This window comes from Ovis aries, chromosome 1, assembly GCF_016772045.2.
Source record: "Ovis aries strain OAR_USU_Benz2616 breed Rambouillet chromosome 1, ARS-UI_Ramb_v3.0, whole genome shotgun sequence".
In the NCBI taxonomy this organism is placed as follows: domain Eukaryota; kingdom Metazoa; phylum Chordata; class Mammalia; order Artiodactyla; family Bovidae; genus Ovis; species Ovis aries.
In genome coordinates, this window is record NC_056054.1 from 56,964,570 (window position 1) to 57,036,658 (window position 72,089).

Genomic DNA, 72,089 nt, shown 5'->3' on the forward strand with positions numbered 1-72,089 from the left:
TATTTGAATTGGTATTGATGCTGGTACAAAAATCCATACTTAATGAGATAATAAAAGTAAAAATATTTGTAAACTCTACACTCTCTCTCTGGAGAAGGAAATGACAACACACTCTAGTATTCTTGCCTGGAGAATCCCATGAACAGAGGGCTGGCAGGTTATAGTCCATGGGTTGCAAGAGTCAGGCATGCCTTAGCAACTAAACCACCACCACCATCACTCTCTATATGGATCTATTTCTTGAAAAAATGCAATTTTAGTGGAGATGCACTAACTTTTTGTGATATGTATGCAATTTTATGTGTCTAAATGACTAGATTGGCACTTCTGGGGAAAAAAAAGGGTAGGTAGTTTATCATGCCAATTCAACATTCAAATTCAGACTGGGATCCACTAAAGAAGCATGCATGCTGAGTTGCTTCACTTTTATCTGACTCTGTGCAACCCTACTGACTGTAGCCTGCCAGGCTCCTCTGTCCATGGGGTTCTCCAGGCAAGAATACTTGAATGAGTTGCCATGCCCTTCTCCAGGGGATCTTCCTGACCCAGGGATCAAACCCATGTCTCTCATAATGGCAGGTGGATTTTTACCATTGGCACCACCTGGGAAGCCCCAGTCACAGTTGTATATATACATATGTCCTTTTCTGTTCATTTTTATTCCAGAATCTTATCACATAAAATTCAATACCAAGTACAGAGTATAGTGAGATTTTTTTCACGATTTTGTAAACCTTTTTGAGAAAAAAATCTTTAACCACATATTTTATACTCATGGGTTTCTCTCCAGCATGTTTCATTTTATAAAATTTAAGAGAACTGGGATTAGAACTAAAAAAAGCATTTGAAGATAATCTAAGCAATAAACTCAGAATATCATTGTCCCAGATAAAAATGTTCTCCATTCATGAAGTTTTTTAGGTTATATTTTATCATAATGATAAACATCATAAATATATGCCCCTGCAAATGGACAGGACCAACAACAATATTACAAAGAAACCAAGCAAATGAACAAACAAAAACCCACTCAATCATGTAAAATGAATACTCATTGCTCATGTCTATGGAATTAACAGAGTGTCAAATTGGTAATTCTGAAGGTTTTAACTTGGCTTGCTCACATGTCTGAAAATTGGATGACTATTGCTAAAGTAATTAAACAAAGAGGTCATTAGACTGAGGTGGCTCTAATGGCCTGGTAGGCTACCTACACAAACCTAAATCTAAGCCTTTGAATGCTTTAGGGTTATAAAATCGATATCTAAGGACAATTAATCACAAACAGCCAATTAGGCTTTAAGTTACAGCCAGTCAATAATTTTCTTACTTTGCTTCTGTCTTTTCTCTATAAAAGTCTCTCCTAGAACTCCTGTCACCCTCCTGTTAGTAATGTTCCTAACTACTTCTGGTTTTGCACTGCCCAGTTCAAACGGATGTTGCTGTTCAATTGCTAAGTCCTGTCTGATGCTTTGTAATTCCATGGACTGCAGCACACCAGGCTTCTCTGGCTTTCATTATCTCCTGGAGTTTGCCCAAACACATGTCCATTGAGTGGGTGATGCCAGCCAAGTATCTCATCCTGTTATGCCCCCTTTTCTTCCTGCCTTCAATCTTTCCCAGAATCAGGGTCTTTTCCAATGAGTCAGCTCTTTGCCTCAGGTGGCCAAAGTACTGGAGCTTCAACTTCAGCATCAGTTCTTCCAGTGAATATTCAGGGTTGTTTTCCTTTAGGATTGACTGGTTTGATCTCCTTGCAGTCCAAGGGACTCTCAAGAGTCTTCTCCAGCAACACAGTGCAAATGTATCAATTCTTTGGCATCAGCCTTCTTTATGGTCCAACTTTCACATCCATACATGACTACTGGGAAAACCATAGCTTTGACTATATGGGTCTTTGTTGGCAAAGTAATGTCTCTGCCTTTTAATACTCTGTCTATGTTTGTCTTAACTTTCTTCCAAGGAGTAGAATCTTTCAGTTTCATGGCTGCAGTCACTATCTGCAGTGATTTTGGAACCCAATAAAATAAAATATGTCACAATTTCCACTCTTTCCCCATCTATTTGCCATGAAGTGATGGGACTGGATGCCATGATCATAGTTTTTCAACTGTTGAGTTTCAGCCATCTTTTTCATGTCTCTTCTTTTTACCTTCATCAAGAGAATCCTTAGTTCCTCTTTGCTTTCTGCCATTAGATAGAGTGATTTATCTGCATATCTCAGCTTGTTGATATTTCTCATGGCAATCTTGATTCCAGCTTGTGTCATCCACCTCAGCGTTTCATATGGTGCACTATGCATATAAGTTAAATAAACAGGGTGATAATATACAGTCTTGAGGTACTCCTTTCCCAATTTTGAACCAGAATCAGTCTATTGTTCCATGTCTGGTTCTACATGTTGCTTCTTAACCTACATGCAAGTTTCTCAGGAGGCAGGTAAGTTGTTCTGGTATTCCCATCCCTTTAAAAATTTTCAAGTTTATTGTGATCCACATAGTCAAAGGCTTTAGCATATCCAATGAAGCAGAAGTAGATATTTTTTCTGGAATCCCCTTGTTTCTCCATGTTCCAACAAATGTTGGAAATTTGATCTCTGGTTCCTCTGCTGTTTCTAAATCCAGTTTCGGCATCTGCAAGTTCTCGGTTCATGTATTTTTAAAACCTAGCTTAAACAATTTTGAGCATTACCTTGCTGGCAAGTGAAATGAGTACAATTGTACAGTAATTTGAACATTCTTTGGCATTGCCTTTCTTTGGGATTGGAATAAAAACTGACCTTTTCCTGTCCTTGTGCCGCTTCAGAATTTTCCAAATTTGCTGACATATTGAATACAGCACTTTAACAGCATCATCTTTTAGGATTTGAAATAGCTCATTTGGAATTCCTTCCCCTCAACTAGCTTTGTTCATAGTAATGCTTCCTAAGACTCACTTGACTTCATACTCCTGAATGTCTGCCTGGATGAATGACAGCATCATTGTGGTTATCTGGGTCATTAGGACCTTTTTTATATAATTCTGTATATTCTTGGCTACTCATTAATCTCTCCTGCTTCTGTTAGGTTCTTGCCGTTTCTGTCTTTTATGGTGCCTATCTTTGCATGAAATGTTCCCTTATATCTCCAATTTTCTTGAAGAGATCTCTGGTCTTTCCTATTCTATTTTCCTCTATTTCTTTACATTGTTCACTTAAGAAGACTTTCTTATTTCTCCCTGCTATTCTTTGGAACTCCACCTTTAGATGAATATATTTTTTCCTCTTCTCTGTTGCCTTTTGTTTCTTTTCTTTTCTCAGCTATTTATAAGTCCTCCTCAGACAACCATTTTGCCTTAATGCTGAAATAATCTCTTAGAATTTTGAAAATTTTATAAATTTTAAAGTATACCTGTTTTATTTTTAGTACTATCAGTTCATCTTAAAGGAAGAAAATTTGAATAATGGGTGTAATTTGGCTCTGATCTCTGGGTCTCTTTTTCTCCATCCTCCCACATGGCAAAGGCAGAGAAGCAAGAGTACAAGCACAAGTACTTCTGAAGTCTCTTAGTCACACTTCGCAGCCATGATTGGCCAAAGCAAGTCATATGACCAGAGTCCGACCTCTTCAGACTCTTTTTAGTTTTGTTATAACTCTTTACTTATCATGGCCATGCTGGGTCTTTATTGCTGCATTTGGGCTTTCTCTATCTGTGGTAAACACGGGTTAGTCTTTCTGTGCAGTGCACACTTGTTATTGTGGTTGCTTCTCTTGGTGCAGAGCAGGGGCCCTGGGTGCATGGGCTTGGTAGCTGTGGTGTGCAAGTTTAGTTGCCCCATGGCAGGTGGGATCTTAGTTCCTGGACCTGGGATTGAATCTGTGTTCCTTGCATTGGCAGGCAGATTCTTGACCACTGGGCCACCAAGAAAGCCCTCAGACTCTTTGCTTTAAGTAAAATTAAGCTTTAGTCATTTTGACAAATGTTCATTTAAACTTAGGTTCAATTGTGTAAGATCAGTGCTATTCTTCTTGTTAATCATTTCTAAATAAGAAACGGATGTTTAAAGGTTAAATTAGCCTAAGGTCAGGTAACTTGCAAATGGAAAACCTGGTATGTGAATTTCAGATTCTTCCTAACCACTATGTTATGGTGTCATAAATGCTCAAGTTTAAAAAAATAAGAAATCCCCTGTGATGATGCTCTTTTCTTCTTATGCATGATTGCCATTTATATTTTATATGAATAAAATACATAAAAAGCATTAATATAGTCATATAGTTTTATATTACATCTCAGTTCATTTTATTATTGAAATGATTTTCATTTTTTTCATATTTGCAGTCTTATACTTTTGTTTTTTCTATTTTTTTAAAATTTAGCTCTGACATGAAGAAGCTCCACAGAAACACTTGGCATTCCTAAATAAAAATCTCAATTATAAATCTTATATTGTAATCTCATGTCTGGTGTTAAATCCATCTGACAAACAGGAACTGCCACGGGCTTCGACTGTTACCATAAAATACAAAGAAAAGAAAAGTAAATTCATTAAATCTTTACTACAGGCTTTTCATGCTTTTAAGTTGAAAACTTATTTAAGCCTGAATGCTTCCAGCACTTTATAATTTGGTTTGTAATCAGTTAGAAGAAAGGAAAAGTAATCGCCAAAACAGAGTAGTTTACCATACTGCAACTGGGATAGCAGAAAAATTTGATTTTGTGATAACATCAAAACAAAGGAATACTTAACAAATACAGCAAAACATTCTTTGCAACTAAAAGCTTGTGCTATGCAAAATTATAATTTTAAAATTTATACTCATTTAAACTATAAATTCACACACATTATATAATGAATATACATGCTAAAAATTAGACTTTGTTCCTCAGAAATAACCAAAAGGAAAACAAGACTTTTCAAATATATTACTCCATTACATCTTTTTTTCTCTCAAAAATTTAATAAACATATAATTTACCAATTCCAGGAACTTGCTTTAAAACTAAAGAATGCCAGCCACCATTAACTAAGCATTTTGAAGGACAGGACTAGAATACACATTGAAATTGTGTCCACTGTACTAATTGGATTTGGGCTTCCCTGGTGACAGTAAAGCACCCGCCGGCAATGCGGGAGACCTGGGTTTGATCCCTGGATAAGGAAGATCCCATAGAGAAGGAAATGGCAACCCACTCCAGTACTCTTGCCTGGAAAATTCCATGGACAGAGAAGCCTTGTAGGCTACAGTCCATGGGGTCGTAAAGAGTTGGACATGACTAAGCAACTATGTGTTAATGTCTTTTATAGCATTTGTAGTCTAACAACTCCTTTTGAAAATATCTGCCGTTTAGAAGGATTTTACAAATGAACTCAGAAAGTGATAAGCCCTTGTCCTCAGATCAACTAGACTCCTTCCAACTGAGAAGCAAATACAAAGCTGGTTATTTCTTTAAGATAGTTAATTGACTCTTCAAAGATCAAAAGCTAATAAATTCAGTTCACTTCAGTCGCTCAGTATTGTCCGACTCTTTGCGACCCCATGAATAGTAGCACGGCAGGCCTCCCTGTCCATCACCAACTCCCAGAGTTCACCCAAACCCATGTCCATTGTCGGTGATGCCATCCAGCTATCTCATCCTCTGTCATCCCCTTTTCCTCCTGCCCCCAATCCTTCCCAGCATTAGGGTCTTTTCCAATGAGTCAGCTCTTTGCATCAGGTGGCCAAAGTATTGGAGTTTCAGCTTCAACATCAGTCCTTCCAATGAACACCCAGGACTGATCTCCTTTAGGATGGACTGGTTGGGTCTTCTTGCAGTCCAGGGACTCTCAAGAGTCTTCTCTAACACCACAGTTCAAAAGCATCAGTTCTTCAGGACTCAGCTTTCTTCACCATCCAATTCTCACATCCATACATGACTACTGGAAAAACCATAGCCATGACTAGATGGACCTTTGTTGGCAAAGTAATGTCTCTGCTTTCAAATATGCTATCTATGTTCATCATAACTTTCCTTCCAAGAAGTAAGCATCTTTTAATTTCATGGCTGCAATCACCATCTGCAGCTAATAAATTGGATGCTTTTAACATCCAATACAAAAGAAGTTTTTCTACACTTTGAATTTATATGGGTTAACAGCATGATCTCCTTGATGTAAATTTAAGAAAATCCCTAACCTAATTTTTTCCCTATTCTCTTTCTGTACCTATTGGTACGTAGTTTAAAGGACAAATGAAACTTACCAGTTGGTTGGTTCTTCAAAATGAGTAGTGATGGATAGTAACTTTTTTTTTTTTTCTTATCACTAGTTCTACTGAAGCAGAGAGCTTTCGCAGTATAATTGGCTTTCCGATTTGTTTACATTTATTTTATCTTACATCCGGTCCCATCACTTCATGGGAAATAGATGGGGAAACAGTGGAAAAAGTGTCAGACTTCATTTTTTGGGCTCCAAAATCACTGCAGATGGTGATTGCAGCCATGAAATTAAAAGACGCTTACACCTTGGAAGAAAAGTTATGACCAACCTAGATAGCATATTCAAAAGCAAAGACATTACTTTGCCGACTAAGGTCCATCTAGTCAAGGCTATGGTTTTTCCTGTGGTCATGTATGGACGTGAGAGTTGGACTGTGAAGAAGGCTGAGCGCTGAAGAATTGATGCTTTTGAACTGTGGTGTTGGAGAAGACTCTTGAGAGTCCCTTGGACTGCAAGGAGATCCAACCAGTCCATTCTGAAGGAGATCAACCCTGGGATTTCTTTGGAAGGAATGATGCTAAAGCTGAAACTTCAGTACTTTGACCACCTAACGCAAAGAGTTGACTCATTGGAAAAGACTGATGCTGGGAGGGATTGGGGGCAGGAGGAGAAGGGGACGACAGAGGATGAGATGGCTGGATGGCATTACTGACTCGAAGGACGTGAGTCTGAGTGAACTCTGGGAGATGGTGATGAACAGGGAGCCCTGGCGTGCTGTGATTCATGGGGTCGCAAAGAGTCGGACATGACTGAGCGACTGAACTGAACTGATTTTACCTTAAATATGGAAGCACAAAAACAGTGATACACAGTACATCCTCACTTCCAATTGATTTTGACACTGTTCTTTAAAATCACTCATTTTTAAGGAGTCAGAGCATTCAGAAATCCAGCATCTCTGAATCTCAGTTTTAAAACTTAAATTACAAATGTTAAAAATATTATATTCATATTCAGCTTAAATGTTAATATAGTAATTAATATTATAATAACTTGAATTGTTTTTGTCTGTCAACCCAAGTGATTATAGGTAGAGGCTGTGTTTTCCCAATTTTGTATACCTAGAACACTGAAGTTGATTCTTTTCAATTATTAAACTATTATTTATTGCCATCTAGGTGTTTTAAAAGCCAGGAATTGTCTGAGGAAGCAGGTTAAAAATGGATTTTGAAATAGATTAATGGTTACTTGACTATTAAAGAGGTTTTCATCATTTGTAGTAGGTAAGTGACATACTTAGCCTATGTCATGGTGTAGTAGAGCAACTATTGAAACTTACACTGATTATAAACTGGCATAGGGTACTGATAAAATAGAATATGTTGGCTGGTAGATTATTTCAAGCATTTGGAAAGTTCAAGGAAAATAAGAAAATAGTAATTTTAAGGAGTATGGAATTGGATGTCTGTTACCGGGTGCTGTTTATATATTGGGAAAAAAAAAATTCAAGGCTAAGGATGATCAAAAATCTAAGCAACGGATGAAAGAAGACTTCCTTAACAGCATACAGAACATCTTACCTTCTGAAGTTGGAGAACAAAAAACACTGAGGATCAGACCCAAGACTTTATAAAATGGAAGTAGGGTTCCAGAGTTAATTCTCAACTCTATCAAGCTTCCAGAAGAGGATCCCTGAATGGGAAAGTTTGGTGCCCCGAAACTTCAACTGGAGATGATTACATCTTGAAAAGTTTGTTGAGCAATATTCCCACACACTTGGCGATATAACTGTCTTTTCTCTGTTGGTAAATTGTCCTCCCTCTTTCCTAAAGCAAAAGTTCTCCAGGCCAGAATACTGGAGTGGGTTGCCTATGGCTTCCCCCATGGATCTTCCTGACCCAGGCATGGAGCCGGGGTCTCCTTTATTGCAGGCAGATTTTTTTACCAACTGAGCTATAAAGGACATAGTAAAATTTCCATTAAACCTTAACCTGTAGCTGCCCCTCTCTAATGCCGGGCTTCACATGCCATGGAAAAGGCAGTCAAGAAAATATTTGAAATGGAATGATGCTTGGAATGAGTAAATTACTAGCAGGAGATAGTGTTCCACTTAAAATCAGAAAGGAAGGTTATATTAGAAACTGAGGCCATCTTCTGCAGCTTCTTTTGGCATTTCAGTGGCTGATTTTGATGGTGAATGGATGACAATCTGTCTGAGAAGGACATGCTGCTGCTGCTAAGTCACTGCAGTTGTGTCCGACTCTGTGTGACCCCATAGCAGCCCACCATGCTCCTCCGTCCCTGGGATTCTCCAGGCAAGAATACTGGAGTGGGTTGCCATTGCCTTCTCCACTGAGAAGGACATGGTAACAAGGAAATTAGACTCTTTAAGAGTTGAGGGTGTGATGTGGCTCACTCCTTGAGGTAGCACATGGAGGTGCTAGCTGAAACTAAGTAAAACCTAACTGAAAGTCTAGAAGAGGAGGCAGATGATCAACATCAGCTTTGACGTCAAACCAGCAACAGTGGCAAAATCTTGTACTGCTCACTTTTCTCATATATTTCTCCAAGTAAAGAGACAGATTAGGATCTTGGAGAGTCTATTTCTATATAAAGTAAAGTTATAAGACGCAGGTAGATCCATGTGGTACAATGAATGGACTACAATGGACACAATGGTATGCCTTCCAGATCTTCTACCTTAAAGACTGAGGTATTTATTCAGCCAGCCACTGTGAGGTTGCCTTCTGATTTGCCCTCTACTATACAGAAAGCAGCTGCTTTGACTGAGTTCAACACTGTCCTTGAAGTAGCCTTTATCTAATGACTGATTTATGTAGAAATACAAGGGAGTGGACCTCTTACATCAGTTTGAAAAGCTCTGGAGATCATCCCAGGTCAAGGACTCTGTGGCCAGTGAAGTCCTCTTTTGCATTGCATCATAGTTCAGTTTCTTCCTCTGCCTAAGGTCGCTTCCTCAGTTGATTAAAGATATTATTTTTGAATACAACCCTTAAAGCCTTCTAAGTGTAAAATTCCTTTTCCAAGATTGATTTTTAGGAAATACAATAAAGAAACTGTGCAACTGTTTTTATGCTTACCACTTGGAAGTAATCTTTTTATTTCTCCTTCCTTCCTCTTTTTTAAGCTACTAATGCTCTGTATTACATATGTCTCAAAATTTATTTAATAGTTTGGCTGTTTCAAATACTTTAACTTAGAGAACATGGTGCTGTAAGCTTTTTCTTTTTTTTTTTTTTTAAGGCAATGGCATTATTGCTGAACCTTAGTCTAAGTCTTGATTTCTTACTCACCAATAACTAAACTTAATATTTAAATTTTTGTAATTTCACCTATTTTTGTTTTGGAAATGCAAAATTTTCCTATGTCTTGATTTCTGACCAGATTAAATTAAATAGTTTCTAAAAACTTAAAAATAAAATATTATTAGAAGATGTTTTATTTAATCTTCTTGAATCTCCTACTTTAATTTCATTTGCCTAGTGTAAATTACATGATCAAACTTAAAGAGAAAGCAATCACTATTAATAAAATTTCCTATGGCACCTTTTACTCTCAGCCTCTGAGAAATCCAACTCCTTGCATATTTTTCACTTTTATACTTGGACTAATAAATATTGTTAGAAAAATGTGAAAAATCTCTTCTGATTGGATCCACCTCTTTAACTGAAACAGTAGTCTTTGCAAAAAAAATTTTTTTTCACTTTTTTACTGAAATATTACAGAAAGTGTACAAGGGCACAAATTCTAAGAATAAATTTTATTAGTTTTACATACAAACACACCAGTTCCACCACCACATAAATTCCAACTCCAGACATTCTAACACCATAATTTTTTCAAATGCCCTTTCCTATTCATCTTCCCATCCAGAGGAGACTGTTTTTCTGATTTTTATCACCATAAATAATTTAATATATTCTTTAATTTTTTTATAAATAGAGTCAGAGAGTACATACTTCTTTTTTCTCTCACTTCTTTACTCATAATATCTTTGAGATTCATTCATGATGCTGAGTTTAAAAGTAGTTTATCTTTCACATTGTTGTGTTGTTATGAAGTGTAGAGAAAATATGTTTGTGTTTAAATAGAGTAGGAGCTCTCTGAATAAATTTTGCTGGAAACTCAGGATACTGGGCAGAGAGAAAGTCATGGAAATTCAATTTACAATTATATCTAACAGAATTTCAGAGAGATTTAACTAACTACAGAAGTGTGTGTTTATATTTCAAGAGAAAAAGAGGTCTAAGACTGTGGCAACATCTCTAGGTTGTAAACTATGAATACACCTGGGACTCTTCAGCCCCTGGAGAGATTTTGTTTCTATTCCAAAAGGTTGGAGTAAAAATTCAGAGTCCTTTTGATTCCTTCTTCAATAAGTAAAAGTTTTTATCCCTTCTTTATGGAAAAGAGAGGGAGTGATATCTCTCTTTCACTTGGTTATCAGCAGATAAAATAAATTTTTATCTACCTCTTTCCTATGACATAGACTCTAAAGTTTTTATGTATAGGACCTCTGACCTGGTTTTCATCATACTACCTCAGGAGTAAGAACTGAATTGTGGTAAACCACAGTCATTATTTGCTTTTTAAGAGAATAATGATATTCTGTGTATAGTCTAGTTTCTTTCTTTGTGGGAATTCAGGATAAAATTACTAAATATTGCACTGTGAATATTAAAAATCACACTAGTGTTTCACTGAATAAAATGTAATATATTTAGCAACCTTACTTTTCATGATGTTTAGGTTGTTTTCACTAAGTAACTATTATGAAATAACCTGTTATAATAGTCTTGCACATGTATTTTTGTGTTCCTGTGTCCTTATTTTGGATGGCTATACGGTTAGGAATGCAACTGCTGAGTTAAAAGGAAGATGCATGTTGGCTTTTTAATGTGTTGCTAATTAGCTTTCCAAAGTGATTTTACCAATGTGCAAGTGTTCTATTTAGCCCATATCGTAGCAATACTTATTTATTCCACTTCGGATACTTATTTTTCAGTGGTGTAACAATACGATTTCATTATCTTCTGGATTTCACAATATTTGTTCAGACATTGGCCAATATGCTACTTTTATCTCTTTGAAGGGTCATTGGCTGCCTTTAAAATGTATTCTTTTTAATAGTTGAACTAATATATGCTTAAATTTTTGTTTGTTTGTTTGTTTTAAAATTATTCTGCTTGTGGTTTTATACCCTTTTTACAATCTGGAATATAGTGTCTTTGAAAACTTTTGGAAAATTCTCAGTCTTTAAATATTACATTTGATACAATTCATCTGTCTTTCTCTTCTGGGGTTTCAAATTCCAAACATGGTAGTAGTTTATAAAATGGCCACAGTTTTGTTTTGTTGTTTTTTTTTTTTTCCTCTCTTCCAGGTAAGCACAGCTTTCTTTTATGGGAAATTTGTTGCTTCTCCCATCAAAGGACTGAATCTGTTTCTCCATTCTTTAAGTATTGTCTTGACTGTTTGAATGGCTCTAGACTTTGGGCAATTACAGTGGGAGTAATGATTGAAAAGACTTTACTGGTGGCTCAGTGATAAAGAATCTGCCTGCAATACAGGAGACCTGCATTCAATCCCTGGGTCAGGAAGTTCCCCTTGAGAAGGAAACGGCAACCCACTCCAATATTCTTACCTGGAAAATCCCATGGACAAAGGAGCCTGGCAGGCTACAGTCCTTAGGGTTACAAAGAATTGGATATGAATGATTGACTAAAGCACCACCAATGCTTGTAAATTATTTCAGCATTGGAACATGTTCTCTCTCATATGCTTAAAACCCTGAAACCATCATGTGAATTAATCTGAGTTAGCCTTCTAGAGAAGAAAATGCCAGGAAAGAGAGAAATGAGATGCCCTGGACAACAACTGGCCATCCTATAACCCCTTAAGTAATAGCTATGGGGAGTTGTTGTGATTATCTAATCACTAGTGCAGTGGTAAAGAACCTGTCTTCCAGTGCAGAAGATGCATCGGTGGTTTCAATCCCTGGATCACAAAGATTCCTTGGAGTAGGAAGTGGCAACACACTCCAGTATTCTTACCTGGGAAAAATAATCATGGACCTCTGAGGAGCCTCACGGCGTAGTTCATGGGATTATGAAGAGCTGGACATGACTAAACACATGCATAGTCAATAAAGCAGAAATAGATGCTTTTCTGGAACTCTCTTGCTTTTTTGATAATCCAGCAGATGTTGGCAATTTGATATTTTGTTCTTCTGCCTTTTCTAAAACCAACTTGAACATCTGGAGGTTCACGGTTCACATATTGCTGAAGAATTTGGAGAATTTTGAGCATTACTTTACTAGCGTGTGTGATGAGTACAATTGTGTGGTAGTTTGAGCATTCTTTGGCATTGCCTTTCTTTGGGATTGGAATGAAAACTGACCTTTTCCAGTCCTGTGGCCACTGCTGAGGTTTCCTAAGTTGCTGGTATATTGACTGCAGCACTTTCACAGAATCATCTTTCAAGATTTGAAATAGCTCAACTGGAATTCCATCACCTTCACTAGCTTTGTCTGTAGTGATGCTTTCTAAGGCCCACTTGACTTCACATTCCAGGATGTCTGGCACTAGATGAGTGATCACACCATCGTGACCATCTGGGTCATGTAGATCTTTTTTTGGACAGTTCTTCTGTGTATTCTTGCCACCTCTTCTTAATATCTTCTGCTTCTGTTAGGTCCAGACCATTTCTGTCCTTTATCAAGCCCATCTTTGCATGAAATGTTCCCTTGGTATCTCTAATTTTCTTGAAGAGATCTCTAGTCTTTCCCATTCTTTTGTTTTCCTCTATTTCTTTGCATTGATTGCTGAGGAAGGCTTTCTTATCTCTCCTTGCTATTCTTTGGAACTCTGCATTCAAATGGGAATATCTTTCCTTTTCTCCTCTGCTTTTCGCCTCTCTTCTTTTCACAGCTATTTGTAAGGCCTCCTCAGACAGCCATTTTGTTTTTTTGCATTTCTTTTCCTTGGGGATGGTCTTGATCCCTGCCTCCTGTACAAAAGAAGACTCCTGAGAGTCCCTTGGACTGCAAGGAGATCCAACCAGTCCATTCTGAAGGAGATCAGCCTTGGGATTTCTTTGGAAGGAATGATGCTAAAGCTGAAACTCCAGTACTTTGGCCACCTCATGCAAAGAGTTGACTCATTGGAAAAGACTCTGATGCTGGGAGGGGTTGGTGGGCAGGAGGAGAAGGGGACGACAGAGGATGAGATGGCTGGATGGCATCACTGACTCGATGGACTTGAGTCTGAGTGAACTCCGGGAGTTGGTGATGGACAGGGAGGCCTGGCGTGCTGCGATTAATGGGGTCACAAAGAGTCGGACACGACTGAGCAACCGAACTGAACTGAACTGAATGCTTGTAATGAAGAAGAAATTTTTTCCCACTCTCAGGGTCAAACTATTTAAACACAAATTAATTTGTCTTCATCATTGGCCCATCAAGGACGTCCCTTCTGGAATAGTTCAATAGGTAGGTAGATAGATGCATAGATGACAGAAATAGTATTTTCCCCACTATATCTTTAATTATCTTATTTTCTTCCTTATGTTTTTGCATTTAGTTGGTCTTAAATTTTCTCTAGTTTCCTCTTTATTTCTTCTCCAGTCCTATTGAATTATCTGTATATTATTCCTCAGCTTACACACTTATCCAGTTTTAGCCATCACCTTTATATACAATTCTAAGTCTTTATATTAAACTTAATCCTCTTTTTAGTTCTACTTTTCATGGGAAAACTGTCTACTAATTGTCCCACTTGGCTGTGCTGCTGGTTTCTTAGATTTGAGCAACCAGGGAATGAGACAAACTTGTTAAAATGATGTCATCAAACTTATTTAGATATGTGTCATTCTGCCTACTCTAGAATTTCCAATAAGAATAAGTTTAGAGGGAACAATCTGATTTCAAGTTCATTGCAGAGAACATTAAATGAACTATCTTAAAACTCACTGTTTACCTCAAGGACCTAACTCATTCACTGAAAAACATTGATTAGCATGTATCATCAATACCCTTCTAAGCCACGGTGACACATCAGTGAACAGAAAAGACTTCTTTTTTTTTTCTCATAAGACTTACATTAAATCTGAGATAGATAATAAATAAGAAACAGAATGAATAAATAATTATAAACACACAATATAAATATACTATATATTATTAGAACATGGTAACATTTATAAAAAATAAATAAGCAGGTTAAAGAGGACTGGAATTACTATAGTGTTCAAGTGTATGAGTGTGTATGAGTGTACACTCAGTCCCCTTGTTCACACATTTATGTGTGCAAATCTATGTATATTCATGGATATGTGAATACTAATCATGGGTATGTGTGTATGATCCTCATTATTTATGGATTCTATATTTTCAAATTTATCTACTTGCTAAAATATAATTGTAACTCACAAATCAATACAAAACATCAATCTTGCCATTGCTGTGGCCATTCACAGACATGCATGGAGAAGTGAAAGAGCTGGGTTACCTGACACACGTTACCACCGTAGTCAAACAGGCCGACAGTATGCATTCTTGTTTTAAGCTCATACTGTAAACAAGTCCACTTTTGTGGTCTAATCAGCACTATTTTTCTCTCATTTTGGGGCTTTTATACAGATGCAAAACAAGATTGAGTAGTTACAAGTTTGTTTTCTTTAGTGTAAAATGTCTGAAATGTATCGTATTGAGAAAATACATGTGTTAGATAATCTTTATTCAGGCTTAAGTTACATTGTACAGTGTTGATGAATCAATTATGTACATTAAATAAGGTACCTTTAAACAAATACACACATAATTTAAGGTTATAGGTTGATCAGTTGACAAAGAAAAACTGTGACTAGAACTTAACACTGTATTTTCCTTAAGAGCAATGATCCAGTATTCTCTAATTTATTGCTCCTGGTGACTTTATAGAACATCACTCCCATGTATAATACGAGCTTGATGAATCTGTAAGCTAATTAGTTTTTGTGGTTTTAAAATTTTTTCATGGTTTTTGTTTTGATATTCCTGGTCATGATGGTTTAGGTTTTTGTTAAATCCGTTATAGTGATATTTTTCTTTCTTTCTTTTGAAAGAGAGATTTATTACAAGGAATTGGCTTACACGCTGAGGCAAGAGCTGATGCTGTAGTCACAGGCAGAATTTCTCTTCTCCAGGAAAAATTTAGTTCTGCTCTTAAGACCTTTTAACTGATTTGATCAGGCACACTCAGATTATCAAGGATAATCTTTACTTAAAGTCAACTGACTTTAGATGTCAAATACATCTACAAAATACCATCACAGAAACACTTAGATTACTGTTTGATGGGATAACTGGGTACTATAGCCTAGCCAAGTTGACAGACAAAATTGACCATCATAACAAATAAATCTGGATTTGAGAGAGGAATATTCCAGGTAAAGAAATAATCAGTGAGCCATTTTAAGGACTCTGACTTTTACTCTGAAAGAGCAGGAATTTTTGTTCAATTTTTGAGCAGAAGAAAAATAGACAATGTATGGCAAAACCAATCCAGTATTGTAAAGTAAAATAAAGTAAAAATTTAAAAAAAATTATAAAATAAAAAAATAAAGAAAAATACAGTTTGCTTTATATCTTAACAGAATCCATTTGACTGTGGTATTAACAACAGACTGAAGGACACTAGGTTAGAAATAAGGAACACATTTATGTAAGAGACTACAGACTTAGATCAGGCGGTAGCAGTGATGGTGATAAGAAATGATCAGATTCTGGATATATATTGTGTAGTTAGCATCAACAGGATCTGAGGAAGAATAGTGAAAGAGCATAGCCAAAAATTATTCCATGAGTTTTGATATGAGTAATTAGAAGAATGGAGTTGCCTTTACCTAACAAGAGAAGTTCTGAGTAAAGATGGCTTGCATTGGAGAAGCAATCAGAGGTGCAGCTTTAAAATGTCTTTTCAATACCTAAAATGCATACTTTTAGAGGTAATTGGATAAATGAGTCTAGAATTAAGGACTCTTCAGTTCAGTTCAGTCGCTCAGTTGTGTCCGACTCTGCGACCCCATGAATCGCAGCACGCCAGGCCTCTCTGTCCATCACCATCTCCTGGAGTTCACTCAAACTCACATCCATTGAGTCAGTGATGCCATCCAGCCATCTCATCCTCTGTCATCCCCTTCTCCTCCTGCCCCCAATCCCTCCCAGCATCAAAGTCTTTTCCAATGTGTCAACTCTTTGCATGAGGTGGCCAAAGTGCTGGAGTTTCAGCTTTAGCATCATTCCTTCCAAAGAAATCCCACAGCTAATCTCCTTCAGAATGGACTGGTTGGATCTCCTTGCAGTCCAAGGGACTCTCAAGAGTCTTCTCCAATACCACAGTTCAAAAGCATCAACTCTTTGGAACTCAGCTTTCTTCATAGTCCAATTCTCACATCCATACATGACCGCTGGAAACCATAGCCTTGACTAGATGGACCTTTGTTGGCAAAGTAATGTCTCTGCTTTTCAATATGCTATCTAGGTTGGTCATAACTTTCCTTCCAAGGAGTAAGCATCTTTTAATTTCATGGCTGCAGTCACCATCTGCAGTGATTTGGGAGCCCACAAAAATAAAGTCTGACACTGTTTCCACTGTTTCCCCATCTATTTCCTATGAAGCGATGGGACCAGATGTCATGATCTTCATTTTCTGAATGTTGAGCTTTAAGCCAACTTTTTCACTCTCCTTTTTCACTTTCTAAATTGATATAAATTTGGGAGTCTTCAACTTATATTTGCATTAGATTAAATCACAGAGAATGAATAGTCAAGAAAAAAGAAGCCACCTGTGGTCTAAGCCCTGGAATACCTCAGTGTTGTTAAGAGGTTGAAGAGAATGGAAGAAAAAGTGAGAGAGAAAAACAAGAATGCTTATAGGGTTATTTGGAAGCTAGGTGAAGAAAAATGAACTAGGGAGGAAAAATGATCAAATTCTTTTGATAGTCCATGAATTTTGCACAAACAATTTTTCATTGGATTTAACAATGTAAATGACCCAGTGAAAATATACATGAAATTCTGATTGGGATTGTTTTAAAAGATAATGGGAAAAGAGGAAATATATTCAGGGAGTGAAAACAACTCTATTAGTTTGCTGCAACATGAAATTAATGTTTGTTTGTAAATATAAGGAGATTTGACTACTGGCTCAGGAAGATAATCTCCTTTCCAGCAATACTCAGTTTACCTAGATGCTAACTTTGTTAACTAGTTAACTAAATGCTAGTCTTTGAATATCCTCTTTACTTCAGCAAGAATTCTTTTCCTCATATAACTCTGCATAACTAGAAGTATCTTCATCTTGCAAAACATCCTTTCCTGACTAATTCCATCTTGTTAAAGTTATCTTATTACTTAATCTTCTCAAAACTGTACTTTTGAATATAATTCCCCTTTTCTTTTATATAAAATTTATATATTAGTCTCAGCATTCAGGCTTATTTTAATCTATATGGTAACTTTTTGTCACTTTCTTGTCACCAGTAGATTAAAAACTACTTTAAGATAGGAAAAATTTCTCACCATTGTACTACTTTCAGCACTTGGTCGATGCCTTGTATATAATATGTTTTGAGTATTTGTTTGCAGAATGAATCAGTAAACATGATAGTATGTATTTTAGTAAGCATGAATCAATAACCATTCCTGGAAGAAAAAAAGAAAAAAGAAAAAAAAATAGGTATCAAATTTTAGTATGCATTTTAACACCCTTTTAAAGATAATATTAAAACATTGAGTTTAAAAAGACACATTATTTTTCATATTTTCATTGTTCAATTAATTTGCTATATTTCACTGTCTATGAATATATTCAATTTTGTTCATTTTGCCTTTTTGCATTTATACAGTCATATTTAACTCAGGTTCCCATTCAATTTCTCATTACAAGAAGTAGCTTTATGGCATAATGAACAACCTCATTTCTCGTAATTTTTAAAATAAGTTAAAACTATTAAACTAAAATCTTGCTGGTGTGGTTCATTAATAACCATGCTCCTTTTAATATTTTATTACAGCATATTTGCAGATGATATAAAATGAATGTTAAACAATTATAATAATCCTTTTATCACATTATATAAAATGTATGTCTATGAAAAAAGCATGAAAGAGCTAAGAACACTAGACACAGTTCTATAGATTATTTTGTTTAAAACATAAAATTAGTCCAGTGAGACACTGTCAAAACATATTTTACAATACATTACTATGTGAATCAAGTTTCTTTTGGTTTCTATTGATAGAAATAGACTATGATTAGCTTAACCTAGAAGGAGCACTTATTAGAAGGAACAGAAGCTGGAAATCGAGAGGAAAGAAATATGACTTTCATTATATGTTGGAGAACTTTCTCAGTAAAATGCAATCAAACATGACTTACCTCTAACAATGTGTCACATTTGAAATTCTTAGAAGGAAACATCTCATTAGCATAGCTTTCATCAATTAGCTATAGCAAATTTTGACCGTTTAAATTTTACCTTTATATGTCCAGAATAGTTTACAGAAAAGCAGAAATCATTGCTATCTAGGGAAGCCATTCTCAGAAATAGCTAAAATTGTTGTTTAGAGGTTATTTTTTATTGTAAAAATGGACTTACTCTATATTGACTGATCTTGCTTATTAATACTTTAATTAAATTCTTCTTATCTATCCTTCTTTTCCATTCATTCAAGTATCTAACAAATGACTTGTGCATGTAGTCTTTGCATCAAGCACTTGACTACACACTAAGGATAGAAGTTAGCAATATTTTTGAGATTTTAGTTGTGCAAGAGTGAAACTATGTACACAAATAAATATGAAATAATTTTAAAATTTATGCAAATTGCTGGACAAACACAGAGGAGGGCATAGGTTTCTTCTTTTCTTTGAAGGGTAGTTTTAGGTGTATTTAGCTATCAAAAAACCTGGTATCTCTAATTTGTCCAATGCTGGATGCCAAATAGTCTTAAGATGCTAAACATTTTCAATCATTTTCAGATATTTTATAAAATTTGGGAGAGTGATATGAAATGAAAAGTTTGAAATCCCATTACCATTCTGTAAGCTTCTCAGTCTCTGAAAAAAAAATTTTTTTTGATGGCACTTCTTCAGTTCTACAAAATGATAAATAGCAGAATATTACTGGAGTTTAAATATTTCTGAGAGAGCAATTTTTCACTTCCTGCTGTTTACAAGTAAAATACTGTCTACAAATAATACATTACATTAGCTGTCCTCTTTATCATAAAGCCATGTTGAATACTTGTAACATTTTTAAAAAGATACCAACTGATTGCAAGATGAGCGTTACCCTTGAGCAAATTATGAACACATTTATTTCAGTCTTACGTGTTTGAAACTAATTTTCTGGTAATATCAAAAGTGTTCATAGAATTAATTTCCTGTCAGTTCAGCAGTATTCAAGTGAATATTTTATGATTTTGCATTAGCTGTATTTGTCTAGAGTTGTGACATGATCGAGTCATTCTCTGAGGAAAACACATTAATAATTAAACTCTGTCCAATGTGGAGTGCTAAAGATGACAGCATAATTGTACATTTGCAGAGACCGTTTCACAAAGCAGAGGAGAATTGCCCTGCCACTATTTAAGTGTCAATTCAGAATTTCTTTCTAAACTAAAACACAGCTTCAATAAAAAAGAGGGAGAGGGGAGTTGATGTCACATTTGGAAAGTGTTCTCTTTACATTCGCTTTATTTTATAATGTGAGCTAAATGCAAATAGCCTCCTTCATTCTTTCCTTCTCATGCTGAATAAACTGTCAGTTAGAAATTCTTTCTTTTGACAATATAACATCATCAATGATCTTTGAACCAGGACTGTTTAAATGATAAATAGTACTTGTATAGATTATCTCTGTAGGAAATAGTGCTGCTGACGAGAAACTTTGATGGTTTCTGCTCTTATATTTGAGTCTTTTTTAACTTAGGTAACTTCAGCAGTAATTTAAGATTTTAATCTACTTCCCAGTCAACTAGCTGTGGATAGATCACTGTATGTGTCCTTATTTATGTTTCCTATTCTGATCCTTAAAATACAGTTATTGGATTTTTAGAATCAAGATTTTAAAAAATTTCTGAGACATATATATTATACATATTAGAACTCACATTTGTGCTACCTTCCTAGACAAACTGTGATTAAAAATTGTGACTGGTGAATACAACAGAAACCATGACCAGAAGAATGGAAATGTGCCCAAATAATTTGAGTTGAAGTTCGCTGTTAAACAGAGAGTTTAGCATTTAACACCCAAATGACCTTCAGTCTATTTCAGATAGAGACATTTCTTAGCAATAATATTAATAGATATTTTTTCATTACCTAATATTGGCTGAACAACTACATAGTCTTTGAAAAATATTACTTCCTGGAATTTATCCTAAATAAATAATACAAGATGATTAACCACAGTGCAGTTCCTAACAGCATTGTTTATAAAAAGAAAAAAACAAAGGAAATTAGTTTAATGGCTAAAAATAGATTCATTAAATAAATTATGATGTATTTATAATATTAAATATTCTAACACTGCAAATTTTAAAACTCCATTACTAGGAAACTGTTTATTCTTTTTTTGCATTTATTTATTCATTTGTTTCACAAATATTTTTTAAGTTCTTATTAAATGCCAGGCAGTATTCTTGATGTTAAGGCAGTGATGAAAACGATATTCCTAGTTTCATAAAGCTAGAATTCTAGAAGAGAGTCTGACAATAATCACATGATGATATAATGTGCCATGGTGTTATTAAAAACGATGAGGAAGAATCAGATAAATTAAGTTATGGATTGGAGGATGGGGTTATTCCAGTGGTGGATGAAGATCTCTGAGAGCTGAAAAGAACATGTTAGACCATAAGGCATTTGGAAGCAAAGTGAGCTAGGATGAACAACTAGGAAATTTAATGCCTTAGGTGAAAGCCACGTTGGTGTGACTGAGAAGCAGCAAAGAAGATGGCATGACTATAGTGGGTAAGGAAAGGAGCAGAAAAGTCAGAAAACAGTCACCAACATTTATTCTCCATAGGCCAAGGGAAGGGCTTGAAGCATTATTCTGAATCAAATAGGAAGTCACTAGAAGTTCTGAGCGGAGGACTGGAATGGTCTTTTAAAAATACTACTTGCAATAAGCAGCAAAAAAAGAAGTATGTATAATATACAATGTATAAAGAAATATGTGTTGATTTTTACTTTCTAATATCTATTTTGTGCTGTGAATCCTAGGATCCAAAGGGGAAGAAACATAACCTATTTTTTAACCACTTTTTTAACCACTATGCGACTGAACTGAATTGAACTGAACCAGCACTTCACTTACTGCCTGGTAAGTGTGAGTGTGAATGTTTTAGTCACTCTGTTTGTGTCCAACTCTTTGCAATCCCATGGACTGAAGCCTACCAGGCTCCTCTGTCCATGGAATTCTCCAGGCTAGAATACTGGAGTGGATAGCCATTACCTTCTCTAGGGGATCTTTCTGACTCGGGGATTGAACCCTGGTCTCCCGCATTGCAGCCAGATACTTTACTATCTGAGCCACCAGGGAAGCCCTGGTTTATATTAGGCACATAGTAAAATTTAGTGGATGAATGAATAAATGAGTAAATGAACAGATACTTTATAATATTTTAAAAAGCTATACATAAATAACTTGCTTTCTTTTATTATATGGTTGTACCATGACTGGTTCTTCTTGCTCTCTTGAGCCAATCAGCATTGGAGTTCCACAAGGTTTGGTCCCAGAAATATCAATGAAATTTATTTGTTATTAATTTATTTGTAGTGTTTTTGAAAAAAAAAATATTTAAAAGTTTGTCTCTGAGGTCCATAGCAGAGCATGGTATTTGATAAGTATATTCTATATTTTCAAAACTTTCTATCAAAGCTATATTCTTATATTGACAAAACAGGAATTTGTTGTCATTCAGTTGCTCAGTGGTGTCTCTTTCTGACTCCATGGACTGCAGCATTCCAGGCTTCCTTGTCCTTCACTATCTCTCAGAATTTGCTCAAACTCATTTCCATTGAATCGATGATACCATCTAGCCATCTCGTCCTCTGTCACCCCTTCTCTCCCTGCCTTCAACATTTCCCAGCATCGGGATCATTTCCAATGAGTTGGCTCCTTGCATCAGGTGGCCTATTCTGCCACATTCACTTGATTTTTCTTTCTCCGGACAAGAATATGGGAGTGGGTTGCCATGCCTTTCTCCAGGGTATCTTCCCAACCCAGGGACTGAACTCAGGGCTCCTGCACTGCAGGCAGATTCTTTACCATCTGAGCCACCAGGGAAGCTGTGTATATAAAGACATACATATTTTTACACAGTTTGAGGGGAAGGGGCAGACATAACAGTTCAACTCCTTACTTCTCAAATCTCCTACATAAGTACATTCATCTACATAACTATACTATTATTCTCCTATCAAAGAGAAGTAATCATAATGCTACAATGTCATTTAGTACCCAGCCTATATCCTAATAAACCATGAAAAAAAAAGATTAAAGATAACAGAAAATTTAATCAGTTCAGTTGCTCAGTCATGTCTGACTTTTTGCAGCTCCATGGACCACAGCACATAAGGCTTCCCTGTCCATCACCAACTCCTGGAGCTTACTGAAACTCATGACCATTGAGTTGGTGATGCCATCCAAGCGTCTCATCCTTTGTCTTCCCTTCTCCCCTTGCCTTCCATCTTTCTCATCATCAGGGTCTTTTCCAGTGAGTCAATTCTTCATATCAGGTGGCCAAAGTATTGGAGTTTCAGCTTCAGCATCAATCCTTCCAATGAATATTCATGACTGATTTCCTTTAGGATGGACTGATTTGATCTCCTTGCAATCCAAGGGACTCTAAAGAGTCTTCTCCAACACCACAGTTCAAGAGCATCAATTCTTTGGTGCTGAGCTTTCTTTATAGCCCAATCTAATAGTGGGACTATAATATAGGCAATTTAATAATGTTAAAAGTTTAAATTCACTTTAATAAAAAAATTTTTAAAAACATTTCTCAAAATTTACTTTCTTTCTTTCTTTTTTTTTTTTTAAGAATTTAGAGTTTGGATTGACACTTTTTCACTGCAGTAAAGAGCATGAAAACTGGCTTACAAAAGAGGTGAACCATGGAAACAAAAACCCAAGGGACATATCTATGTATTTCTTTTTAGACAAACCAGCTCCAAGTACTGTAAAAACCACAGTTAATGAAACCTCAATCTCTCAGAATGCTCAATTGTTAGCGAATGTGATTGCTATTTTTATTTTCCTTTTTCAGCATCAATATCTAGGAGAAAGAACCAAATGACAAAAATACCCCTGGGCAATTTTTGGAATTTATTCATATAAACATCTTCTGGACTATATCATGCTGTCAAACACATTCTTACTTTTCTCCACTTCCTATATCTCCATTTATACAATTGTTCAGTGATCACCAATGTTTCAAAAAACCTAAAGGTCCTAGATTTCATCAAGATCACTGGATTCAACCAACTTAGGAGGAAATAGGAAACTTTGAATTATAGAGTTATCTTCTCATTTATTAGAAATTAAGCTCCAGTTTCCAAAACAGTCAAATAGTGAGCATATACTCAGGTTTGAAAGCTGCTATCAATTTTCATATAGTCTATGAGTTTCTCCTTCAATATAAGAACAATGCAGTCATCACAAAGTTAATTATCATAGTTGCAGAACTAATCTTGTGATCATTTAATAAAATGATTTGTCTAAAAATATAAAAAATATGCAACCATAAGTTAACAATCCTCAAAGTGTTGATATAAGATAAAATCTATAACAATAGACCAACACTAGATATTCAATCATATGTAATATCCCCCAGGAATCAGAAGGCCTATTTTGAAAAAAAAAAATTATAATAGAACTATATTTTTAGGAAGCCCTAATAAATGCAAACAGAGAATAGATACAAGGACCTACTACAATATTTAACAGGAAAAATTTTAATTTACCTACTATCAAGTTGTTGCATGTGCTTGATATCATTGTAAAATTAGGATTTCCTTGAATAGAATAATATACTGTGTATAGCTGGGAGGGATTGGGGGCAGGAGGAGAAGGGGATGACCGAGGATGAGATGGCTGGATGGCATCACTAACTCGATGGATGTGAGTCTGAGTGAACTCTGGGAGTTGGTGATAGACAGGGAGGCCTGTGATTCATGCTGTGATTCATGGGGTCGCAAAGAGTCAGACATGACTGAGCAACTGAACTGAACTGAACATAGATTGTAGCTCTGATAAGCAGATTCTTTGGGGGGAGTTGTAGAAAACTAATCAACATATTTCATTAACTTTTGAATTCCTCAAGAGCTAGTTTTTTTGACATTAAAACAATCTTTGTAGGTCCTGAGAGAGAATAATTTTATATTGCAATGATGGTGGTGCATTATTACCAAGTGTTGTCACTCTTTTCATTTTTTTGCTTTTTCCTTTCTGGTCTTCATTCGCATTGAAGTATCATTTTTCTTTTAGGAACAGTATAAGGACAACCTGGAGCTACACAAGTACCATAGCCATAGTGAGGAGTCAAATACTGGTCAATTTAGAAAATATTATCAGTATCTTTCTCAATATTTTTTTATTTCCTACGTATTACTTGAACATTTTTCATTTCAGGGCCATTCCAGTTACTTTCTTTCCTGCTATTTTGTACTCCTGCCACAACTTAATCTGGACAGATAATATAGATAGATTGATAGAGATATATAATTTTTAAAACATGCTAACATTTTTTTAAATCACAGTACTCTTCTTAATAGCTTCCCTGGTGGCTCAGAGGTTAAAGCGTCTGCCTCCAATGCGGGAGACCAGGGTTTGATCCCTGGGTCAGGAAGATCCCCTGGAGAAGGAAATGGCAATCCACTCCAGTATTCTTGCCTGGAGAATCCCATGGATGGAGAAGCCTAGTCGGTTACAGTCCACGGGGTCGCAAAGAGTCGGACATGACTGAATGACTTCACCTTCACCTTCACCTTCACCCTTCTTAATAATTATTAACTCTTAAATATACCTCTCTCTACTCCCTATGCTGCCTAAAATTCAGGTGAACTTCCCAAAGCTAAACAGCAGTACTAGGTCTCATATATTGTTTTTTAACTTTATTTTTAACTGGAGGATAATTGCTTTACAACTTTGTGTTGGTTTCTGCCATATAATACTGTGAAAGTATGTTGCTCAGTCGAATCCAGCTCTTTGCGACCCCATGAACTGCAGCCTGCCAGCCTCTTTGGTCCATGAAATTCTTCAGGCAGCAATATTGGTGTGGGTTGCCATTCCCTTCTCTTGGGAATATTCCGGGTCTCCTGTGTTGAGGGCAGATTCTTTACTGTCTGAGCACCAAGTTCAGTTAAGTAGAGTTCAGTCACTCAGTTGTGCCAGATTCTTTGCAACCTCATGGACTGAAACATGCCAGGCTTCCCTGTTTATTATCAATTCCCAGAGCTTCCTCAAACTCATGTCCTAGTCAGTGATACCATCCAACCATCTCATCCTCTGTCTTCCCCTTCTCCTCCCACTTTCAATCTTTCCCAGCATCAGGGTATTTTCCAAAGAGTCAGTTCTTCGCATCAGGTGGCCCAAGCTTTAGAGTTTCAGCTTCAGCATCAGTCCTTCCAATGAATATTCAGGACTGATTTCCTTTAGGATGGAGTGGTTGGATCTCCTTGCAGTGCAAGGGACTCTCAAGAGTCTTCTCCAACACCACAGTTCAAAACCATCAATTCTTTGGTGCTCAGCTTTCTTTATAGTCCAACTCTCGCATCTATATATGACTAGTGAAGAAACCATAGCCTTGATGAGATGGACATTTGTTGGCAAAGCAATGTCTAAGTTTTTTTAATATGCTGTCTAATTTTGTCATAGCTTTTCTTCCAAGGAGCGAGCATCTTTTAATTTCTTGGCTGCACTCACCATCTGCAGTAATTTTAGAGCCCCCAAAATAGAGTCTGTCACTGTTTCCATTTTTTTCCCATCTATTTGCCATGAAGTGATGGGACTGGATGTCATGATCTTCGATTTTTGAATGTTGAGATTTAAGCTAGCTTTTTCACTCTCCTCTTTCACCTTTATCAAGAGGCTCTTTAGTTCCTCCTCACTTTCTTCCATAGGCTTTATTTCCTCTTCACTTTCTTCCATAAGGGTGGTATCATCTGCATATCTGAGGTTATTTATATTTCTCCCAGCAATCTTTGTTCCAGCTTGTGCTTTATCCAGTCTGACATTTTGCATGATATACTCTGCTGTTGCTGCTGCTGCTGCTAAGCCGCTTTAGTCGTGTCCGACTCTGTGGGACCCCAGAGACGGCATCCCCCATCCCTGGGAATCTCCAGGTAAGGACACTGGAGTGGGTTGCCATTTCCTTCTCCAATGCATGAAAATGAAAAGTGAAAGTGAAGTCGCTCAGTCATGTCCGACTCCTAGCAACCCCATGGACTGCAGCCTACCATGCTCCTCCATCCATGGGATTTTCCAGGCAAGAGTACTGGAGTGAGTTGCCATTGCCTTCTCCGATATACTCTGCATGTAAGTTAAATAAGCAAGATGACAATATACAGCCTTGATGTACTCCTTTCCCAATTTGGAACCAGTCCATGTTACATTTCTGCTTCGAACTGTTACTTCTTGATCTGCATACAGATTTCTCAGGATGCAGGTAAGGTGGTCTGGTATTCCCATCTCTTTCAGAATTTTCCGCAGTTTGTTGAGATCCACACAGTCAAAGGCTTTAGCGAAGTCAATGAAACAGAAGTAGATGTTTTCTTTTTCTGGAATTCTTGTTTTTTCTATGACCCAACAGATGTTGGCAGTTTGATCTCTGGTTCCTCTGCCTTTTCTAAATCCAGCTTGAACATCTGGAAGTTCTCGGTTCACATACTATTGATCCCTAGCTTGGAGAATTTTGAGCATTACTTTGTTAGCATGTGAGATGAGTTCAAATTGTGCAGTAGTTTGAACATGCTTTGGCATTGCATTTATTTGAGATTGAAATGAGCCACCTGGGAAGCCCATAATATTGTGAATCATCCATAAGTGTACATATGTCCCCTTCCTCTTGAACCTCCCTCCCAACCCCCACCCCATCCCACCCCTCTAGGTTGTCACAGAGTGTCAGGTTGAGGTCTCTGTGTTATACAACAACTTCCCATTAGCTGTCTACTTTACATATGGTAATGTATATGTTTTAATGCTGCTCAATTCATCCCACCCTCTCCTTTCCCTGCTGTGGCCTCAAGTCTATTTTCTATGTTTGTGTTTCCATTGCTGCCCTGCCAATAGGTTCATCAGTACCATTTTTCTATATTCCATATATATGTATTAATATAGGCTATTTCTTTTTCTCTTTCTGACTTACTTCACTCTTTATAAGAGGCTCTAGGTTCATCCACTTCACTAGAATTGACTCCTTAGTGTCCCTTTTTATGGCTGAGTAATATTGCATTGTATATATATATATGTATACATGTGTGATAATTTATATCTACACATCTTTTTCTAGATTAATAAGACTATTATATACATTGCTTTATACCTTTTTCATCTTACCAATTAAGTTTAATTGTCTTTTCATACCAGTGCATGTTAATCAACTTGTATACTTATTTATTTTTAATCAGTAGCATATTATCCCATTGTATGGATATACTGAGTTTATTTAACAAATATTGACATATGGAATTAGAGGATATTTCCAGCCATTCCTACTGAAAACACTGCTATAATAAATACTGTATAAAATGTTAAGGGAGCACTTCCAATATTGTCTTCCTATCCAAGTACAAAATGATTTTCTATTTATGCAAACTTGCCTATTCTCCTCTCCTGAGTGTTTCTCAGGAAAGAGGTAAAGTGTTCTTCATACATATCTCCATATATGGAGTGCTCTCTGACCACTCTATCTACAGTTCATGAGGTTGCAAAAAGTGGGACATGATTTAGCCACCGAACAACAACGACCATTCTATCTACAGGTTGACCTTTCCTACTACAGCAAGTCCTGATACACTTTGGTTTTAACCTTTGGAAAGGTTACTTGATATCTCTTTGTCCTGGTTTGCTTAATCTATAATATAGGGATAATCACAGTACTTAACTCATGGGCTTGTATACAATAAATGAAAGAGTGATTAGAAATGCCAGGCACAATAGTAATCACTTAACCATCAAAAGTTATCAGTATTTTAATTATTCTTGCTTTTATTCTTCTATGTGAGCCTACTTGATGTCAAGGGTTTCCTGTTTATTTGTATTTTGTTTAGAATTCTTATTGAAAGATAAAGATTAAAATTTATTCTCAAAATCTGTTGAAATAAAATTATAATGATTTTTCTTTACCTCATTAGGTATTCATAATTTGATTTGTCTGCAGATTATTTCTTCTTTTTTAAACTTTTTTATTTTGGATTGGGGTATTTTGCATAACTGATTAACAATGTTGTGATAGTTTTAGGTGAACACCACAGGGACTTAGCCACACATCTACATGTATCCATTCTCCCCCAAATTCTCCTCGTGTCCAGGCTGTATTACCTGATTCCGGTTTTTGCATTAATGTCATGCCTTCTCTACAAAAAGGTGGAATGGTTTTTTTTCTTTACCTGTGTTCTAGCAAAGATTTGAAAGCATTCGATATACATGTCTACACACATTTGTTAACATTCCCTCTGAACTCTTTTGGGACCTGTACTTTCTGGCTGGCATCTCTGATATTTTCCCACTTTTTGTTTCATATCAATTGGGTCAGTTTAGGTACTCTACTGCTTTGGTAAACAATTATGAAAATTTGTATTGTCTTAGACAACATTTATTTATTACAGCTTATGAAGTAAATTTTATTTAACATTGTTGAATTAAATTGTTATTCTTTTGATTTTCTTTTTCTGACTTTTCAACTGCTTTCTTACTAATTTTCTATATTTATATATGTTTTCTCCTATGAGAGCATTTTCTTAACAGATTTGCTGAATTCTCTACAATTTCATTTCCCTCTTTGAGGAAAGCAGGAATCTTCAAGGGTCTCAGTGAACTCTCCTTACTGCCTGCATCCTCTACCCCTTGTGACCAGAAGATGTTTCTGGGCTGATTTGCAATTTTGTGACTCATGCCAAGGAAACTGATGATCCAGACAAGAGATACAGTCACCCCTTTTATTTATCTAATCTCAAAATACAGCGCTTAAGATTTTAGATTCTATTTTTGCTACCTGAGCCTGTCCTTGATTTGATTTAACTTTTACAGTATTTGACAATTGTTTCTTATAGATAGAGGTTTAGGATTGTGACTGCTGCTGCTGCTGCTAAGTCGCTTCAGTCATGTCCGACTCTGTGTGACCCCGGAGACGGTAGCCCACCAGACTCCCCTGTCCCTGGGATTCTCCAGGCAAGAACACTGGAGTGGGTTGCCATTTCCTTCTCCAATGCATGAAAGTGAAAAGTGAAAATGAAGTCACTCAGTCGTGTCCAACTCTTAGGGACCCCCTGGGCTGCAGCCCACCAGGCTCCTCCATCCATGGGATTTGCCAGGCAAGAGTAGTGGAGTGGGGTGCCATTGCCATCTCCAAGGACTGTGACTAGCTTTTGTTATCTGGCATTAAAGGAGTGAAATAGAATGCCTTATTGCATCACATTCAACTAAAATGCTTATTTTTTAATTCCTAGGTTTAATTTCATCAATTCAATCCATTTTTCTTAAAGGGAACTTTCTAAAATTTCACAAGGTTAGGAGAGGTATTTTTTAAATTGTTATATTTCCCTATACCTTTTATTTTACCTCAAATTTCTTATAATAGTGTTTTCTTTTCTTTCTCACTAATTTTCTAAACTGGAAAATTAGAGGCACTGTCTTCGCAATTATATCCCTAACACCTAGCACACAGTAGACTCAATATTTATCGAATGACTACTTTCTCCAGTTATTGTTTATTATTTCTGTTGTTGTTTAGCAAATTATTTTTAGTATCATGGACAATTTTTGATTTCCCTCTTTGATAATTAAACATTATCAGCTGTTGATCATGAATATTTCAGGCATTAAAGCACAGTAAATTAAGTATATGAGGATGTCACAGGATTTTGAATGAGTGTGACAGCCACCTCATTGCACTTGGCATCATCCCCAAATACCATTATGTCCCATATCACTACTAGGGATATTTTTACTTTGGATCATCAACAATTTCATCTTCAATAATCACACATAAACACACACACAAACACAAATGTAATTTAGTCCTTCTTTTTCCATTATAGTATTCTGAGTTCAGATTGTAGAAGCTGGCTGACCATTTTTTTTTTTTTAACACAGTATTGTCACTAACTGCCTATATGAACTTAGGCAATTCATTCAATATCTTTAAATCTTCGATCACTCATAATAAGTCATAGTAGTACTCCTATTTCATGGCATTGTGTAAATTACATATAAACTGCTAAATGCAATGTCCAGCATTTTATAAATGCAAAATAGGCTTTTTATCAGTAATTGTGTATTTAAGGAATAGTAAACTGAGAGAAAATTTCTTGAAAAAGGATTAGATCATAAATAATCATCAGTAGGTTTAGTAGAGGTAAGGTGATTTGATCAGAAAAGTGAAAGATCTTATACACCTTCTCAATTTTGCCAAAGGCTGACCCTTTTAGAACAAAGTGAACAGGACAAAAGTGATGGCCTCCAGCAATCTTGAGTTCCCATCCCCTTCTCACACTTCTAAAATTCTAGTGTTTTTTAAACAATCATATCCTTAACCTTCCTTAATATTTCATTAAAACCATTTATTATGCCATGATTTTTTAATGCAAACTTCAAAATGTGCAGAAAGGAAATGCACAGCTATAGAAGGTTAAATCATAAAAAAAGGTGTTGCAAGACATCAAATGTTGTCTGCAGCAATAGGGCAAAATCATTTGTCCCAGGCTTCTCAGAGCTATCCCTTAGGCTAGTTTCAACTTACTCCTATGAATTCCATTCTTTCCTTCAAACAGCTACCACTGAATCACTCAGGGGCTGGTTATTCAAATTTTGTATCTTACTTCTTCAGCCTGTAATCTGTATGAAATCCTACAGGTTACACAGTTCGGTGATATTTCCTATCAGAAACAAAGGAGAATAAAGCATACATTTTAAAATTGATCCATAACATCATTTTATCTCTGTAGCTTAAAACAAATAAACAAAGATAGAAGCAGAGATCTGTAGTTTAATCTGAGACTTTAAATTGATTTATCCATTAATATCCCCACTGTTCAAATGATCTCATCAATGTTTCAGCACTCTATGGTGTCACTGAAAGCACCACCCCCATAACGCAGTGAAAATTGAGAAAATTTTAAAATATCTTTCATAGAAACAAATGAGAAGGAAAACTTTTAATGACAAAGTCTTACTATAGTAAGGGATTGACTGCAATATCTCTAATTATATAGGTGTCTAACAGACCTTGAGAAATTTGTATGCAGGTCAGGAAACAGCAGTTAGAACTGGACATGGAACAACAGACTGGTTCCAAATAGGAAAAGGAGTACGTCAAGGCTGTATATTGTCACCCTGCTTATTTAACTTCTATGCAGAGTACATCATGAGAAACGCTGGACTGGAAGAAACACAAGCCGGAATCAAGATTGCCAGGAGAAATATAAATAACCTCAGCTATGCAGATGACACCACCCTTATGGCAGAAAGTGAAGAGGAGCTAAAAAGCCTTTTGATGAAAGTGAAAGAGGAGAGTGAAAAAGTTGGCTTAAAGCTCAACATTCAGAAAACGAAGGTCATGGCATCCGGTCCCATCGCTTCATGGGAAATAGATGGGGAAACAGTGGAAACAGTGTCAGAATTTATTTTTGGGGCTCCAAAATCACTGCAGATGGTGACTGCAGCCATAAAATTAAAAGATGCTTACTCCTTGGAAGGAAAGTTATGACCAACCTAGATAGTATATTCAAAAGCAAAGATATTAGTTTGCCGACTAAGGTCCATCTAGTCAAGGCTATGGTTTTTCCTGCGGTCATGTATGGACGTGAGAGTTGGACTGTGAAGAAGGCTGAGCGCCTAAGAATTGATGCTTTTGAACTGTGGTGTTGGAGAAGACTCTTGAGAGCCCCTTGGACTGCAAGGAGATCCAACCAGTCCATTCTGAAGGAGATCAGCCCTGGGATTTCTTTGGAAGGAATGATGCTAAAGCTGAAACTCCAATACTTTGGCCACCTCATGCAAACAGTTGACTCATTGGAAAAGACTCTGATGCTGGGAGGGATTGGGGGCAGGAGGAGAAGGGGACGACCAAAGATAAAATGGCTGGATGGCATCACAGACTCAATGGACGTGAGTCTGAGTGAACTCCCGGAGTTGGTGATGGACAGGGAGGCCTGGCGTGCTGCAGTTCATGGGGTCACCAAGAGTCGGACACAACTGAGAGACTGAACTGAACTGAACTGAACAGAACACAAATTGAAACTAGAAAGACATAGCAATGTGATAGCTGGACCACTGCTGCTGCTGCTGTTAAGTCGCTTCGGTCATGTCCGACTCTGTGCGATCCCATAGACGGCAGCCCACCAGGCTCCGCCATCCCTGGGATTCTCCAAGCAAGAATACTGGAGCAGGTTGCCATTTCCTTCTTCAATGCATGAAAGTGAAATGTGAAATTGAAGTCGCTAGTCGTGTCCGATTCTTCATGACCCCATGGACTTCAGCCTACCAGGCTCCTCCATCCATGGGATTCTCCAGGCAAGAGTACTGGAGTGGGGTGCCATTGCCTTCTCCAACTGGACCACTAAGCACGTATAAAAAGCAAGAGTCTAGAATAGAATAGAGGGGAGAACAGAGACAGAAGAGAGAAAAGTTAGACACAGAGAAAGACAGATCTAACAAATGACAGGAATCTGCAGCTGGATGATGATATTCTCCAGTACAGACTTCCTTATGGTGGAGTGGCTGAAGAGCATTTCAAATATGTCTCTAATACTTTTAGACTAGTTACACAGTCTCCATCTAAACCAAATCCAGAATTCAAAACTCAGGAAAGCCTGTTATATCACCTGTCCAGTAACTGTGCTTGGAAGAGGTGGGGAGGTGGATAGGGAGAACTAAAATGTTGGTTTAAATCCTTCTGTGGGTCAGTGGTGAACAAAGAAAGATAATAACTGGAAATGAGATGCTGAAATACAGTGTATACTCGACAAAAAACTAAGAAACTGGAATTAGAAAAACAGGTAGAGAGGGATATCATTGGATAACCCATAGAACATTAGCTAGAGAAATTCTTTAAAACTTGAAAAATATGATATCTGATCAAGTATCTGGTATGAGACAGTTTAGTGTTTTCCTACTTTAAAATAAGAAGTTAAATACAGTGAAGTAGTTAAAAACTATGTTTAATGAAAAGGATATTTCCTCCTTCTCTCTTCTTTTCCTCTCTTCTAATCTCATTTAATTCCCTCGTGTTTGCTATGAACCAGAACCAACATTTATGTTCTTGTTGCCAAGTCATGTCCAACTCTTTGTGATGCTATGTCAGCAGCACACCATGCTTCCCTGTCTTTCATTACATATCTGACTTTGTTCAAACTCATGTCCATTGAGTCAGTGATGCTATTCAACCATCTCATCCACTGTTGCCCCCTTCTCCTCTTGCTCCCAGTCTTTCCCCAAATCAATGTCTTTTCCAATCAGTTGGCCCTTCACATCAGGTGGCCAAAGTACTGTAGCTTCAGCTTTATAATTAGTCCTTCCAATGAATATTCAAGGTCAATGTCCTTTAGGATTGACTGGTATGATCTCCTTGGTGTTCAAGGGACTCTTAAGAGTCTTCTCCAGCACCACAGTTCAAAAGCATCAGTTCTTCAGTGCTCAGCCTTCTTTATGGTGCAACTCTTACATCCATACATAAATACTGGAAAAACCATAACTTTGACTAGATGGACCTTTGTCAGCAAAGTGATGTCTCCGCTTTTTAATATATTGTCTAGTTTTGTCATAGTTTTTCTTCCAAGGAACAAGCATCTTTTAATTTCATGGCTGCAGTCACCATCAACAGTGATTTTCAATACCAAGAAAATTAAACCTGTCAGTGTTTCCATTGTTACCCCATCTCTTTGCCATGAAATGATAGCACTGGATGCCATGATCTTTGCATTCTGAATGTAGAGTCTTTAAGTTAGCTTTTTCAATCTCCTCTTTCACCTTCATCAAGAGACTCTTTAGTTCTGCTTTGCTTTCTTCCATTAGAGTGGTGTCATCTGCATGTCTGAGGTTATTAATATTTCTCCTGGCAATCTTGATTCCAGCTCTAGCTTCATCCAGCCTGGTATTTCAGTGATGTACTCAGCATATAAGTTAAATAAGTAGGGTGACAATATACAGCCTTGATGTACTACTTTTCCAATTTGGAACCAGTTCATTGTGCCATGTCCGGATCTAACTGTTGCTACTTGACCTGCATACAATTTTCTTAAGAGGCAGATAAGGTGTTTTGGTATTCTCATCTCTTTAAGAATTTTCCACAGTTTGTTATGATCTACTCATCTTACATGCTAGTAAAGTAATGTTCAAAATTTTCTAAGCCAGGCTTTAGCAGTACATGAAATGTGAACGTCCAGATGTTCAGGCTGGTTTTAGAAAAGGTAGAGGAACCAGAGATCAAATTGCCAACATCTGCTGGATCATCAAAAAAGTAGAGAGTTCCAGAAAAACATCTACTGCTGCTTTATTGACTATGCCAAAGCCTTTGACTGTGAGGATCACAATAAACTGTGGAAAATTCTTCAAGAGATGAAGAATACCAGACCACCTGACCTGCCTCTTGAGAAATATGTATGTAGGTCAGGAAGCAACACTTAGAACTGGACATGGAACAACAGATTGGTTCCAAATAGGAAAAGGAGTACGTCAAGGTTGCATATTGTCACCCTGCTTATTTAACTTATGTGAAGAGTACCTCATCAGAAAAGCTGGGCTGGAAGAAGCACAAGCTGGAATCAAGATTGCCAGGAGAAATATCAATAACCTCGGATATGCAGATGACATCACCCTTGTGGTAGAAAGTGAAGAGGAACTAAAAAGCCTCTTGATGAAAGTGAAAGAGGAGAGTGAAAAAGTTGGCTCAAAAGCTCAACATTCAGAAAATGAAGATCATGGCATCTGGTCCCATCACTTCATGGGAAATGGATGGGGAAACAGTGGAAACAGTGTCAGACTTTATTTTTTTGGGCTCCAAAATCACTGCAAATGGTGACTGCAGCCATGAAATTAAAAGAAGCTTACTCAAACTGTTTTTCAAACCAATTTACTATCCTATCAATAATGTATGAGACTTCCAGTTATTACTTCCTCTCCAAGAGATGATATTGACAGTCTTCTCATTTTGTCTATCAAGATGTTATGTAATGGTATATAATTATGCTTTTATTTCACATTTCCTCATTAATTTAATGGCATCAGGCTCTTCACATGTCATTATAGTGTATTTGAATATCTTCTTTTAAGACCTGACTACTCAAACATTCTACCAGTTTCTTAATTGGGTCATTTTTTGTTACTTATAATAATTATTTATATAAGCTATTTTTCAGTTATATATACATATTATAAAATCTTTTAGACTGTGACTTATTTATTTCTTAATGATATATATTTGGTAAATAGACATCTTAATTAAATCCAAGTTATAGTTTTAATACTTATTTTTTCTTGTCCATCTCAGAAATATTTGCTTACTCTAAAGTAACAAGGATATTATCCTTTTTCTTCTAGAAGGTTTATTTTTTCCTCTCATATTTAGTTCTAAAATCAGATTCTAAAATCTAAATGCAAATGAATAAATATTATGGTTTACTCATACAATGAAATACTATACAGTAATAAAATAAATTATATACCCAAAAATATGGATGAATCTCACAGATTTCATGTGGAGCAAATGAAGCCAGAAATGAAGAGTATAATTCTGTGTGGTTTCTATGCAATTCAAGAATAGACAAAGATTATCTATATTTTAAAAAAGTCAAAATAGTGGTTATTGTGTAAGAAGAGACTCAAAGAAACATTCTGGAATGATGGAAATGGTCTGTATTTTCATCTGGGAATAGGTGTACACACATGTAAATATTTTTCAGACTATGCACTTTAGATTTACACACTCTATATGTAAATTACACTTCAATTTTAAAATAATGAGAGCCTCATTAAAATATACAGGTGCTTTCTTAGATTTCCAATTTACTTCTCAGAATCTTCCTTCAACTGAAGCGTTTTTATGTTCATTTTTGCACCTAAGGCTCAAGGATATACAAAGGTTTGCTAACACATCACTAATAAACAGCCATCTTCCTAATTTTGATAAAGTCTGACTTTTCAAAACACTTTTCAAAAAAGAGACCACACAGAAGAAATTGAAATCTTTCTATTTGCAAGTATGTCTTTTAGTGTGTTGTTCAGTTGCTAAGTCCTATCCTACTCTTTGCGACTCCAGGAACTACAGGATGCCAGACTTCCCTGTCCTTCACTCTCTCCTGGAGTTTGCTCAACTCACATCCATTGGGTCACTGATGTCATCCAACCATCTCATCCTCTGTCACCCTCTTCTCCTTCTACCCTCAATCTTTCTCAATATCAAGGTCTTTTCCAATGAGTCAGCTCTTCACATCGGGTGGTCAAAGTATTGGAGCTTCAGTTTCATTCATTCCAGTGAATAGTCAGGGTTTATTTCCTTTAGGATTGACTCGTTTGATCTCTTTGCTATCCTAAGGACTCTGAAGAGTCTTCACCAGCACCACAGTTTGATAACATCAGTTCTTCCGTGCTTAGTCTTCTTTATGGTCCAACTCTCACAACCATACAGCAATTCAGTTCAGTTGCTTAGTTGTGTCTGGCTCTTTGCAAACCCATGAACTGTGGCATGCCTGGCCTCCCTGTTCATCACCAACTCCTGGAGCTTGCTCAAATTTGTGTCTATCGAGTTGGCAACGTCATCTAACAATCTCATGTTCTGCCATCCCCTTCTGCTCCCACCTTCAGTCTTTCCCAGCATCAGGCTCTTTTCCAATAAGTCAGTTCTTCGCATCAGGTGGCCTAAGTATTGGAGTTTTAGCTTCAGCATCAGTCTTTCCAATGAATATTTGGGACTGATTTCCTTTAGGGTTGACTGTTTTGATCTCCTTGCTGTCCATGGGACTCTCAAAAGTCTTCTCCAACACCACAGTTCAAAAGCATCAATTCTTCAGCACTCTCACATCCATACATGACTACCGGAAAAACCACATCTTTGACTATATGGATCTTTGTTGGCAAAGTAACGTCTCTGCTTTGTTAATATGCTCTCTATGTTGGTCATAGATTTGCTTCCAAAGAGCAAGTGTCTTCTAATTTCATGGCTGCAGTCACCATCCTCAGTGATTTTGGAGCCCCAAAAAATGAAGTCTATCACTGTTTCCCTTGTTTCCCCATCTATTTGCTGTGAAATGATGGGACCAGATGCCATGATCTTTGTTTTCTGAATGTTAAGTCATCCATACATGACTACTGGAAAAACCATAGCTTTGACTCTATGGACCTTTGTCAGCAAATTGATGTCTCTGCTTTTTAATGTTCTGTCTTGTTTCCCAGGTGATGCTAGTGGTAAAGAACCTGCCTGCTGATGCAGGAGATATAAGAAGCATGGGTTCAATCTCTGAGTCAGGAAAATTACCTGGAGTAGAACACGGCAACAAACTGCATTATTCTTGCCTGAAGAATTCCGTGGACAGAGGAGCCTGAAGGGCTATGGTCCATTGGTCCACAAAGAGTGGGACACAACTGATGCAACTTCTTCAAAAGATTTGTCATAGCTTTTCTTCTCAGGAGCAGGTGTCTTTTAATTTCATGGCGGCAGTCACCATCTGCAGTGATTTTGAAGCCCAAGAAAATAAAATCTGTCATGCTTTTACTTTTTACCCTTCTATTTGCAATGAAGTGATGGGACTGGATGGCATAATCTTAGTTTTGTTTTGTTTTTAATGTTGAGCTTCAAGTCAGGTTTTTCACTCTCATTTTTGACCATCATCAAGGAACGCTTTATTGAAACTTCACTTTCTGCCATTATAGTGTTATCATTTCTATATCTGAGATTGTTGGTATTTCCCTAGGCAACCTTAATTCCAGTTTGTCATTCATCCAGCCTGACATTTCGCAGTCTGTACTCTGCCTATAAGTTAACTTAAACAGGGTGACAATATAAACTTTGTTGTACTCCTTTCCCAATTTTGAACCAGTCTGTTGGTCTATGTCTTGTTCCTATTGTTGCTTCTTGAACCTCATACAGGTTTCTCAGGAGACAATGTGATCTGGCATTCCCATCTTTCGAAAAATTTTCCACAGTTTGTTATGATCCACACAGCCAAAGACTTTTCCATAGAAAATGAAGCAGAAGTAGATGTTTTTTTATGGAATTCCCTTGTTTTCTCTATGTTCCAGTGAATGTTGGCAATTGATTCTCTAGTTCTTTTGCCTTTTTAAACCCAGCTTGTACATTTAAACCCAGCTTTTCCATTCATGTACAGTTGAAGCCTAGCTGGAAGGATTTTTGGCATTTCCTTGCTAGCATGTGAAATGAATGCATTTGTATGGTGGTTGGAACATTCTTTGGCATTGCTCTTCTTTGGGATTAAAATGAAAACTGATCTTTTCCAGTCTTGTGGCTATGGCTGACTTTTCCAAATTTGCTGGCATATTGAGTGTAGCATTTTAAAGCATTTTTTTAAAATGATTTTTAAATAGCTCAGCTGCAATTCCATCACCTCCACTAGCTTTGTTTATCTTAATGCTTCCTAAGGCCCACTTGACTTTTCACTCCAGGATACCTAGTTCTAGGTAAGGGACCATTGTTGTTATCTGGATCATTAAGACTTTCTTTTTGGTATAGTTTTTCTCTGTATTCTTGCCACCTCTTTTTAATCTATTTTTCTCCTATTAGGTCCTTACCATTTATTTCCTTTATCATGCCCATCTTGCATGAAATGTTCCTTTGATATCTCCAATTTTCTGGAAGATATCTTGAGCCTTATATATTCTGTGGTTTTCCTTTATTTCCTTGCATTGTTCACTTAAGAAGGCTTTCTTATTTCTCCTTTGCTATTCTCTGCAACTCTGCGATCAGCTAGGTATATCTTTCCCTTTCTCTCTTGCCTTTCACTTCTTTTCTCAGATATTTGTAAAGCCTCCTCAGACTACCACTTTAACTTCTTGCATTTCTTTTTCTTTGGGGTGGTTTTGGTCACCACTTCCTATACAATGTTACTAACCTCTCTCATAGTTCTTCAGGCACTCTGCCTGTGCTGTGTGCTTAGCCATTCAGTCATGTTCAGCTCTTTGAAACCTCAGGCTGCAGGACTGCAGCCTGCCAGACTCCTCTGTCCATGGGGATTCTCCAGGCAAGAATACTGGAGTGGGTTGCCATGTTCTCCTCCAGGGGATCTTCTCAACCCAGGGATCAAACCCAGGTCTCCCACATTGCAGGTGTATTCTTTACCGTCTGAGCCACCAGGGAAGCTAACCAGTTCTAATTCCTTGAATCGGTTTGTCACTTCCACTGTATAATCATAAGGGATGTGACTTAGGTCTCATTTGAATGGCCTAGTGGTTTAACCTTCTTTCTTCAATTTAAGCCTGAATTTTGCAGTAAGGAGTTGATGATCTGTATCATAGTCAGCTCCAGATCTTGGTTTTGCTGACTATATAGAGCTTCTCCATCTTTGGCTGCATAGAATATAATCAGTCTGATTTTGGAATGGACTATCTGGTGATTCTCCATGTGTAGAATCATCTCTTGTGTTTCTAAAAGTGGACATTTGCTATGACCAGTGTGTTCTTTTGATAAAACTCTGTTACCCTTTGCCCTAACTTCATTTTGTACCCCGAAGCCAAACTTGACTGTTACTCCAGGTACCTCTTGACTTTCTACTTTCACATTCCAATCCCCTATAATGAAAAGCACTTTTTTTTTTTTTTTGGTTTTAGTTCTAGAAGGTCTTATACATTTTCATAGAACTGGTCAACTTAAGCTTCTTTGACATCAGTGCTTGGGGCATAGACTTGAATTAATGTAATGCTGAATGGTTTGCCTTGGAAATGAACCAAGATCATTCTGTCATTTTCGCCCAAAACTCTTCATTCCTTCTGGATCTATTAGTAATTGTCCTTCCTTCTTCCCCAGTAGCATATTGGATACCTTCTGATCTAGGGGCCTCATATTTCAGTGTCATATCTTTTTGTCTTTTTATACTGTTCATGGGCTTCTCATGGAAAAATACTAGAGTGGTTTGCCATCCCATTCTCCAGGGGACTACATTTTGCCAGAAGTCTCTCCTATGACCCATCTATTTTGGATTGCCCTGCATGGCATGTCAACCCAGCTCATAGCTTCTTTGATTTATGCAAACCCCTTCACTATGATAACACTGTGATCCATGAAGGATATTTTAATTACTGATTACTTTTAAAATATTAATATATATTTAAGAAATAGTCACATTGTGAATTACCCAGTCAACTGAAGACCTCTTATATTCCTAATAATTTAATCCCATGAATGAATACCTAATAATGTCCTAAAATTTGATTTTGGCATAGGAGTTCATAAAATTTATATTCCTTTTTTAGCCCATTCCTTCCTATATTTTATTACAGTAAAGATTCTTATTCAATGCTTTTAGTGTTTACTGTGAATTAGATCTCAAGACTTTTAACTTGTCCATAATCACCAACATATCTTAGTGTTTTATATAATAAGGGTTACTCCCTGCAGCAGAATAAATTTCTCACTTTACCTCCTCAGAGTTTATCTATTTAAGAATGTAAATGTTACCACATATAGTACTATAGTAGTTATGCTATTATTCATTTGTATATAGTAATAAATACATGCTTGTCATTCATTCATGTCTGACTCTTTGCGACACCATGGACTATAGTCTTACAGGTTCCTCTGTCCGTGGGATTTCCCAGGTGAGAATACTAGAGTGGGTTATCCTTTCCTTCTCCAGGATATCTTTCCAACTCAGGGATTGAACTTGTCTCTCATGCATTGCAAGCAGATTCTTTACCATCTGAGCCACCAGGGAAGCCTAATAAATGCATAGCTAGAAATAATTCAGTTAACTTATGAATGCAAACAGAAAGACTGTCTTTGGCCAAGTCAAAGTTAAATAAATTTTAGTGTATTTTAAATCTATTATTCCAAAACATATAGCCTTTTGCATTATTATTTATATTCAAGTTCTTCTGGCATACATGTGTATCAAACAACTAAGATGTACCCATAATTCTTATAGTTAATATTAACCAAAAAATTGTATTTACTTATTGTAAAAATTTGGATTGGCCTGGCATAATTTTTAGGGACATTTTCCATCTTCTGTGTGTACTGATACCTCACTTCTTCTTCTTCTTTTTTTTTTAAACCTATGAGACATATATCAAGGATTGTACTTACCTCAATTATTCTGAAGTGAATGGAATCAACAAACTCATGAAATAGCTAAATATAAATACAGATAGCAATAAATGGTTGGGTGAATATAAAGAAGTAAAAGTGCTAGAACAGCTTGCTTTGCTGATTAATCCAACTATCTTTTTTGTAATATACCACACATTCTCCACCCACACATTCCCTCATTTTCTGTTTTTGATTACGTAGATATTTGTCCCCAGTGATACTGACTTTAGGATTTTGTGAAAAGGCATTTGTTATGGGCTAAATTGTTACTGCCCCAAATTCACTTAAGTTCTAAATTTCAGTATCTTAGAATGTGACCCTTTTGGGTATTAAGGTCTTCAAAGGGATTTTTGTTCATTTTCAGTCTCTGTCATGTCCCACTCTTTGCAACCCCATGAACTGCAGCACTCCAGGTTTCCCAGTCCTTCACCGTCTCCCGGAGGTTGCTCAAACTCACGTCCATTTAGTCAATGATGCCATCCAACCATCTCATCTTCTGTCACCCCCTTTTCCTCCTGCCCTCAATCTTTCGCAGCATCAGTGTCTTTTCCAATCAGCTGGCTCTTTGCATTAGGTGACCATTGTATTGGAGCTTCAGCTTCTGCATCAGTCCTTCCAATAAATATTCAGGGTTGATTTCCTTTAGGGTTGACTGTTTTGATCTCCTTGCAGTCCAAGGGACTCTAGAGTCTTCTCCAGTACCCTAGTTCAAAAGCACCAATTCAGTGCTCAGTCTTCTTTATGGTCTAAATCTAACATCTGTACATGGCTTCTAGAAAAATCATAGCTTTGACTAGACAAACTTTTGTCAGCAAAATGATGTCTCTGCTTTTTAATATGCTATCTAGGTTGGTCACAGCTATTCTTCCAAAGAGCAAACGTCCTTTCATTTCATGCTTGCAGTCACCATCTACAGTGGTTTTAGAGCCCAAGAAAATAAACTCTATCACTGTTTCCATTTTTTCCCCATCTATTTGCCATGAAGTGATGGGACCAGATGCTATAATCTCAGCTTTTTGAATGATGAGTTATAAGCCAGATTTTTCACTTTCTTCTTTTACCTTCATTAAGAGGCTTTTTAGTTTCTCTTCACTTTCTGCCATAAGAGTGGTGTCATCTGCATATATGAGGTCACTTTCTCCTGGCAATCTTGATGCCAGCCTGTGCTTCATCAGCCTGGCATCTCACATAATGTACTCTGTATGTGAGTTAAATAAACAGGGTGACAATACACAGCCTTGATGTACTCCTTTCCCAATTTTGAACCAGTTCATTGTTTCATGTCTAATTCTAACTGTTGCTTTGTGACCTGCATACAGGTTTCTCACGTGTCAGGCAAGGTGGTCTGGTACTCCCATCTCTTAAAAAATTTCCCACTTTGTTGCAATCCACACAGTCAAAGGCCTTACTGTAGTTAATGGAGCAGATGTAGATTTTTTTTTTTTCTGAAATCCTTTTACTTTTTCTATGATCCATTAATGTATATTAGCAATTTGGTCTCTGGGTAAAGAGATAAGAAATATAAATAAGATTATATGTGTTGCCGGCCTTTTCCAATATAGTTAGTATTTTTATAAGAGGAGATTAGGACACAGATAACAACTTCATCAAAAAAGAGAAAAGGGGGTCATCTTCAAGCCAAGGAAAGAAGTTTTCAGAAGAAACCAGAGTTATTGACATCTGAAACTTGAATTTCTAGCCTTCAAAACTAAGAAAATTAATTTCTATTGTTTAAGCCATACAATCTGTTGTATTTTGTTATGACAGCCCTAGCAAACTAATATATCATTTTTTTAGAACAAGTGATGGTATCTTGTTAATCTGCATTGCTAGAAAAGACATTAATAAAACCATCCTCTGTTTTTCAGAAAGCACATACTTAACTTTAAATTATAACTGAACTTTGGCAGGACTGTCTCTTACAATTCTCCACACAATAATTTGATGTATGTAGCTCTTTTCTTCCTGTAGACTTATGGCTCCTTCTAGAGAACTCATTATTTTCTGATAGGGAAACAGAATAGATAGATAATTTCCCCAGTCACAGAGCATGTAACACATACATGTGTGATTAAGACAAAGAAATTAATCCCATTCAGATTAATCCTATTATTATAATATAGCATTTACTTATTCTTATAAATTGATATTTAGAGAGCTTACATAATTTACAAGAGTGACATAGTGAGTATCCTAGAGTAGATTTAACAGATTCCAAAGCCAGTTTTCTATATTCTGCTCTAATTCATACTGACTAAGGCTCGGATATACCCATTTATGTTTTCAGGTCCTTACTAGCTCCACAGCAGAAGCCAGTATAATTTCTACTTTAAGTCTTCAGGAGAAATCCTTAGTAAATATTTGTTGATGCTTTGGAAACTCTATATGCAATTCCGTTTCTTTGCTTCTTAGTTCTAAACGTCTAACAGATATACCAACAGAAGATAAAACTGTATTAAAACTAATGTCTGAAGCAGTCCACATCAAGCCTTCTTCACAAAGGATTGGGAATAAATAACATATCTAGGGACTTCCCTGATAGCTCAGTTGGTAAAGAATCCACCTGCAACGCAGGAGACCCCGATTAGATTCCTGGGTCAGGAAGATCCATGGGAGAAGGGATACCCACTCCAGTATTATTGGGCTTTAAAGCTGGTGAAGAATCCTCCCGCAATGTGGGAGACCTGGGTTTGATCCCTGGTTTGGGAAGATCCCCTGGAGAAGGGAAAGGCTACCCACTCCAGTATTCTGGCCTGGAGAATTCCATGGACTAAATAGTCTATGGGGTTGCAAAGAATCAGACATGACTGAATAACTTTCACTAACATATCTGGGAGAATTCAAAATGTTGAAAGAATTCTGAAGTTCCAATTTACAACAAAGAGATTTTTTGGCACATGTAAATAAGAGCAAAATGTATTGCTTTTTAATTTTAGGAATATTGTTGATATCAAAAGAAATAACCTCAAATGGGCATTATTCATTTGAGGCCATTAAAGGCCAATGATAGAGCATTTTAAATTGCATGTATCATTTAGAATTGGGAGAAACTATAAGTTCAGCTTTTTAGATTAGTGACGGCAAAGTACATCAGAATATATTGTGTTAAACAAAAACCAAACAAAATTTAAATCATCTGGCCTATTTTAGCCTCCTATAATGTAGAACTACTTTATAGATCTGATTGCTTCCTCCTTTAATAATATGTCTGGATTGAAATGCTGGTTTATTTATTGGTTCTGTAGTATTTAATGGTGTTTTAGTTGTCAGCATTTTACAAAAATGGTACAATATTTATCCAAGCATCCAATCTGTGTTTAGATCTATGAAATAAAAGGGTTTCTTATAAATCCTCAATTTGATTTATGGGGCACTTCATAAAGTAAAACTCTTGTTATAAATACGGGGCCTTGGTGGGGATAACTTGGGTGGGTGTCAACAATGGAATGAGAACATCATTCCTGATCGTTGTTGGTTTGTTTTTTTTTTTTTTTACTTATCTAATTTAGTGCAGGGTTTCACAGCTAGACTCCCCACTCTATAAAATAAAGTGGAAGGGAGTAAAGTCATCTAGCTATTAACTAGAGAGAGAGGGAGAGTGGTTTCCCATGACCCACTGTGAGCAGAACCTTTAACAGCAGCACTATTATTAAGTAGAATAGTTCTACTACAATATTTCTACTAAGCAGAAATAGTTCCTAACAACTGTATATAGTTTTATCATTTAAAATATTTTTTAAATGTTACTAATTTCATTGTCCAAATGTATTACAGTATACATGTATTACTCTCACATTGCAGATACAGAGATAAGATTTATCTAAATTATGTTATTTATACAAGGTTACCTGGTTAAGTCGGAGAAGGTAATGGCACCCCACTCTAGGACTTTTGCCTGGAAAATGCCATGGACAGAGGAGCCTGGTAGGCTGCAGTCCATGAGGTCACTAAGAGTCGAACACGACTGAGCGACTTCACTTTCCCTTTTCACTTTCATGCATTGGAGAAGGAAATGGCAACCCACTTCAGTGTCCTTGCCTGGAGAATCCCGGGGACTGGGGAGCATGGTGGGCTGCCGTCTATGGGGGTCGCACAGAGTCGGACACAATTGAAGTGACTTAGCAGCACCTGGTAAGTGCCAGAGTCTGGGATGGGATTTACTTCACCATGCTGGTCATACCCAAGAGGTTTGGATAGGATGTCTATTCAAAATAAAACAGTAAATCTTTTTTCTAGCTGCCACATTGATTACTAAGACTTGGGCAGCAACATCCTTTCTCTTTTACAGTGTTGAACACAATGAAAATAAGGAGAGAAAGCCATATGAACATCTTTCCTTTACAAACAGAAAGCTAGAATTTTTCATTTCCATTTTGTATTATCATTTGCTTTTTTCCTGTACTTAAACTGTGTAATGGTTAGAATAAAAATATAAAGAAAAATTGAAGCTAATAGCATCTAAAAATCTAATGTTTAAATATAAAAAACTTCATCAGGAGCAAATTAAGACATAAAATAATCTTGTAATATTTTGCATAACTAAAATGTTAAAAATGAAGTGGAATTTGATCATGAAACAATGATTTCTAGGGATGATAGAATCTGTCAATTTTTAGCAGCTTCTTTGGTTATGCTGAATTAGTTATTACCCATATTCTCTTTCCTTTAAATTTTTGTGTGGCATGCAGATTTTCCTAAACATATGTAATAAATGATACCAATTATCAACTTTATTGCTCTCACAACTGGAACCACCAGGATTCTTAATATGACTATGATGAACCTGCAGTGACTTTGCTAGACATTTATATATAGACTCAAATAACTATACCCTGAAATTCAAAAAACATTTTTCTGTTTTAAATAGTTAATTTTAACCAATTGTTTATGCACTAAAAAGAATGACAAGCAATCCAATGAGAAGTTGGCTTCTTTAGAAATTCTGGTTTGTGTACCACATGCTTTCAAAGAGTTAAATATTTATTATTTAATAAAATAATCCCAAACCAAAACCCATGCATTGTAGATGGAGTTGTTTCTTTATTTAGAATGATTTGCTAAATTTTAGTTCAGAAAATAATTCAGAAAGAAGTCAAACTTCTCCCAGTAAGACCACTTTTCTCCTGCATGTTGAAGGTAATTTTATAGCACTCCATTAATGAAAAGATCTAAGCAAGATTAAGAGGGCTCTCCGGGTCCCTCCCACAGCCCAGCATGCACTGAAGTACTTTAAAGAAATGGTTTGCATTGGAATTCTCCCATGCATTAGCACTTAAATCTTTAAAATATCTTTGAAGCCCATCTGCTGCAGAGCTTCATTTTTAATGAAAATGGAAAGGAGGCAGCCATAGCTGTCTCTGATATAGTAGATCTTTCTTTATAGTTTTGTCCCTTTTGTTGTACCTCAAAGATGTTTTGATCAGAATTATTTTCATTCATAAGAGAATGAATTCATTGTAACCAACTTATAATAATAAAAATCATAGGTGATAACTATATCATTCCGTAAATAAGCCCTTTTCTATCATTTTTAGAGTTGTGTTCTACAATACAGAATATATTTATACTTTTTGTTAGTTCATTCACAAATTGATATAGGCATCTTTTCATATAGTGTCCAACAGTATTTTTATATTCAAATGTACTTAGTAAGATGTATATTTGAAGGAGACTACTAATGAAAGTGAAAGTGAAGTTGCTCAGTCATGTCTGACTCTTTGCAACCCCATGGACCTAGCCTACCAGGCTCCCCCGTCCATGGGATTTTCCATGCAAGAGTACTGGAGTGGGTTGCCATTTCCTTCTCCACTATTAATGATGTAAAACATAAAAAAGAATAAAACATTTGTGATCTCTTAATGGATTCCTAGTAGCTCAGATGGTAAAGAATCTGCCTGCAAATCAGGAGACCTGGGTTAGATCCCTGGGTTGGGAAGATCCCCTGGGGAGAGAAATGGCAACCCACTCCAGTATTGCCTGGAGAATCTCATAGACAGAGGAGCCTGGCAGGTTATAGTCCATGGAGTCACAACGAGTTGGGCAAGACTGAGCAACTAACACAGAACTACAGAATTCTAGATATAAAGATAAAAATTTGAGATTTAACCACTGCAAGTTTCCAACAAAAATTTATCTTTTTGGTTCTCTTCTCTAAGGTGGGTTGTTTAATTTCCCAAACAAGAAAAAGAGTGGCTTCTCACTTTCGATTCAGTGAGATAATGGATAATATTTTAGATATGAATACAAACTGTTCGCCCAACTATTTTATGAGGCTTGGCTAACTTACTACCTTCTCTGAACCGTAGTTTCAACCTCAGTAAAATAAGAATAAAAAGGGGATCTTGGCCATAGGGTTGCTGGGCACTTTAAACACATTAATACCTGTAGAGGGCCTGGCAGATAAATAATCGCCAATACATGTTATGTATAATACAATTATGGTAATTTATTTCCCACTCTCTGCACCCCGACTCCACCATGGCTAGTTGACCACAACTACTCCAGTTTACTTACCTAGATAGAGATTACAGAGAGTGGCACCACTAAATTGGTTTATGGGGCAAGTGCAAAATTCTTAGAGTCACATTTCTCTGATTTCAGGCTTCTGATGGTGCTCTACTATTCCTTCACTTTCAGCATCAGGAAATAGGATGTAGAAGAGGAAAAGCACAAACTTCCCTTCATAAAATACAGAAATGATTTCAGAATCTGCTTCTTAGAGACAATGTAGATTGAAGAATAATTTTCATTCATTTATTAAAAATGGAAAGGATTCCATAAACTTTTAAAATATATCAAAATGAATAAAGAACATGGTGTATGATTAAGCAGATATTTAACAAATACTTCTTTAATATGAATGTTTTAAAAAGAAAATTGGTTCAAGAACTTAGAGAGTAAAAGAGTTTGTGATGGATACACTCTCCCAGTGAAACAAGTAAAAGTCAGGATTGTAGGGCCAAGCAGTGCTGCTGGAAACAATGACTGGAGGGCCAAGATCCTGCAAATGGTAGAACTGTGAGAATTAAGTTTGTATAGCTCTATTTTCCTCTGGGGGATTCTCAAAACTGAGTGCAGGGAATAAAACTGAGGATATGAACTTTGCCACTGCTGGGAGATAGAACAATTCAGCAGTTCATGGTGATCTTTAGGGGCCAAAAATACCAAATTGGCCAAAATGTCAGAGAGAATCATGGGCAGAAAACTGTTTGACACAAAGGCAGCTTTTCCCTAAGACAACTGCCAAGTCTAAAACTTGAGCTACAACAGGCTGAGAAGCTAATGAGAGCTACTATTATCTGATTAAGATTAGAATTTAGGAACAGCCAGGTGAGGAGCTCCAGAAAATACAAAAGGTTCTCAGTTAAACGCTTTGAATGAGTATGACCTAGGACTGTTTGTCAATCAGAGCTATATGGAGCTTCATTGACACTAAAACCATACCCCACCCTCACCTCAGCAAATGGAATCAGGTGATCAGCCTCCAACATGCCTCACAGTAGAAAAGATAGATACTCTACAGAACAATGATATCTTCTGGATTCTCTGTAGTTTTTCTTTACAATATCTATCCAACATTTAATTTAAAAAATTATTGTAAAAGATAGGACTATAGAAATATGATGTGTTTTTCTGTGAAAATAGGGGAAAGTATGAAAATTTAATGAGAGAATAGTACCTAGAGCATATAAAGTGGGAATTTTATACCTAAGAAGCACAATTAATAATAACTCAAAAAAGGAAAATGTTTAACAGCATATTGGACATAGCAGAACACAAGATTGGCAATCCAGGAGATATATCAATAGTAAATATATAAACTGAAGTGAAGAGGATAAAAATAAAGCTAAGAGAAGAATTTTAAAATAGAGCATAAGTGACAAGTGAGACATTTTCCAACAGTTTAATCAATGGACAATTAGAATTCATGGGTTAATTAGAATGAAATGATGTTTGAAGAAATATGCCCGTAAGTTTCAAAAACTAGTGAAATGCAATAAATTTATAGAAGCCCCATAAACTCCCAAAAGTATATATACAAAAGAGATATGCAATAACAAAATTGCTTAAAACTGAATAAAACTAAATAAAGTGAATGTTAAAAAGAAGCCAAAGGAGAGGAAAATCACACATTAATTTCAAAGAAGCACCAATATGATTAGCAGAAGGCTTCTCAATGAAGTCAGAAAATACTGGAGTGGTTTCTGTAAATGTTTAAAGAAAATAATTGTCAGCTGAGACAAATATACACAATGAAAACACTCTTTAAGATAAAGGCAAAATAAAAGCTTTCAGATCTATGAAAACTGAGAAAATGTGCCACTCACTCACTTGCAATAAAAAGAAAATAAAAGATCATTCTTAAGACAGAAGGAAAATAATAATGGCTGTGGAATTCAAGATGTATTCAGAATTTCACCATGGTTTCTATTTTGCCTAATAGCAATAATTCTTTGGTTCAATTTGTTATTATTTGCTAAACACTTTTTTCCATCTCTTTAAATATAATATTTTGTGTATCTTTAAGTCTTTCTTATAAATAACATATAACCTGGATTTGCTTTTGATTGTGTTTGCTATTGACTGTCCCCCTTACTCATATATACAGTTCAGTAGTCTCAGTCATTTCAAGTAGTGTTTTCCATTTAACAATCTTGGACAATGATAATATAATTAATTAGGATTTATTCCTTGCGTTTTTCTTAGTATTCGTTTATATTCTATTTCAGGATTTTGAAATATGTGTGTGCATTGTATATATGTATGATATTCATATAATTTCTTCTAATGATCATCCTTTACTATTTTTAATCATCATTTATAGTTCTTATAATACTTGACATATACATCTTGGAAACAGCTTTCAATTTCCTCTTTTTCTTGTTCTAGTACTTCCATATTGATATTATCTAATATTTCATTTTCATATTGTTTCAATGTTTTAATATTATATGCCAACCAGTGTTGGATTTAAGTCTAAGATTTGTTGGTCTCTGAACACTAGTATGTATCTTTATCTTATGTGTTCTTTATTTCAGATTTTTTTTTTTACACTTTCTTGGGTTATAGTCTAGAACATTTCTTTTAGTAGTTTATAAGTATATGCTCCCTTTTTGTGTTAGAAAACCTATTTGAGTGTGTTTGGGGATGCAAGCTCTGCTCCTATTCTACTTTCAGACCTGGACAAGGGTTCAAGTCATGTAATGATAGTCAGCAATTTAACTTGCTTTAGAATCGAGATAATATCTAGGTATTCCCAAAGCATCAAAGATAAAATTAATGTTGGAATAATCTGCTATTATACAATATGTCATAAAAAATAGTACCTAGCAGATCACAAAATTACACTGACGTTTTCTACTTAACAGAAAATGTAATTTTGTAGTAAATAAAATCCTGTGGGTCTTTTTCTCTTCTCTGATCTTTCATAGTACTACTATGCACTAGGAAACTTAATTTATAAATATCTCTTGTACATATATATATATCTTTTTATCTTTTGATGATTTTATATAATTTATTTCATAATTATGTTATTCCTCCATTGCTTGGTAAATATTAGTATAAGTGAATTTAACATCAAATATATAAAGTTATACATCATGATATTTCCCACATAAACAGGTCAATTTTGTTTTCTTTTTTTAGACTGCTCTGCATGATTGGTTTTTAAGAACCGGTTTTTTAGTTGACAGTCACGAAACAGCACTAGTTTGTTTCTTGCTATTCTCATGTTTTCTCTGTTCATTCCAATTGATATAGTTTTCAACTCTGAGTCCTCTGTGATTTTCCTAAATGTCTTTTTCATGTGACACACCTCTTCTGAAGGACATCTAGCTGTAGTGCTCAAGATAAACATCCACCAGCAACTCAACATCGTTCAATATCTCTAAGAGCTTCACGCTGAATCTGCATACATAGAAGGTGCATGACTCAGTTTAGTTCAGTTCAGTTGCTCAGTCGTGTCTGACTCTTTGTGACCCCATGGACTGCAGCACACCAGGCCTCCCTGTCCATCACCAATTTCCAGAGTTTACTCAAACTCATGTCCATTGAGTCGGTCATCCAACCGTCTCATCCTCTGTCATCCCCTTCTCCTCCCGCCATCAATCTTTCCCAGCATCAGGGTCTTTTCAAATGAGTCAGTTCTTCGCATCAGGTGGCCAAAGTATTGGAGTTTCAGCTTCAACACAGCATCAGCATGACCCAGACTAAGTAGCAAAGAGACAATGGATAATGCAGTCAAATACTCTCAGGCTAGAGCAAAATAAACTAAGCCTTTCCAGTAAGGGTGACTGTGTTTTAGATTAAATTCATTAATATTGAGCCATGTTTCCCAAGATGGACTCAAATAAGGATTGAGAGAAGACACATGCTTGGGAAATTTGAGTGGTAACAGTAGGGAGTTCAAAGCAAGCAACAAAGAAGCTGAGCAGGTGACCAGTGCCAGGGAGATAACATGGAAGAGGAAAGACTCTTATTTATGCATAGCAGTTGTTTACAATACAAACCTAGTTTGCCTATGATAATTAAGGTCTCCAGCTCTGATGTGTTCAGATCTGAGTTAGAAATCCCTACTCCACAACATAAGAACTATATCTTTGAAAGTTTCTGTGTTCTCATCTGTAAAATGAGGGTAATAAAATCTGGTTTAGAGAATTATTTTGGGGACTAGATGTGATAATGCAGTTAAATAATATTACATTTCATTAGCTATTATCATTATAACCCATCCAAGCCAGACAAGATAAGAATAAAATGTGAACAAGTAGGTTTAGACAGTGACAGATTAGGATAGTTGATTCTAAATGGGAATAAAAACAAGAGTATGTAATCAAGCACAGAGGAGACCCATGCGCTCAGCTGCTCAGTTGTGTCCGACTCTTTGTGATGCCATGAACTGTAGCCCGCCAGGCTCCTCTGTCCATGGGATTTTCTAGGCAAGAATACTGGAGAGGGTTGCCACTTCCTTCTCCAGAGTAGAACCCTAAGTAACTATATTTCGGACCTCTAGAGACAATGATCACATCACAGTTAATGTGAAAGGCACCTAATGGACTGACATAGTGAACACTTTGCATAGCTGGCCATGATATAAGATGCTAATGTTAATATTTATTTGGTCATCCATTTGCATGATCAGTATGAATTGATATTAAAAAAAGAATTCTTTGAATCCAAAATATGTTGAAAATGCATTATTTCATAATGAGAATTACAGTCTTTAGAAATTTACCATGTATGAGAACAATTATACCTGCCCTAAGAGAAGAAAGAAGCTCTTAAAGTATGAGAAATAATACTTTCCCAGAGTAGTGTCTGTTAGTACCTGGGATGGCACTGATAGAAGTCATAATAGGATGAATACCATGGAAAACTTGGTGCTTAGAATTAATCTATGGAAAGAGCAAAGTCTCAATTGATCCCCTGCATTCAGGCTTTAACTACTGATAGCTGTAAATTGTCATCTTTAAAACAATGCTGCTGACTGTATGCCTTTCATTAATCCACCTTTGAACGTCAGCCCTCTTAAAAATCCATCTGGTGACAAGCTTGGACTTGTATGATGTTTGACACATGGCACAGAATTGACAAGAAATTTAGTTGTTTAGTTCAGTTTGCAAATGCAAGAGAAAGCTTGCCACATGAGGCAGTTTTACTCTTACTACTATCCTTAATATAGGTGAAAGGAAACTATGTCTCTTCGGCAACCATGATGAATGTTTGACATAAATTAGCTGAAAACTCAATATGTAATTTATTCCTGGCTGGAATTTTCTCCAGAGTAGGTTATGCTATATACTGCACAGACCTACATATAAGGAGAAACAAGTCGAGTTATAATTACATTCACATGTTAGCTAATTGGGCCCTTCGGGGCCTTCTTCCTAATTATAAGAGGACATACAAAGAAGAACTAACACTAAAAGTGAGTACGTATAGAATGAATATGAGTTAAAATGCGTTGTGCTGGCTATATAAAAGCTGTAAAACTTGATAGGAAAGGAATGCTATTACTTGCAAGACATCTCCTACACATTAAAAAAAGAAAATTAGGTCTACAGCAGTGTCATTGACAGACTACATGATGAGAAAAAAAAAAATTATGCTAGGTGGCTTTAAAGAGGACACATTGAAAAAAGGAAGGCTCCTAATCTATATTCTAGATGTATTTTTTCCTGTTTTAGGAATGCAAGGAAATTATGGTCTTATGATACCACTTGAAATAAATATATATATATCTGTGGCAAATTCATTATATATAAGATTTTTGTAAGACTTTTGAAAAGAAAATTATATAAATATATTACATAAACATAAGCTTGAAAATCTTCAGAGAATTCATTCATTTGTAATGCTTAAATTTTGATGATAGCATTTTATAATAAGAGAGAAGGTAGAGTTTAATCCCCAACATTGGAAAGCTATACATTATTGCTCTGATAACTCTTAAAGTAAAATTTACAGTTGTTTCTCTTCAGTTTCTCTTGGGGATAGCAGAAAGGGTGGAGAAAGAGTGTACCCATGTTAGAGTAAATCATGGGACTTTTTACAAGGTTGTAATTCATTTTATTTTCCATCAAATGGTACCCTTTTGACATGTCTATAAAAGTCTGAATGTTTATAGTAGATGTGTATATAATATTACACTACACCTCATAACCGAGATAAACTGGCAAGAACCCTAAAGCTCAATAGGAACAAGATTGCCTTTATCTCTTAAAACTGTCATTTTAATTTTCCACACTAGACAATGCTATAGATGAAGGACGACTTAAGATCCTGGTGACTGTTAGACTACAATCTTGTAATGTTTTGAATTTAGTATCTAATCAAATTGCTTTGCTTTTAGTATGCTTATCTTGATTTATGTGAATTGGTATAGGGTACCCTCCTTAGTATACCCGGAGGAACAGTGTATTTTACAGTATTCTAAATGCAAATCCTGCTTCTAGATTTATACCATGGACAATGCAGTCACACTATTAAAAAATAATTAAAAATGAAACCCAGAAAAATTGAAATGACACTTTTTGAGTCAAACAGTCTTTAGCAGCTGGTTCTGATGCTCCGCGGGCTGCCGTAACTGAGACAGAGTGCTTGAGCAGGGCACAGTCCAAAGCCTGCAATTTCAAAGTTACCTTCTGTGGAGCTGGAATTAAATGCCCAGTTAATACAAAGGGAAATTTCCCTCGTGCAAAATCTAATCAAATGTAATATGTCTACATTATAACTACCATTTCTATGACTATTATAATTCAAGTTCCTAATTATAAGTTCAGTTCATAAAAAGAAAATTGGCTTTCATTTGAGCAGCATTTTCAGTAAGAAAGGGGAAATGCACATTTAAATACACAGGTTTTCAATACCCATTATAAGCCCAATTCTACCTTCAAATACTGATATTCAACTCCCTATGCAGTCAGGTTTATATACAAATCTTGGGCTCAGCATAAGTAGGAAAAGTACAGAAATTATTCCTGAGTAAGGAAGGGGGAATTAAACTATTCAGATTTCTTCCAGATTTGAAAGGGGAAAAAAAAAAAATGAAAAGAACAACCTTCTCTGAAGCAAGATTAAATATGCCAAATTCAATGATCTCAAACTAGGTGTGTTTGAGAAAATAAATTCTTGGTTACTAGTGCTTCCCATTTAGTGTTCCAGTATAGTTTCTCAATGATATATCTATATCATAGTTCTCTCTGCATTTATCTTAGTGTTTAACATAATTTGAAATAGCTTTACTCAGGGCCACAGACCATATAAACAAGCTTACTACTCAACTCTGTCATACACAAGAGAATTATTATTTTAGGCAAACTTAAAATATCCAATTTAAAAATTAGTCAAATCTAAAAATGTTTACGTTGTTTTTTATTTTTTGTGTGTTTGTTTTTAAATCTAAAAACACGCTTGCACAGAAGACTAAAGGACAAAATGTTTGCATTCTGAAGCCAGGCTATAAAATCTGATTTAACTTTTTAACATCTGAAATGTGTCATAGTGGGCCTGAACGCCAAGCGTTCCATCTTCTCTTTACATGAACCATAAGACCCAAATATCTAGGAAACTTAACCTTCTCTGCCCCTAAACTAGCGCACTGATTTTAATTACAAAATGAGTGCAATTGTCCATTTGGTTGAGGGCAAAGTGATAAGAAGCCCGAGCTGCCATGAAGCTTACAAGACAAAAAGTAGTTTTGCTCCAGTAAAACAGGAGATAGGAAAGGAGAATGGACACAGGTTTCTTTGGCTAGCAAAGAAACACTGGAATAGGAAATTCATGAAAATTGATTAGGCAGTCTGAAGATGCATCAGCAGTAGTGCTAAGTAATATGTATAAAACAAGGGAAGACATGCAAAGATCATTAAAATATAAAAATCTATCTTTGTATTTGTGAAATATTAAGTTATAGGTATTCAGCTGTCCAAAGGAAGTGTTCTCTGTAGAGCCCACACATGCTTGTATGATAGCGTTGGCGACATCTAGAAAAGGCAACTGAATTTGGTGACTGAACAGGCATAAAAGGCCTGCTTGGAAATTCTTATTAAAATAAACCAAGGTTCATTAGACTTTCCAGCTTATTAGAAATGTATGCCTGATCTAAAAGGAAATATCTCTTTCTAATTCATTTATCTCTGTTTCTGTAGGGTGCATTTTTCTTTTGAAATGGAAGATATAAAGGTGTGACCTGCATCTGATTTTGCTAGCCATTATGTTCAGGATTTACAGCACATAATAGCCTCTAATAAATATTTGCTAAATGAATTTATATAGGAAAAAGTATCATTCTTGAACTTATTTTCTCTGATCAAGCATATTAAAAATATAGTCACTACTTTTTCAGTGATTTTTAACAGGGATGCTTGTGAAAGGAAATTAAGTGTAATTAAACTTACTAAAGTATTCACACTTAATACACTAAGTACTAAGCACTATGGTTTGTACACTATATATTTTATAACTTGACAATCCAGGATTCAGTGGGAAAAACATGAGATAGTTTAAGAATGCAAGCGCTTATTGAGGCGGGAAAAGGGAAAATCACGAGTCATGCCCCTATCCTGAGGTCAGAAAATTGCTACTGCCACAGGCACTTAGAAATCAGAAAATGTTAGGAACTTACTTCCAATGTCACAGCTTCCCAGCTTCCCTTTAGCTATAAGGCTGGTGTCTAGGAATGGAATTCTTACAGACACACATTTAGAAAAAGAGTAAGGAGCAGGGTACTGTTCCAGAATAGGTGACATGAAAAATAACAAGGACACTTAACTTGGGAAATAGAAAGTTTAAAACAAAATTGACAAGATATGATTTGTATGAATAATTTAGGACATTCAAGATGGTGCCCATTTGATCCTAAGCAGAGAACAGCACTGATCAGAATGAGGACCCAATGAGTTAGCTCTAAGTCACTGAAATAGTTCCAAATTTAATAAGTAAAAATTTTAAAGTGCTAGACGCTGAGTTAGATGATCTCAACAATTTGTGTTACTTATATTACCAGAAAAAATGCAATTGTGAAATAAGTATACTTCTCAAATTACTGACATGTTAACTATATTAAATAAATGTAACTTTTACTTTGACATTAGAATCCTAGATAAAAATTGATGAATTCTGTTCTCTAACAACTGAAACCTTCTATTGATAGCAGTAACTGTAATTGTACCTTCTAATCTCTTACTCTTTGCCAAACACTCTGAAATTACATGAGAACAATGATTCTGCTTTGCCTCATTTTCAAGTAATCCCAGCACATACGGCTTGTAACTTGTGATTCAAAACCAGGTCTATGAGGAGCTGAAATCTACCAATAAAAGACTTTAGAAACTTGTCAAAGCAAAACATAATACACCATGAAAACACTGCACATCATTATATAAATAATTTAGGTTTATATATGATTCTAAATGAAATGAACATTCAAAAGATAAATTGCTATTTTCTTTGTTACAAGATTATTTTGTGATAATTTTGTAGAAAATAATTTAAGTGAATAATTTATTTAATTGGTCTGCCTCAGCATGATTCCTAGAGTCATAAACAATGGGTTCAAGTTGTAACATCTACTAACTATGTGATGTTGTACAATTGACTTAATTTTTTCATCTTCCATTTCCTACAGTTCAGTTCAGTTACTCATGTTTGACTCTTTGGAATCCCATGGACTGCAGCACACCAGGCTTCCCTGTCCATCACCAACTCCTGGAGCTTGCTCAAACTTATGTCCATAGAGTCAGTGATGCCATCCAACCATCCCATCCTCTGTTGTTCCCTTCTCTTCCTGCCTTCAAACGTTCCCAGCATCAGGGTCTTTTCCAGTGAGTCAGTGCTTCAGATCAGGTAGCCAAAGTATTGGAGTTTCAGCTTCAGCATCACTCCTTCTGGTAAATATTCAGGACTGATTTCCTTTAGGATCGACTGGCTGGATCTCCTTGCAGTCCAAGACTCTCAAGAGTCTTCTCCAACACCACAGTTCAAAAACATTGATTCTTCAGTGCTCAGCTTTCTTTATGGTCCAATTCTGACATCCATACATGACTAGTGGAAAAACAATAGCTTTGACTAGATGGACCTTTGTTGGCAAAGTAATGTCTCTATATTTTAATATGCTGTCTAGGCAGGTCATAGCTTTTCTTCCAAGGAGCAAGTGTCTTCTAATTTCATGGTTGCAATCACCATTAATTGCAGTGATTTTGGAGCCCCCCAAAATAAAGCCTCTCACTGTTTCGATTGTTTCTCCATTTATTTGCCATGAAGTGATGGACTGGATGCCTTGATCTTAGTTTTTTGAGTGTTGAGTTTTAAACCAACTTTTCACTGTTCTATTTCACTTTCATCAAGAAGCTCTTTAGTTCTTCTTCACTTTCTGTCATAAGGGTGGTGTCATCTGCATACCTGAGGTTATTGATTTTTCTCCCAGCAACCTTGATTCTAGCTTGTACTTCCGCCAGCCCAGTTTTTCTCATGATGTACTCTGCACAGAAGTAAAATAACCTTGCTTCTTGACATGCATACAGATCTCAGGAGGCAGGTAAGGTGGACTGGCATTTTCATCACTTGAAGAATTTTCCAGTTTGTTGTGATCCACACAAACACGTTGGCATAGTCAATAAAGCAGAAGTAGGTGTTTTCTGGAACTCTGTTGATTTTTTTATTATCCAACAGATGCTGGCAATTTGATCTCTGGTTCCTCTGCCTCTTCTAAATCCAGCTTGAACCACCTGGAAGTTTTCGGATCACATAGTGTTGAAGCCTAGCTTGGGGAATTTTCAGCAATACTTTGCTAGCATGTGAGATGAATTCAATTGTGCTGTGGTTTGAACATTCTTTGGCATTGTCTTTCTTTGGGATTGGAGTGAAACTGACCTTTTCCAGTCCTGTGGCCACTGCTGAGTTTTCCAATCTTGCTGGCATATTGAGTGCAGCACTTTCACAGCATCATCTTTTAGGGTTTGAAATAGCTCAACTGGAACTCCATCACTTTCACTTTCTTTGGTCATAGTGGTGCTTCTTAAGGCTCATTTGACTTCTCATTCCAAGATGTGTGGCTCTAGGGAGTAAGGGATCACACCACCATGGTTATCTGGGTCATGAACTTTTTTTTTTTTTTTTTTGGTATAGTTCTTCAGTGTATTCTACCACCTCCTCTTTATATCTTTTGCATCTGTTGGGTCCATGCCATTTTTGGTCTTTATTGTGCTCATCTTTGCATGAAATGTTCCCTTGGTATCTCTAATTTTCTTGAAGAGATCTCTAGTCTTTCCCATTCTATTGTTTTCCTCTATTACTTTGCATTGATCACTGAGGAAAGCTTTCTTATCTCTCCTTGTTATTCTTTGAAACTCTGCATTCAAATGGGTATATTTTTCCTTTTCTCCTTTCCTTTTTACTTCTCTTCTTTTCTTAGCTGTTTATAAGACCTATCTCCTCAGACAACCATTTTGCCTTTTTGCATTTTTTTTCTTGAAGATGATCTTGATCACTACCTCCTGTACAATATCACAAACTTCCAGCCATAGTTCTTCAGGCATCTGTCTATCAGATCTAATCCCTTGAATCAATTTGTTATTTCCACTGTATAATGATAAGGGATTTGATTTAGGTCATACCTGAATGGTCTACTGGTTTTCCTTATTTTCTTCAATTTAAGTCTGAATTTTGCAATAAGGAGTTCATGATCAGTTTCCTACACTGTCAAATAAATACTTGTCTACCCCATCTCATTTTTATGAGAATTCAATGATGTAAATTATATAAAACTGAAAAATTATAAATATGTGTAAATCATTACAATAACTATAAGTAATTATTGAGTATTTACCTAATGTTAGCTTGCCTGCTGATGATTTTTATTCATCACTTGACTTACTATTCGCAATTGTCTTAATAATACTATTTGAATTCTAAAAAAATCCTATGAAGATGCTATTATTATTTGTATTTAACAGATAGGTAAGAAAAGACTTAGAGAATTATATACTTGGTTGAAAGTCAAACAATAACTAAGTAGTTATGGGGTATTTAATTGTATATCCTTAAATTCTATTCTGTGTATAAATTTTATCATTATTACCAGCCTGTTTATATTAATCTATAAGGCATAGAAATAGTTAAATTTTTATTTGGTATTCTCAAATCTACTGAATAATTCAAAGAAAACATACGTAGCTTTCACCCTGTCTGTTTACTCTCTGTAATTTTAAGTAGATTAAAACAAAAATGCTCAAAATTCTCCAAGCCAGGCTTCAGCAATACGTGAACCATGAACTTCCTGATGTTCAAGCTGGTTTCAGAAAAGGCAGAGGAACCAGAGATCAAATTGCCAACAACCATCTGCTGGATCATGGAAAAAGCAAGAGAGTTCCAGAAAAACATCTATTTCTGTTTTATTATGCCAAAACCTTTGACTGTGTGGATCACAATAAACTATGGAAAATTCTGAAAAAGATGGGAATACTGGACCACCTGACCTGCCTCTTGAGGAATCTGTATGCAGGTCACGAAGCAATAGTTAGAACTGGACATGGAACAACAGACTGGTTCCAAAGAGGACAAGGAGTATGTCAAGGCTGTATATTGTCACCCTGCTTCTTTAACTTATATTCAGAGTACATCATGAGAAACGCTGAACTGGAAGAAACACAAGCCGGAATCAAGATTGCCGGGACAAATATCAATAACCTCAGATATACAGATGACGCCACCCTTATGGCAGAAAGTGAAGAGGAACTAAAAAGCCTCTTGATGAAAGTGAAAGAGGAGAGTGAAAAAGTTGGCTTAAAGTTCAACATTCAGAAAATGAAGATCATAGCATCCAGTCCCATCACTTCATGAGAAATGGATGGGGAAACAGTAGAAACAGTGTCAGACTTTATTTTTGTGGGCTCCAAAATCACTGCAGATGGTGACTGCAGCCATGAAATTAAAAGACGCTTGCTCCTGGGAAGGAAAGTTATGACCAACCTAGATAGCATATTCAAAAGCAGAGACATTATTTTGACAACTAAGGTCTGTCTAGTCAAGGCTATGGTTTTTCCTGTGGTCATGTATGGATGTGAGAGTTACACTGTGAAGAAAGCTGAGCACCGAAGAATTGATGCTTTTGAACTGTGGTGGGGTCCCTTGGACTGCAAGGAGATCCAACCAGTCCATTCTGAAGGAGATCAGCCCTGGGATTTCTTTGGAGGGAATGATGCTAAAGCTGAAACTCCAGTACTTTGGCCACCTCATGCGAAGAATTGACTCACTGGAAAAGACTCTGATGCTGGCAGGGATTGGGGGCAGGAGGAGAAGGGGAGGACAGAGGATGAGATGGCTGGATGGCATCACGGACTCGATGGACGTGAGTCTGAGTGAACTCCGGGAGATGGTGATGGACAGGGAGGCCTAGCATGCTGCGAGTCATGGGGTCACAAAGAGTCGGACACGACTGAGCGACTGAACTGAACTGAATTTGGTTGAAGTTAATAACAAGCTCAGGTTATATGAAAAGGTATTCACTTTGCTACTACTGAGAGAGCATATTGATTAAGTTATTTTGTTTCTAAGGAATCACAGCCAGCTCTAGTATTTCAGTTTTCATTTCAGTTGCTCAATCATGTCCGAGTCTTTGTGACCCCATGGACTGGAGGACACCAGGCTTTCCTGTCTAACACCAACTCGTGGATCTTGCTCAAACTCATGTCCATTGAGTTGGTGATGCCATCTAACCATCTCATCCCCTGTCATCTCCTTCTCCTCCTGCCTTCAGTCTTTCCCAGCAGCAGGGTCTTTTCAACTGAGTCAGTTCTTTGCATCAGGTGGCCAAAGTATTAGAGTTTCAGCTTCAACATCAGTCCTTTCAAGGAACGTTCAGGACTGATTTCCTTCAGGATTAACGGTTTTGATATCCTTGCAGTCCAAAGTACTCTCAAGAGTCTTCTCCAACACCACAGTTCAAAAGCATCAATTTTTCAGTGCTCAGCTTTCTTTATGGTCCCACTCTGACATCCATAATGACTATTAGAAAAACTGTAGCTTTGACTAAATGGACCTTTGTTGGCAGAGTAATGTCTCTGCTTTTTAATATGTGGTCTAGGTTGGTCATAGTTTTTCTTTCAAGGAGCAAGTATATTTTAATTTCATTGCTGCAGTCACCATCTGTAGTGATTTTGGAGCCCAAGAAAATAAAGTAATACATCTTAAAATATATTTTTTAAGGGATTCCTAATTCAATTGCCTCAAATATTTCAAGGTCTTATGACAATAAAAATTTTTAATAATAATTATAAAATGTAGCACAGTCTGCTATTACATAGCTCTTTAATTTTACTATCAAGAGTACACTGACTGACTATTTCCCAATGTGTTTTTATTCTAAGTCCCAATTCATTAAGATGAGAGCTTAAAACATTATTCTTTTTTGAGAAATTTTTTATGATGAATATCTTGATTCTCTTATAGTATTTTATTATCTTTTTAATATTAATTTCAGTTCAGTCACTCGGTCATGTCTGACTTTGCAACTCTATGGACTGCAGCATACTGGGCTTCCCTGTCCATCACCAACTCCCGGAGCTTACTCAAAATAGTGTCCATAGACGATGATGTCAGCCAACCATCTCATCCTCTGTCGTCCCCTTCTCCTCCTGCCTTCAATCTTTTCCAGCATCAGGTTCTTTTCCAATGAATCAGTTCTTCGCATCAAGTGGCCAAAGTATTGGAGTTCAGCTTCAACATCAGTCCTACTGGTGAATATGCAAGACTGATTTCCTTCAGGATTGATTAGTTTGATCTCCTTGCAGGCCAAGGGACTTTCAAGAGTCTTCTCTAATACCACAGTTCAAAAACATCAATTCTTCAGTGCTCAACTTTCTTTATAGTCCAACTCTCACATCCATATGTGACTAGTGGAAAAACCATAGCTTTGACTAGATGGGCCTTTTTGGCAAAGTATTGTCTCTGCTTTTTAATATGCTTTCTAGGTTGGTTATAGCTTTTTTCCCAAGGAGCAAGCATCTTTTAATTTCATGGCTGCAGTCACCATCTGCAGTGATTTTGGAGCCCCAAAACATAGTCTCCCAGTGTTTCCATTATTTCCCTATATTTGCCATGAAGTAATGGGACTGGATGCCATGATCTTCAGTTCGGTTCAGTTCAGTTCAGTCACTCAGTCATGTCCAACTCTTTGCGACCCCATGAATCTCAGCATGCCAGGCCTCCCTGTCCATCACCAACTCCTGGAGTTCACTCAGACTCACATCTATCGAGTCAGTGATGCCATCCAGCCATCTCATCCTCTGTCATCCCCTTCTACTCCTGCCCCCAATCCCTCCCAGCATCAGAGTCTTTTCCAGTGAGTCAACTCTTTACATGAGGTGGCCAAAGTACTGGAGTTTCAGCTTTAGCATCATTCCCTCCAAAGAAATCCCAGGGCTGATCTCCTTCAGAATGGACTGGTTGGATCTCCTTGCATCCCAAGGGACTCTCAAGAGTCTTCTCCAACATCACAGTTCAAAAGCATCAATTCTTCGGTGCTCAGCTTTCTTCACAGTCCAACTCTTGCATCCATACATGACCACTGGAAAACCATAGCCTGGACTAGATGGACCTTTGTTGGCCATGATCTTAGTTTTCTTAATTTAGACATTATAAAAAACTCATAACAGTCCAACATTAAGAATTGAGTCTTTCATCACTTCTAGTTATGTACTGGATCTTTTAATTCCACATATAAAACAGAGAAACTATGTTTTATTCATAAACTTCTCTAGAAAAATGGTAGTTTTGTTACTTGAAAATATGCATGAATACAAGTAAGAAATTTGCCTTTACCTTTCATATAACACATAAAATATATATTCTTATTTAATAGTCTGTATAGGTACAAATATTTCTTTCTCTTTTATGTGAAAATGTTTCATTAGTGAATCATTTCTTTCTGCTGAGGCTGACTTTTTTCATACAGTAATTTTGGAATGAATTTGAGAACCAGATTGACTCAATCTGACTCATGGTACTGCCACTTTCTGGCCGTGTGCCCTTTGCAAATTCACTCTTCTTTTCCTGCATCAATTACTTATAAAATGGAAAAAAATACTGGCCTTGTCTATCTACTGGGTGATCATGAGAATTAAGTGATTTAATATGTAAAAAGTCAGAACTATGCTGATCATATAAAAAGTGTTATATATCAGGGATTATTACTCAGAAGCTAATTCAAGAAGTATTTTTTGAGAGATTACTATGTGGTAGGCACTCTTCATTGTGTAGAGAGACTATCTTAGTTCCTAGAGTTGATCTGAAATGCCATTATAAATGGGGAACTAGTCACTCTACTAGGAATTCAGTTCATCCAGATAAATACCCTCTAATCGCAAATAGTCAAAGGAATTAAATCATGATTATAATGCATTATGATAAGCATTATATTGGAAATATGCACAGGGCATCCGTTGAAAGCATAAAGAAGGAATATGTTGCAGACCAGTCCAGGTCAGGTAGGAAAAAAATGACCATTTCTGTAAGAGGTAATATGTGTACTGATTGATGTAGTCTAAAAAGATATTTCTTGAAAAGTGTGAGCAACCTTAAAGCACATATGTCAAAAGCAATTTTCCCATAAGAAATAATGAGAAAAGATTACATTGCCTCATTTCTAGGACACCAGCTACAGTTATAGGTTAATTGCTGATTCTGGTTCTGATTAAAAGAGCAGCAGAGGTCTCATCTACTGGCCCCCTAGGGCAAAAATTGCAAATGCTTCAAGGCCCCCTTAGGAAAGCCTGGTCAATAAAACAATTTCTACTCTGCCCTGTGGAATGGTACACAGAAAAGGCTTTATATAACTTATTAGAACTAGAGTTTTCTCATTGACCTTGATTACTAAAAGGCTGCTGTCCTGAATGAATTCAAGGCCAATGTGAATAGTTAAAACAACAACAAAAATCCATAAAAATATAAAACAACAATTAAAAAAAAAAGAAAGAAAAGAAATAAAGCAGAACATACATTCAAAGAAATTCTACAAAAGCGCAAAAAAGAAGTAGCACTGAGCAGCCACTTATCAACAATTAACTTAAGATAGAAACAATATTGGTGAATAGTAATTACATATGTTAAAGAGTCTACTAACAAATTGTGCTGTTTCTATCACAAAAATTCAAATTAGTATATTGTGTTCTTTTTACCTGATCCGAGGGATTCTAGCAGCATGAAAGCAAGGAAACCTATTTAAAAAAGAAAGAAAATCTTAAAACAAGTAAAAAACAGAAGATGAAAAGAATATGATTTTAGAGATCAGGATTTTAAATATATTTGAAGAAAAATACAAGTTTTTTATATTACTATTTTTAATATAATAATATATACTGGCATTCATTTTATTTCCTTTAGAAAATGTATGGTTTTATTTTTAGAGGAAAAAGAAATAACTTGGATCTTAAACTTGAAATTAGAATGAACAAGCAGAAAAATCCTCATATGGAACATTTTAGATAATGACTGTAGAAGTAAGTATATATTTAATAGTATGATATTCCTTTTGTGTGCTCTCTAAATGAAGCAAGTTTTATTCTTTCTATTAGGCAAGAAATGTAGTCTCCAGGGTAAAGAGGTATAGAATCATACATGTCCAATGACTGAACCTAGCCTGAAATTTGCTTGAGTCAAATCAGCAATTTAAATTGATTTATCGTAAAGATCTTGGCATCAGTCTTTCTCTAAAATTTCCTCAGGATAACTCACCTACAAATAAGAATAATGTCTGATTCCTTTTGAAAACTAAATTCCTGTAAAGTGATTATTCTTCATGAAGGGCATAATAAAAATATAACAAGGCAAAAAAAAAAAAACACAGGAAGTCCACCTAACTTTCCTTCCCAACAAGCACCTCATCAGTCCTCTAACTCACCAACAGAGAGTTGCTTTCAGTTTCAGAGAAAGCTTTCAGTTCTTAACCAGATGTTGGAGGTAAGAAACTCTAACCACTATTACAATAGCTACCATTGTATTCGTGCTATTGATAATGCTAGGAGCCAAGTTTTAAGCATTAGTTATTTGTGGCCCACTGATGCCAAACTGATTTTTTATGTGTGGCTCTCCATTATGCGGCTTTAGCAGCATTAACCTCAGAGATGAAACTGTGAAAGAATTAAAGGGAACAGATGTTGCTACAACTAGTCTTAATTTTTTAAAACCTGATAAAATCCTTATCTCCTGCTGCTGCTGCGTCACTTCAGTCATGTCCAACTCTGTGCAACCCCATAAATGGCAGCCCACTGGGCTCCCCCATCTCTGGGATTCTCCAGGCAAGAACACTGGAGTGGGTTGCCATTTCCTTCTCCAATCCTTATCTCCTAAGGTATGAGTAAAAGTATATTCTGACAGTGTGTGGTTATTCAGCAAACTCTTGAGTAATTTGTTCCATAAACAGTATCCAATGGATAGAGTCTCTGTCCCCCTGGAGCTTATAAATAGGGTCTCAAATAGGAAAGCTAAAATAATATTTGTGGCAACATCAAGGCTGGTATGTCTTACATATCTTGGCATAAACATAATCTGTAATTTATTAACTTAAAAAATTTGATAGAAGAGTTTTAATGTCCCAGTCTGGGGATGACTCACTGCCCCCAAGTGGATATGAGAGGCCTAATGACAGAGAATAGATATTTGGAATCGTCACAGAACCTGCTCTGTTGAGATGATCTTTATTAATACGTTGTGGATTGATTAACTTACTATTTTATGCAATACACTTTTTTATATTATTTACCCAATAAACTTTTACTGGCTTGCACTTTGCCAGACACTAGGAAACAAGGAATATTATAGCCAAAAAAGAGAGAGAGAGAGAGAGAGAGAAATGAGCTCTTCCTTGAGCACATGCTTTAGTGGGAGAATTAGAAACTGAGGAAACACTGCCACAAATATTAAATCAATTACCATTTTACACATGCTATGTAGGAGTAAAGAATTTATTAGGCAGGTATTAGTGACATCCGGCCTTAATTTCATCTGGAAGACTTTCCTAGATTGTGATTAGGCACAGAAGTTCAAAACAGTATGAGTTAGAGAGGGTTCAATTCAATTCACTCGCTCAGTCATGTCTGATTCTTTGCAACCCCATGGACTGCAGCACGCCAAATCCCCCTGTCCATCACCAACTCCCAGAGTTCACCCAAACTCATGTCATTGAGTCGGTGATGCCATCCAACCATCTCATCCTCTGTCATCCCCTTCTCCTCTGCTTTCAATCTTTCCCAGCATCAGGGTTTTTTCCAATGAGTCAGTTTTTCACATCAGGTGGCCAAAGTATTGGAGTTTTGGCCTCAACATCAGTCCTTCCAATGAACACCCAGGACTGATTTCCTTTACGATGGACTGGTTGGATCTCCTTCCAGTCCAAGGGACTCTCAAGAGTCTTCTCCAACACCACAATTCAAAAGCATCAATTCTTTGGCGCTCAGCTTTCTTTATAGTCCAACTTCACATCCATAAATTATTACTGGAAAAACCACAGCCTTGATGAGACATACCTTTGTTGGCAAAATAATGTCTCCGCTATTTAATATGCTGTCTAGGTTGGTCATAACTTTTCTTCCAAGGAGTTAGTGTCTTTTAATTTCAATTTTCGATTTTGAAGGAGTCTGCCACTGTTTCCACTGTTTCCCCACCTATTTGCCATGAAGTGATGGGACCAGATGCCATGATATTCGTTTTCTGAATGTTGAGCTTTAAGCCAGCTTTTTCACTCACCTCTTTCACCTTCATCAAGAGGCTCTTTTGTTCTTCACTTTCTGCCATAAGGGTGGTGTCATCTGCATATCTGAGGTTATTGATATTTCTCCCAGCAATCTTGATTCCAGCTTGTGCTTCATCCAGCCCAGCATTTCTCATGATGTACTCTACATATAAGTTAAAGAAGCAGGGTGAAAATATACTGCCTTGATGTACTCCTTTTTCTATTTGGAAGCAGTCTGTTGTTCCGTGTCTAGTTCTAACTGTTGCTTCCTGACTTGCTTACAGATTTCTCAAGAGGCAGGTCAGTTGGTCTGGTATTCCCATCTCTTTCAGAATTTTCCACAGGGGAAACGTGTCCAGGCGCAGGAAAGGTCACAAACAAATGAATCTGTGACATAAATGAGTATCTGTGCATCAAGAATGAAATTTCCCTCAATGTAATGCACAGTCTTCACTAGAAGTAGCCTTCACTGGGCAAGGATTGCTTCTATTTGCATGCACCAATGGCTATGCGACTAACTTCTATCCAAGGAGTTTGAATGAAAGTGGTGTGTATCATTTCCTGTCTCTGATGGGGCCCTAGGATACTGGAAGCCTGGATACCTGAACTACTACATGAATGAAAATCATTAGCCTGAAAGAAACCCTCATATCAGATTATTAGAGTAAACAAAAAACATTTTTCTTTTTTTTCTTTTCCAATATAGGTTCTTACAAAATATTGAGTATTGTTCCCTGTGCTATACAATAGGTCCTTGTTGTTTACCTATATTATACATAAATTATATGTTAATATTAAAGTCTTAATTTATCTACCTTTCCCCGCTCCTCTCCCCTTTCTCCTTTGGTAACCATAAGTTTGTTTCCTATGTCTGTGAGTCTACTTCTGTTTTGCAGCATCTATTCTCTTTAACCCACTGAAATGTGGGAGGTTATTTTCATTGCTTTGATATGGTTAATCTTACCTTCAGCAAACAATGTGAGCTTAACTAAGGATTTTGGAGTTATTGTAAGTTGTAAAGTATGACTAGAGCATATAAAGAAGGAGGAATATGAATTGTACTGCAGTTTATATTTCTGGCACTACAGCAAGATAAATGTCCTAAAAAATCTCTCTCTGTAATACAATGAAAAATTCTGAATGAAATATAATACACATTATTCAAAATGTATAGTTAAGCTCAACCCCACCCCTAATAAGAAAACTACCTCAGGAACCAAATCAAAGAGAGCAGTGAACTAAAGTAGTGAATAAAGGCTATATCTTCTACCAACGTCAGAAATAAAATGTTAATGGGAAATATAGGCAATGAACTTTGACCCATGTAATTGGAATATGTGAGGGAAAGAAACATTGTAGAATTGTGACTTCTATATAACATTTTTCAGACCAGAAAAAAGCTATATATCCAGAGAATGGTTGTAAAAGAAAATAAAACAATAAATAAACATGAAAAGTCTACTTACCTAGCTTGGCCTATACAGTGATAGAAAAAAATTGCAATAATTCAAAAATACAAGCCTGCTCTTACGTCAGGGTTTTGATTAGATTTATACTATGTACCTTGCAGAAAAGCATACAAGCAAATTCACATAAAATAGTTAAAGATTCTTTAAAGACTCTTCCATAGCACCTATATTTTTAAAAATTGTCTTTCAAAATACAGCTCAAATATGGCCCCATATGATCAGAAAAAAAAAACAAAACAAAAACAAAAACACCAAACCTAAATTCACAGCCCCAAGTTATAAAATAGTTTAATAAAAATGGTAACATAAGTGCTATTCAGCAGACTCAAATTAGGGGAATTATGCCCCTAAAGATTTAGATATTAGAATTAATAGATGTAGAATAAAAAAATGATCCTTAAGGTGTTTAAAGTAATAAAAGAATAAAATATCTACAATATTAAGATACATCAATGATATGAAAAATAATCTCATTGATAATATATAAACTCAAATTATATAATCATTGAAACAAAATATTGATGAATAGAAAAATAAACTGTGTGGAGAATTGTTGAACCTGGAAAGTTATTTGGGAAATATTGCTTAGGATATATCACTGCAATTCAAAAGACAGAAAACACAGAAGAGTAAGACATGAAGGATAGGACTGAAATACCTAATATCATCTAATCTGATTTGCAGGAATAAGAGAGTAGAGACAACACTGGGAAATCTAACGGATGAGAATTTTACAGAATTTCTCAAAAATAAGAAAATTACCTTCAGAACGTATATATACTGTTAAGCAGAATAAACAAAGGAAATCCACATCAAAACACATTATAATCATAATTAAGAATATCAAATACAAAGAGAGAAACTTAAAAGTATCCAAACAGAAACATTCACTTCAGTTCAGTCGCTCAGTCATGTCCAACTCTTTGCAACCCCTTGGACTGCAGCACGCCAGGCATCCCTGTCCTTCACCAACTCCCAGAGTTTATCCAAACACATGTCCATTGAATCGGTGATGCCATGCAACCATCTCATCCTCTGTCATCCCCTTCTCCTTCTGCCTTCAATCTTTTTCAGCATCAGGGTCTTTTCCAATGAGTCAGCTCATCATCTCAGGTGGCCAAAGTATTGGAGTTCCAGCTTCAGCATCAGTCCTTCCAATGAATAATCAGGACTGATTTCCTTTAGGATGGACTGACTGGATCTTCTTTCAGTCCAAGGGACTCTCAAGAGTTTTATCCAACACCACAGTTCAAAAGCATCAATTCTTCAGCACTCAGTTTTCTTTATAGTCCAACTCTCACATCCATACATAACTCCTGGAAAAACCATAGCCTTAATTAGACAAAATAGTCAGTATTTTTAATATGCTATCTAGGTTGGCTGTAACTTTTCTTTCAAGGAGTAAGTATCTTTTAACTTCATGGCTGCAGTCATCATCTGCAGCGATTTTGGAGCCCGCCAAAGATAAAGTCTCCCACTGTTTCCATTGTTTCCCCATCTATTTCCCATGAAGTGATGGGACCAGAAGCCATGATCTTTATTTTCTGAATGTTGAGTTTTAAGCCAACTTTCTCACTCCCCTTTTTCAATTTCATCAAGAAGCTCTTTAGTTTTTCTTCACTTTCTGCCATAAGGGTGGTGTCATCTGCATATCTGAGGTTATTGATATTTCTCCCAGCAATCTTGATTCCAGCTTGTGCTTCATCCAGCCCAGCATTTCTTGTGATGTACTCTGAATATAAGTTAAATAAGCAGGGTGACAATATAAGGCCTTGACGTACTCCTTTTCCTATTTGGAACCAGTCTTTGGTTCCATGTTCAGTTCTAACTGTGGCTTCCTGACTTGCATACAGATTTCTCAAGAGGCAGATTAGGTGGTCTTGTATTCCTATCTCTTTCAGAATTTTCCACAGTTTATTGTGTTCCGCACAGTCAAAGGCTTTGGCATAGTCAATAAAGCAGAAATAGATGTTTTCTGGAACTCTCTTGCTTTTTCCATGATCCAGCAGATGTTGGCAATTTGAACTCTGGTTCCCCTGCCTTTTCTAAAACCAGCTTGAACATCTGGAAGTTCATGGTTCACGTATTGCTGAAGGCTGGCTTGGAGAATTTTCAGCATAAAACATGCAGCATCACAATGAACCCAAATAGCCGGTAGAATAATTTCCTCAAAGTTCTAAGAAAGGGGTGCAGAAAGAAACCAGTCAATTTAGTATTAAAACCGTCACTAAAGAGTTTGGAGAGGGCTTCCCTGGTGGTTCACTGATAAGGAGTCCACCTAACAATGCAGGAGACAATGTTCAATCCCTGGTCTGGGAAGATTCCACATGCCATGGCGCAGCAAGGCCTGTTCTCCACAACTATTGAGCCTGTGCTCTAGAGCTTGGAACCACAACTACTGAGCCCACATGCCATAACTCCTGAAGCCTGTGCACCTGAGAGCCTGTGCTCGATAACCAGAGAAGTCACTGCAGTGAGAAGTCTGTGCACTGCAATTAGAGGGTAGCCCCTGCTCACCATAGCTAGAGGAAAGCCCACACAGCCGTGAAGACCCAAAACAGCAAAAAATAAATTTAAAACAAAGTGTAAAAATATTTGGAGGAAATTTACTACATAAAATGTTAGACAAGAGTTTGGAGAATTATAGACATCTGAGGAAAAAAAGAATT